The sequence below is a fragment of the Nycticebus coucang genome, chromosome 20 (assembly GCF_027406575.1).
Source record: "Nycticebus coucang isolate mNycCou1 chromosome 20, mNycCou1.pri, whole genome shotgun sequence".
Taxonomy (NCBI): Eukaryota; Metazoa; Chordata; class Mammalia; order Primates; family Lorisidae; genus Nycticebus; species Nycticebus coucang.
In genome coordinates, this window is record NC_069799.1 from 32,380,085 (window position 1) to 32,441,032 (window position 60,948).

At 43.4% G+C, this 60,948-nt stretch overlaps 2 protein-coding genes across 3 annotated transcripts in view; one reads left to right on the top strand and one right to left on the bottom strand.

The window, feature by feature from the left end:
- Positions 1-2,491, bottom strand: part of LOC128572575 (uncharacterized) — a 5,303-nt gene extending 2,812 nt beyond the window's left edge. The window contains 2 exon segments of the mRNA XM_053572575.1: positions 1-2,141; positions 2,143-2,491. The exon segment at positions 1-2,141 is cut by the window's left edge and continues 2,812 nt beyond it. Coding sequence (XP_053428550.1) covers positions 1-2,141; positions 2,143-2,421 — 2,420 coding nt within the window. The 5' untranslated portion in view covers positions 2,422-2,491.
- A 30,122-nt stretch (positions 2,492-32,613) lies between these two features.
- LOC128572661 (zinc finger protein 595-like) lies at positions 32,614-58,441 on the top strand. 2 transcript variants are annotated; one of them, XM_053572685.1, is made up of 4 exons: positions 32,614-32,773; positions 44,556-44,682; positions 45,173-45,268; positions 54,591-58,441. In XM_053572685.1, the coding sequence occupies exons 1-4, from the start codon at positions 32,771-32,773 to the stop codon at positions 56,888-56,890; spliced, it is 2,526 nt and encodes an 841-aa protein (XP_053428660.1). In that variant the 5' UTR covers positions 32,614-32,770; the 3' UTR covers positions 56,891-58,441. The 2 variants fall into 2 exon arrangements, with proteins under 2 accessions (XP_053428660.1, XP_053428661.1); XM_053572686.1 differs by lacking the exon at positions 44,556-44,682.
- Positions 58,442-60,948: the final 2,507 nt, after the last annotated feature.

A 60,948-nucleotide genomic window follows, 5' to 3' on the forward strand; every position in this document is an offset into this window, starting at 1 on the left:
TTTAAATCCAGGACAGTGTACCAGATATGGTTTGGAGGGAGAGAGCTTAACAGATTATAAGGGTTAGGCACGGTGGGGTGGATGTCTTGCGCCCGCTTGTTTACTTCTCTTAAGTCCTGCACAGGGCGATAGTCTCCTGTGCCGGGTTTCTTGACGGGTAATAAGGGCGTGTTCCATGGTGACTGGTATTTTACTAGTATGCCCAGCTGTAGGAGACGCTGAATGTGAGGCTTAATTCCTTCCCGAGCTTCCTTAGTCATAGGATATTGGCGCACTGCCACAGGAGTGGAAGTAGCTTTGAGTTCTATGACTATAGGCGGCCTTTCTGCGGCCAGTCCCATTCTGGCAGTTTCGGCCCATGCCCCGGGATATTTTTCTAGCCAGTCATGTATGAGACTAGTCTCTTTCTCCCGCTGCTTTTCAAAGAGTCTATGTTCATCCTCTAAACGCATGGTCAGGGCTGTTACCCTCTTATTTTGGGTTACCTCTGGGCCATCAGGAGTAAAAGTGATTTGGGCTTCCATTTTGGTGAGTAAATCTCTCCCGAGGAGGGGCGCAGGGCACTCAGGGATAATTAAAAATGAGTGGGTTACCTGTCCCACTCCCAGATCTACTGATCTTCGGGTAGTCCATGAGTACTGCTGATGCCCTGTGGCCCCTACAACCCAGAATTTTTTCTTGGAGACGGGTCCTGATGGTTCAAGTAGGACTGAGTGTTGAGCTCCGGTGTCTACAAGGAACTCAACTGGCTTCCCCTCCACCTTAAGTATTACCCTAGGCTCGGGGAGGGGTTCCGAGCCCCGTCCCCGCTAATCTTCTTCTTCCTCTAAGGCCAGTACTTTCTTGGAGAGTTCTTTCTTCTTTTTTTTAGGACATTCCCTGGCCCAGTGCCTCTTTTCCTTACAGTAGGCACATTGATCCTTATCTAACGGGATGCGGTTATTCAGACTACCTGACTTCTTAGTTCTACCTTGGGTCTGTTCCTGGCTCTTCTCCCCTACTACTGCGGCCAAAATCCGTGTTAAGTTTTTCTCCTGTCTTCAGTCTCTCTTATTTTCCCTTTCTTCTCTCTCTTTCTCCTTTCTCTGCTCTTTTTCTTCCTCAGTTTCTCTTTTATGGTATACTTTCTCAGCTTCCTTAACTAAATCCTGCAAGGTATAGTCCTGCAATCCTTCAATTCTCTGCAGCTTTCTTTTAATGTCTACAGCTGACTGCCCTATGAAAGTCATAGCCACGGAAGCCCTCTGTCCTTCAGAGGCAGGGTCAAATGGGGTGTAGCGCCGAAAAGCTTCCATTAGGCGCTCAAGAAACACGGAGGGGGGTTCCGTGGCCCCCTGTATTACTTCTCTTACCTTAGCCAAATTAGTGGGGTGTCTTGCCGCCCCACAGAGGCCAGCCACTAGAGCCTGGCGATAGACTGACAGTCGCTCCCTATCTTCTGCCGTGTTGAAATACCAGTCTGGTCTGGAGAGGGGAAAGGCAGCCTCGATGATGTTGGGGAGCTGGGTAGGACGCCCGTCGGCCCCGAGTACATACTTCCTAGCTTCTAATAAAATCCTCTCCCTCTCTTCAGTAGTGAAGAGAGTCTGTATGAGCTGCTGGCAGTCATCCCATGTGGGCTGATGAGAGAACATCAGGGACTCTACCAGCCCAGTCAGGCGTTGGGGGTCTTCTGAAAAAGGGGGGTGATTAGTTTTCTAGTTATACGGGTCTGCAGAAGAAAATGGCCAGTACTGGAGGGGCTGGAGAGGAGGTGGTCCCTCACCTGTTGCCACCGGCGGGGGGCCGTATGCCCTCAGGGGCAGGGCAACAGTAGTGTCGGGAGACACTCCTCCCCTGCGGTGACTCCTGGTACCTTGTGCGGGCCCCAGTGAAGGTTCCCCAGGGGGTGCATAGGGGGCAATCGCCGGATCCGGCGATGCTGGTCCTCCCTGCCCCCCGACAGGAGCCAAGGCGGGAGGGTATGGGGGAGGAGGGTGTGGAGGGTCGAGGAGAATGTGATCAGTGTGGATTTCCGGGTAGATCTTCTTAGGGGGGTCCGAACTGTTGCCCCCTTTTCTGGGACCGGAAGATTGGACAGCGAGCACCTGAGGATTAGGCGGGGGCCTGGATGTGGCAGTACACGGCCGAACCCAGGGGGGGCGGATTCTGCACCAGGTCCTGCCAGACTATGATGTAAGGTTGTTGATCCGGATGGGCTCCCAATCCTCTCTGAAAACCAATCTCTTTAATAGCAAAAATAAGAGATAAGTCAAAGGTTCCTCCTGAGGGCCAGCTGACGTTAAAAGTAGGCCACTCCGAGGAGCAGAAAGTCTGCCATGGGCCTTTTTTAACCTCTACTGACAGATCACGACCTCTTCTCTTCACTTCAGTCCAATGATCTAGAGTTAAACTCAGAGGGGTTGTCACAGTCTGTCCCATCGTCAGTGGATATGTCAGAAACACAAATAACAGAAATAACAGAAATATTACAGGTACAAGGACCCACCTACTACACTTGGTCCTTCACAAGCCTATAACAGAATCAGACGGGCGCGTTTCCCATAATTTTTTTTTTTTATTTTTGTAGAGACAGAGTCTCACTGTACCGCCCTCGCCGTGGCGTCACACGGCTCACAGCAACCTCTAACTCTTGGGCTTATGCGATTCTCTTGCCTCAGCCTCCCGAGCAGCTGGGACTACAGGCACCCGCCACAACGCCCGGCTATTTTTCTGTTGCAGTTTGGCCAGGGTTGGGTCCGAACCCGCCACCCTCGGCATATGGGGCCAGCACCCTACTCACTGAGTCACAGGCGCCGCCCCATAATTTTTGATCGAACAACCAGACTGGACCAGCGCCCTTACAGCAGGAGACAACCAGGCGTCCCTGGTTCTCCTCAGTTCCTGGGGCGTCCCCCAGGGTTTCAGCCTGTGGTCCTCCGGGCACGTCTACCGACCACTGTCCGGCCACTCTCACGAGGTCCCGAACGGCTGTGAAATCGAAAGTGCGCACACAAAGTCAAACAAAAGGACTGAAGACACAGACTAGACGGTTTTCAGGGTACCCCTTTCTTACCTCCAAGGTCGACTCTGCAGGTGAGGGGTGGTCGTTATCTCCCGGACGAGCCTCCAAATGAAAGACTTGGGGCAGAACCCCCCACTCAGCCCGGAGCTCTGACCACCCCAATCAACCGCAAGAGTCGTCTCTTGATGCAAAAACGCAAGAGGATTTTTATTCCTGTATACGGGGACTTGATTCACAACTCTTTTAGGAGCCGAGAAATCAAGTCCCCCACAGCAGTTTTTTACAAGCTTATAAAGGCAAAAACTACAAAGTAGGCGGGAATAGCAGACATGCCAGGGACTCTAATAAAGTAAGAGAGAATACACACACCTGGGATTCTAACTAGATAAGGAGAACTCTAGTTCACTATTCAACTGTCTTAAGACAAGACTAATAGTCAAATATTTACTTAATAGTAAACATTTGCTGAAGCTCCTGGGGCTATCTCCTGGAACAGTTACAAAAGGTCACATTCCTATGGTAGGGAGCGAGAAGTGGTCACATTCTCATGGTAATATTTTCTTTCAGATTCTTGGTTATTTATTTTGTTTCTTGGGTTTTTGTTATCCTAATATTTTGTACATATTGTAATGATTTGTTGATTTTTGAAAATTACAAAAGGCACCTTTTACAACATTTATGATATGGCTTTATCCTGTAGGACTTTGACACAAAGTGTACTAAAGATTTAAGGAACCTCATACACACTATGATAGTGTTTTGCATGTGGAATTATGTGGTTATATTTTACTTGAAGCCACAGCTCCTCTTAAGAGCTTGTCATCACTTGCTAGACCTAAATCTGCCTGTTGGAGTCCCTCTCCTGCTATAACAGTATTTTGCCTTTGTTTCCACACCCCTAATCTATCTTGCAAACTATACACCATTCCTTCTAGCACTGTCATTCATGAGAGACAGCAGCGTTCCTTTGAAAAAGCCCTGGAAAGCAACAAGAATTAACACAGATGTTACTATTTTTTTTTTTTTTAGAACAAAGTTGGAGTTTGGAAGTTTATGCAACATACTATGTTAAGATGGTGCAAGGTCTGTGGTGTGTAAGTAAGGCAAACTTTTCTTCCTATTCTTTGTGGTTCATTATTATTACATTCTTTCTCATATTTTTAAATTTTTAAAAAATTTTCTCATGTTTTCTTTTTTAAATTTTCTCTATTCATATACATGTGTTTATTTTTTTCTGCTTTTTGCCTTCACAAAATTAAAAAAGCTTAAAATTTAATAACAATAACAATGTATAAGATAAGGACTAAAAACAAAAACCTAAAGAACAAACAAAGATAAATACATTCAGAAAAGAAATCAGACGAATACTACAATGAAATATTAAGCAATATTAATAATAATAATGCAAAAAAAGTAACATTCACATTGTCAGATAAGACTATGTCTATCATAGAATGCTTTGACTATGAGGTTTAGTATGGAGTCATCAGTTGACTTCTTTTTTTTTTCCAAAGTCTCAAAAAATACTTCTTCTCCATTCCTGAAATAACCATATTCCTTTCTTCATGCTCCCTCTGCCAGAAGTCACCTAGCTCTTTCTTTGTCTAGTTAATTTTCCTTGTGCAGAGATCCTTGTGATCTTTCAAAGTTATTTGTTGTCATATGTTAATGAAGTTAGGTAGAAACCACTAAGTCACATGGTTCTTCCTTTGTTTTGTTAACTGTGCAGAGATCCTCTTGACCTCTTCCTTCTTCTTTCTTGTGATATGTTAAAGAAGGTGAGTAGAAACCGTTAACAAGATGATTTGTCCTTATTCAAGTCATTTAGAGTTTCCAATCCTATTGTAAGGCCAAACACATGTATTTTGTTTATGCTACTTCCCTGTAGAGAACTCTGTACAGATACTGTAAAATAAAGCTGATTTTAGGGTGGCTCCTGTGGCTCAAAGTGGTAGGGTGCCGGCCCCATATGACCCAGAGGTGGTGGGTTCAAACCCAGTCCTGGCCAAAAAACTGCAAAATAAATAAATAAATAAAGCTGATTTTGTGCTTTGGTGCTGGCTGGAGCCATCAGCTTAGTCAGACCTTTCAAACCCATCTTTTTTCTCTGTGTCTTCTCTTGTGCTGTATTTTCCTCATTCCTCACGAATTCCACTCTGGTTGGCTCCCCTTTGCTATGCTTGTTTGTGATAAGGCTGGCCACAAAGGTCTGTTTTCAAATGATCAACCCATGTCATTCTCCCAGAGTGTTAGGATTACAAATGTGAGGCACTGTGCTGGCCTGAAGTGCCCCTTAACATTGTGCTTGGCTATATTTAGAGATGAGGTCTCGCTCTCTCTCAGGCTGGTCTCAAACACACGAACTCAAGAGATCCATCCACCTCAGCCTTTCAGAGTGCTGGAAATACATACTGCCATGAACCACTGCTCCCAGTCCCTTTATTTGCTTCTTGTAATTCCTCAATATGCAGTATATATTTGTTACATTTGTGTATCTTAAAAATTATTAGGGCCCATGTACTGTATTATGTCCTCTTCTAAATGTGCTTGGCAATTTTACAGGATATATTTGTATTTTTTCCTGATAAAATGTCAGTAGCATAATTTTGTATTTTATGAATTTCTTTCAGCTATAGCTAATCATTCTGTTGCAGGAAGAGGAGGCCCAATGGAGAGAAAAAGCACCCAATCACCACATTTATAAGAGGAAAGGCTTTATTCACCGGCAGGAACTTACGGCATAGAAGAATTCCAAATGGCCGTGCTCCCAACTTGTATTTCCCTTTTTATCGATAATCAAAAAGTTCCACTCCACAGGTATCCTTCTCATTGGCCAGTTGGAATCAAGCAGGAAATGCTATTTCAGCCCCCACAGAACTACACGATTGCACAGAAGTGCAAATTTTCAAGTTCCAGGAAGTTAAGTCCACAAATTCCCAAGAGCTGAGTCACCATGGAGAGGACCCTGCAGGTGTATCCCTGTGGTCTCCTTGAGAAGACCTGTTCTCCTAGACTCAATCTTCTAAGGTGTCCTCTCTCAACTCTTTCCAAGATCATTCATAAGAGCTGGGCATAAATAATTTATTCCCAGAGATAAACCTGAGAATATATTAAAACTATGGCCCTGAGAATTTAAACTTAAGAAAAGACTAGGAAAGAGCATATGAGTATAAGTGAGAGAGGATACCCAAGAAGGTGAGGTCTAGGAGAACAGGTCTTCTCAAAGAGACCACAAGGGTACACCTTCAGGGTCCTCTGGTGACTCAGCTCTTAGGGAATTTATAAACTTAACTTTCTGGAACTTGGAAATTTCCACTTCTGTGAAATCCTTTTGTTCTGAAGGGACTGAAATAGCATGTCCTGAAAGACTTGGGGCAGGACCCCCCACTCTGCCCTGAGTGATGACGACCCCAATGAACCGCAAGAGATGGCGCTTGATGCAAACAGCAAGAGGATTTTATTCCAGCATGCTGGGGCTTGACTCGCAACTTTTTTAGGAGCTGAGGAGTCAAGCCCTGAACAGCAGATTTTACAAGCTTATAAAGGCAAAAACCACAAAGTAGGGAGGAGTAGCAGACATAGCAGGGGCTTTAGGGAGAGGTAGGAGACATAGCAGGGGCTTTAGGGAGGGGTAGCAGACATGGGGCTTTTCCAGATAAGAAGAACTCTGGTTCATTACTCATCTGTCTTAAGACAAGATCAGCAGTTAAACATTTGCTTAGCTTTTTTCTTTCAGAAACAGTTACCGGTTATCTGCTTCAGCTCGGGGCTATTTCCTAGGACAGTTACAAAAGGTCACATTCTTATGGTAGGGGGTGAGGGGTGCTGCTACATATCTGGTCCCCCCCCCTTTTTGGATTTGCTAGTACTTTCCTTCATTCCCCAATTTGTTTTTTGGGAAGTTCTAATCATGGAACTTCTGGCTCTATGTATTCATTCTCATGGCTATCGTCCCGGTGGACAGACTGGTAATGCTGTCTGAGCATTAACACTTGTACAGCACTTACTCTCTCCCAAACGAAGGTGACTATACGGTTGAAAATGCAGGGCCCAAAGCTAAGAATTAGAAGCAGTATGATAAGGGGACCTATTAAACTGGAAACGAGAGTGGTGAACCACGGGGACTGTTTGTACCAACTTTCAAACCACCCTTAATGGGCCTCCCGGTCTCATTGCCTTTTTTCCAGTCTCTCCCTGAGTTTAGACATGGAGTTTTTTACCATGCCAGAGTGATCTATATAGAAACAGCATTCTTCTCTCAGTGCAGCGCATAACCCTCCATCTTTTGAGCAGTATTAGGTATGGTCCTTTCCACCATGGTTCAAGGTTGGCTGTCCGGTGGCGCTGGATGTACACCGAATCTCCAACCTGGAACTGGTGAGGTATTTGCAGATCTCCGGGCTTGTAGGCTTCGATAAGCCAGCTCCACACTTCCTTTGCACAGTTTCAAGGGCTTTTAATCTGGTGTATAGAGATTGAGAGGAGTAAGATTCTGGGGAAGGGAGGTGCTGCATGGCAACGAGCGGGGGGGTGAGCTCCATATAGAATTTCAAAGGGGGTCAGCTTGAGAGTACTAGGGGTGTTGCGCACACGGAACAGGGCAAAGGGAAGGAGGACTGTCCAGTCAGTAATTCCAGTCTCTAAGGATAATTTAGTCATGGCCTCTTTTAGGGTTCTATTCATCCTCTCTACCTGCCCTGAGCTCTGGGGCCGATAAGCACAATGTAATTTCCATTGAAGCCCCAGGATTTCGGCCAAACCCTGACTAACCTGGGCAACGAAAGTGGGACCGTTGTCGGATCCAATTACTTTGGGTAGCCCAAATCTTGGAAAAATCTCTTCTAATATTATTTTGGCCACAACTTGAGCAGTCTCCCTCTTTGTAGGAAAAGCTTCGACCCATCCTGAGAAAGTGTCTATGAACACTAGCAAGTACTTGTATCCGTACTCAGCCGGCTTAATCTCAGTAAAATCTGTTTCCCAGTAGCTTCCAGGGCGATCCCCTCGGAGTCGTTTTCCCTGAGGTAGTGTGCTAGGCTGGGTGTTTACTAATTGGCAAGGTCTGCACTCTTTTACAGCTGCATCAATGAGCTTACTTAATTCTATAATATAGTATGGAGAGGACTGAACAATGGTTTTCAGATGCTTGGGGCCCAGATGGGTTAATTTATGAAGTTGCCTGAGAAAGGTGATTGCCTGCTCCTCAGGGAGGATGTTTGTCCCTTCCGGGGTTTCTCGGATCCCCTCTGGGGATTCTAGGTGGAGGCCTAATCTGTCCATCCTCTCGAGATCCCGTTCCGAATATTTAAAGTTTTTGATAAGGGGGGGTGCTATTTCTTTAAGGCTAGGCCTTAAAGTGTTTTCATATAGCGGTAGGATGTTGAGACCTTGAGCCGCTAGCTTAGCTTCTCGGTCGGCTCTTTGGTTTCCCTTGGCAACTCTGGACCCCCCTTTCTGATGTCCAGGGCAGTGGATTATGGCCACTCTCTTAGGAGGTGAACAGCCTCCAGTAGACTTCTTCCCTGTGTTTAATTTCTTTTCCTGCTGAAGTCAACAGTCCTCGCTGTCTGTAAATGGCCCCATGGACATGGGCTGTAGCAAAAGCATACCTGCTATCGGTGTATATGTTAACTTTTTTTCCTTCTGCCAAATGTAAGGCCTGGGTCAAGGTGACCAGCTCAGCCTTCTGGGCCGACGTCCCTTCAGGCAGACTACTTGCCCAGATGGTCTGCTTATCGTCCACCACCACCGCCCCGGCCACTCTTTTACCTTCTATTATGGAGCTGCTCCTATCAGTGAACCAGGTCAATTGGGCATCCGGCAGGGGCTGATCACAGAGGTCCCTCCGAGTTCCAGTCTCCTCAGCCAGTACTTCTTGGCATGTGTGTAATACATCCTCCCGGACAGAGGTATCAGGTAGTAGGGTAGCCGGGTTGAGGATGACAGGTGGGCCAAACTGGACTCTGTCTCCATTTAATAGGAGACTCTGGTAGTGTGTCATGCGGGCATTGGACAGCCACCGGTCAGGGGGCTGTCTGATGATGCTTTCTAAGGCATGGGGGGCAATGACTGTCAACTTCTGCCCAATAGTCAATTTGTCTGCATCTTTTACCAATACCGCCACTGCCGCCACAGACCTCAGACAGGCTGGCCAACCACCAGTGATGGGGTCTAATTTCTTAGAGAGGTATGCTATTGGTCTTTTCCATGGCCATAAAGGCTGCGTCAGCACCCCTCGGGCCACTCCTCTCTTCTCATCTACGTATAGGACAAAGGGCTTTGTTACATCTGGTAGAGCCAGGGCCGGGGCTGATAATAATGCCTTTTTAATATTGTCAAAGGCCCGCTGTTGGCTGGCACCCCACTCAAAGGGAGTGCTTTCCTTGGTCAAAGGGTAGAGGGGGGCTGCCAGAGTAGCAAACCCTGGTATCCATAAGCAGCAGAACCCCGCAGTCCCTAAGAATTCTCGCACCTGGCAGGGCGAGCAGGGAACTGGAATCTGAGTCACAGTATGCTTCCTGGCTTCTGTTAACCATCTCTGCCCTCCTCTTAGGGTGTAACCCAGGTACGTTACCTCTTTCTGGCAGATCTGGGCTTTCTTGGCGGAGGCTCGATATCCTAAGTGGGCTAGCTCTTCCAGTAACAGTTCTGTACCCCGATGGCACTCTTCCTTTGTCGTTCCAGCTAGTAGTAAGTCATCTACATATTATATGAGCGTTACCTGACGGTGGCTGGCGTGAAAGTGAGCTAGGTCTTGGTGGAGGTCTTCATTTAAGATGGTTGGGGAGTTCTTGAACCCCTGTGGAAGTCGGGTCCATGTCAATTGCCCCATCATTCCGGAGTCCGGGTCTTTCCATTCAAATGCGAAGATGTTCTGGCTAGAGGAGTGTAGTCGAAGGCAGAAGAAGGCATCCTTCAAATCCAGGACAGTGTAGCAGATATGGTCCGGAGGGAGAGAGCTTAACAGATTATAAGGGTTAGGCACGGTGGGGTGGATGTCTTGTGCCTGCTTGTTTACTTCTCTCAAGTCCTACACAGGGCGATAGTCTCCTGTGCCGGGTTTCTTGACGGGTAATAAGGGGGTGTTCCATGGTGACTGGCACTTTACTAGTATGCCCAGCTGTAGGAGATGCTGAATGTGAGGCCTAATCCCTTCCCAAACTTCCTTAGTCATAGGATACTGGCGCACTGCCACAGGAGTGGAAGTAGCTTTGAGTTCTGTGACTATAGGCGGCCTTTCTGCGGCCAGTCCCATTCTGGCAGTTTCGGCCCATGCCCCGGGATATTTTTCTAGCCAGTCATGTATGAGACTAGTCCCTTTCTCCCGCTGCTTTTCAAAGAGTCTATGTTCATCCTCCAAATACATGGTCAGGGCTGTTACTCTCTTATTCTGGGTTACCTCTGGGCCATCAGGAGTGAAAGTGATCTGGGCTGCCATTTTGGTGAGTAAATCTCTCCCAAGGAGGGGCACAGGGCACTCAGGGATAATTAAGAATGAGTGGGGCGGCGCCTGTGGCTCAGTCGGTAAGGCGCCGGCCCCATGTACTGAGGGTGATGGGTTCAAACCCAGCCCCCGCCAAACTGCAACCAAAAAATAGCCGGGCGTTGTGGCGGGCGCCTGTAGTCCCGGCTACTCGGGAGGCTGAGGCAAGAGAATCGCTTAAGCCCAGGAGTTGGAGGTTGCTGTGAGCTGTGTGAGGCCACAGCACTCTACCGAGGGCCATAAAGTGAGACTCTGTCTCTACAAAAAAAAAAAAAAAAAAGAATGAGTGGGTTACCCGTCCCACTCCCAGATCTACTGATCTTCAGGTAGTCCATGAGTACTGCTGATGCCCTGTGGCCCCTATAACCCAGGATTTTTTCTTGGAGACAGGTCCTGATGGTTCGAGTAGGACTGAGTGTTGAGCTCCGGTGTCTTCTAGGAACTCAACTGGCTTCCCCTCCACCTTAAGTATTACCCTAGGCTCGGGGAGGGGTTCCGAGCCCCGTCCCCGCTAATCTTCTTCTTTCTCTAAGGCGAGTACTTTTTGGAGAGTTCTTTCTTCCTTTTTTTAGGACATTCCCTGGCCCAGTGCCCCTTCTCCTTACAGTAGGCACATTGATCCTTATCTAACGGGACGCGGTTGCGCAGGCTACCTGACTTCTTAGTTCTACCTTGGGTCTGTTCCTGGCTCTTCTCCCCTACTACTGCTGCCAAAATCCGTGTTAAGTTTTTCTCCTGTCCTCGGTCTCTCTTATTTTCCCTTTCCTCTCTCTCTTTCTCCTTTCTCTGCTCTTTTTCTTCCTCAGTTTCTCTTTTATGGTATACTTTCTCAGCTTCCTTAACTAAATCCTGCAAGGTATAGTCCTGCAATCCTTCAATTCTCTGCAGCTTTCTTTTAATGTCTACAGCTGACTGCCCTATGAAAGTCATAGCCACGGAAGCCCTCTGTCCTTCAGAGGCAGGGTCAAATGGGGTGTAGCGCCGAAAAGCTTCCATTAGGCGCTCAAGAAACACGGAGGGGGGTTCCGTGGCCCCCTGTATTACTTCTCTTACCTTAGCCAAATTAGTGGGGTGTCTTGCCGCCCCACGGAGGCCAGCCACTAGAGCCTGGCGATAGACTGTCAGTCGCTCCCTACCTTCTGCCGTGTTGAAGTCCCAGTCAGGTCTGGAGAGGGGAAAGGCAGCCTCGATGATGTTGGGGAGCTGGGTAGGACGCCCGTCCGCCCCGAGTACATACTTCCTAGCTTCTAGTAAAATCCTCTCCCTCTCTTCAGTAGTGAAGAGAGTCTGTATGAGCTGCTGGCAGTCATCCCATGTGGGCTGATGAGAGAACATCAGGGACTCTACCAGCCCAGTCAGGCGTTGGGGGTCTTCTGAAAAAGGGGGGTGATTAGTTTTCCAGTTATACGGGTCTGCGGAAGAAAATGGCCAGTACTGGAGGGGCTGGAGAGGAGGTGGTCCCTCATCTTTTGCCACCGGCGGGGGGCCGTATGCCCTCAGGGGCAGGGCAACAGTAGTGTCGGGAGACATTCCTCCCAGGCGGTGACTCCTGGTACCTTGTGTGGGCCCCAGTGAAGGTTCCCCCGGGGGTGCAGAGGGGCAATCGCCAGATCCGGCGATGCTGGTCCTCCCTGCCCCCCGACAGGAGCCAAGGCGGGAGGGTATGGGGGAGGAGGGGGTGGAGGGTCGAGGAGAAGATGATAAGTCTGAATTTCCGGGTAGATCTTCTTAGGGGTTCCGAGCTGTCGCCCCCTTTTCTGGAAGATTGGACAGTGAGCACCCAAGGATTAGACGGGGGCCTGGATGTGGCAGTACACGGCCGAACCCAGGGGGTCAGATTCTGCACCAGGTCCTGCCAGACTATGATGTAGGTTGTTGATCCAGATGGGCTCCCGGTCCTCTCTGAAAAACAATCTCTTTGATAGCAAAAATAAGAGACAAGTTAAAGGTTCCTCCTGATGGCCAGCCGACGTTAAAAGTGGGCCACTCCGAGATAGCAGAAAGTCTGCCATGGGCCTTTTTTAACCTCTACTGACAGGTCACGACCTCTTCTCTTCACTTCAGTCCAATGATCTAGAGTCAAACTCAGAGGGGTTGTCACAGTCTGTCCCATCATCAGTAGATATGTCAGAAACACAAATAACAGGAATAACAGAAATATTACAGATACAAGGACCTACCTACCACACTTGTTCCCTCACAAGCCTACAACAGAATCAGATGGGCATGTTTCCGTAATTTTTGATCGAACAACTGGACTCGATCAGCGCCCTTACAGCAGGAGACAACCAGGCGTCCCTGGTTCTCCTCAGTTCCTGGGGCGTCCCCCAGGATTTCAGCCTGTGGTCCTCCGGGCACATCTACCGACCACTGTCCGGCCACTCTCATGAGGTGCCGAACGGCTGTGAAATCGAAAGCGCACACACAAAGTCAAACAAAGGACTGAAGACACAGACCAGACAGTTTTCGGGGTACCCCTTTCTTACCTCCAAGGTCGACTCTGCAGGTGAGGGGTGGTCGTCAAATCCCGGGAGAACCTCCAAATGAAAGACTTGGGGCAGGACCCCCCACTCTGCCCTGAGCGATGACGACCCAAATCAACGTCAAGAGACGGCGCTTGATGCAAACAGCAAGAGGATTTTATTCCAGCATGCTGGGGCTTGACTCGCAACTCTTTTAGGAGCCGAGGAGTCAAGCCCTGAACAGCAGGTTTTACAAACTTATAAAGGCAAAAACCACAAAGTAGGGAGGGGTAGCAGACATAGGTGCTTTTCCAGATAAGAAGAACTCTGGTTCATTACTCATCTGTCTTAAGACAAGATCAGCAGTTAAACATTTGCTTAGCTTTTTTCTTTCAGAACCAGTTACCCGTTATCTGCTTCATCTTGGGGCTATTTCCTAGGACGGTTACAAAAGGTCACATTCTTATGGTAGGGGGCGAGGGGTGCTGCTACATATCTGGTCCCCCCTCTTTTTGGAGTTGGTAGTACTTTCCTTCAGTCCCACTTGATTCAAACTGGCCAATGAGAAGGTACCTAAGGGTTGGAACTTTTTGACTGTCAATAAAATGGAAAGGCCAAACCAGTGGGAGAGTGTAGCCATTTAGAATTCTTCTATGCCGTAGGCTCCCAGCCAGTAAATAAAGCCCTTCCTCTTATAAACTGTTGTAACTCGTTTGCCATCTGGAAGAAAAACTCAAACCCTACTTCAGGTATAAATCAGATGGTGATTTATTACACCTGTGCACTTGGGCCACCACCCCAAAGGGCAAATGGCCCTGAAGAGAGGAGTAGGGTGATTTTTATACTTTTTTTGTGCTACATGGCAAGCCAAGCAAAAACAGAAGAAAAACGTGGCTGTTGGTTAGCTCAGGGGGTAGCTCGAGGTGGAGTTACAGTCGGGGGGCTGGTTGGCTCAGGAGGTTACATTGTGGTAGCTGGCATGTGGAAAAACTTGGCTTGGGAAATTTTGCTTGAGTAAGCTTTCCACCAGTGTTTAGCCTTTGCTAGAGGGTTGGGGTAAGTTCTACCATTGTTTTACCTGTTCCTAGGAGTTTTGGGAACTCAGGGAACTTCCTTGCCCTGAAACCTGTTCTCAGAGTTCACCCAAGGGGGCGGGGGTTTGAGACTTCCAGGGACCCAGGTTGAGATAGTTAGGGGTATTTAGGGGTCTTTTTGCTGGGTACTACATTCCCCACTGGTCTTTTTGGGCATCAAATTCTTGATTCATCTGTGTCTCTGGAAGGGGGCTGATATTTGGTATTTGAGTCAGGGGAGCCACCAGCCCCCCCGACTCCTATCTCCAGGAACAAACTCTGAGCTTCAGTAAGGTTATAAACAAAGCAATTTTAAACATTTTGGATGGCAGTATTCTGACTAAGGAGAACACCCTAATCGTTTCTCTAGACAAAAATTGTAACAAAGACTTAATAGCCAGGGGACAAGGTTGGAGCTGGGAACAAGGGCACGTTTACACATTCATTTCACCCTGTGAATTTGTGGGGGGGTTCAAAGCCCCACCTATTGTTTCAGTCATTCTTCAAGCACTTACATACATACAATTTTAACCTATTTTTAACCAAGGCAGCCTCAATTTTTCACTCGAGCTGCTACTTAATCATACGAGGTAAACCAACACTTCCCTAGATCTTTTTTTTTTTTAATTTTTTTATTAAATCATAACTGTATATAATGATATGATTATGGGGCATCATACACTCACTACATAAACCATTTGACACATTTTTATCACAGTGGTTAACATAGCCTTTCCGGCGTTATCTCAGTTACTGTGCCAAAATATTTACATTCTACATTTACCAAGTTTCGCAAATACCCCTGTAATATGCACCACAGGTGTGATCCCACCGATTCCCCTCCCTCTACACACCACCCCCTTTCTCACTTCCCCCTATTGTTAAGTTGTAGCTGGGTTATAGCTTTCATGTGAGAGTCCCAAATTAGTTTCATAGTAGGGCTGTGTACATTGGGTATTTTTTCTTCCATTCTTGGGATACTTTACTAAGAAGAATATGTTCCAGCTCCATCCATGTAAACATGAAAGAGGTAAAGTCTCCATCTTTCTTTAAGGCTGCATAGTATTCCATGGTATACATATACCACAATTTATTAATCCATTCGTGGATCAATGGGCATTTGGGCTTTTTCCATGACTTAGCTATTATGAATTGGGCTGCAATAAACATTCTGCTACAAATATCTTTGTTATGTTGTGATTTTTGGTCTTCTGGGTATATGCCCAGCAGAGGAATTACAGGATTGAATGGCAGATCTATTTTTAGATCTCTGAGTGTTCTCCATATCTCTTTCCAAAAGGAATGTATTAATTTGCATTCCCACCAGCAGTGCAGAAGTGTTCCCTTTTCTCCGCATCCACGCCAACATCTCTGGTCTTGAGGTTTTGTGACATAGGCTAGTCTCATTGGAGTTAGATGATATCTCAAAGTAGTTTTGATTTGCATTTCTCTGATGATTAAAGATGATGAGCATTTTTTCATATGTCTGAAGGCCGTGCGCCTGTCTTCTTCAGAGAAGTTTCTCTTCAAATCCCTTGTCCAGCCTGCGATGGGATCCCTTGTTTTTTTCTTGCTGATGCGTTTGAGTTCTCTGTGGATTCTGGTTATTAAACCTTTGTCAGAGTTATACCCTGCAAATATCTTCTCCCATTCTGAGGGCTGTCTGCTTGCTCTGCTTACTGTGTTCTTAGCTGTGCAGAAGATTTTTAGTTTGATCAAGTCCCAGTAGTGTATTTTTGAAGCTGCTTCAATTGCCCGGGGGGTTCTCCTCATGAAATACTCACCCAGACCAATTTCTTCAAGGGTTTTCCCTGCATTCTCCTCTAGTATTTTTATAGTTTCATGTCTTAAGTTTAAATCTTTAATCCAATGAGAGTCTATCTTAGTTAATGGTGAAAGGTGTGGGTCCAATTTCAGTCTTCTTCAGGTTGCCAGCCAGTTCACCCAGCACCATTTGTTAAATAGGGAATCTTTTCCCCACTGAATGTTTTTAATTGGCTTGTCAAAAATCAAATAGCGGTAAGTAGCTGGATTCATCTCTTGGTTCTCTATTCTATTCCAGATATCTATTTCTCTGTTTTTGTGCCAATACCATGCTGTTTTGATCACTATCGATTTGTAGTAAAGTCTGAGGTCTGGTAGTGTGATTCCTCCTGTTGTGTTTTTATTTCTGAGTAATGTCTTGGCTATTCGAGGTTTTTTCTGATTCCATATAAAACGAAGTAATATTTTTTCAAGATCTTTAAAATATGACAGTGTAGCTTTAATAGGGAGTGCGTTGAAATTATATATTCCTTTGGGTAGTATGGACATTTTGATAATGTTGATTCTTCCTAGCCATGAGCATGGTATGTTTTTCCATTTGTTGATATTTTCAGCTATTTCTTTTCTTAGAGTTTCATAGTTCTCTTTATAGAGATCTTTCACGTCTTTTGTTAGGTAAATTCCCAAATATTTCATCTTCTTTGGCACTACTGTGAATGGGATAGAGTCCTTAACTGTTTTTTCAATTTGACTGTTGTTGGTGTATATAAAGGCTACCGATTTATGAATGTTGATTTTGTAACCTGAGACGCTGCTGTATTCCTTGATCACTTCTAGGAGTTTTGTAGTAGAGTCCCTAGTGTTTTCCAGATACACAATCATATCATCTGCGAAGAGCGAGAGTTTGATCTCTTCTGACCCTATATGGATACCCTTGATCGCCTTTTCTTCCCTAATTGCGGTGGCTAAAACTTCCATTACAATGTTGAAAAGCAATGGAGACAATGGGCAGCCTTGTCTGGTTCCTGATCTGAGTGGAAATGATTCCAATTTAACTCCATTCAATATGATATTGGCTGTGGGTTTGCTGTAGATAGCCTCCATCAGTTTAAGAAAAGTCCCTTCTAGACCAATTTTCTTGAGTGTTCTGATCATGACGGGATGCTGGATATTATCAAAAGCTTTTTCTGCATCAATTGAGAGAATCATATGGTCTTTGTTTTTTAATTTGTTTATGTGCTGAATTACATTTATAGATTTACGTATATTGAACCAGCCTTGACACCCTGGGATAAAACCAACTTGGTCATGATGTATAATTTGTTTGATGTGTTGCTGGATTCTGTTTGTTAGGATCTTGTTGAATATTTTTGCATCTATATTTATTAGTGATATTGGTCTATAATTTTCTTTTCTTGTTGGGTCTTTTCCTGGTTTGGGGATCAGGGTGATGTTTGCTTCATAGAACGTGTTGGGTAGTCTTCCTTCTTTTTCTACCTTTTGGAACAGGTTGAGTAATATAGGTACTAATTCCTCTTTAAAGGTTTGGTAGAATTCTGATGTGAAACCATCTGGTCCCGGGCTTTTCTTTTTAGGGAGGTTTTGTATAGTTGATGCTATTTCTGAACTTGATATGGGTCTGTTCAACATTTCCACTTGATTCTGGTTAAGTCTTGGAAGGTGGCGTGCTTCCAAGTATCGGTCTATTTCCTTCAGATTTTCATATTTCTGAGAATAAAGTTTCTTGTAATATTCATTAAGGATTTTTTGGATTTCTGATGAGTCTGTGGTTATTTCGTCTTTGTTGTTTCTGATTGATGATATTAGAGATTTTACTCTTTTTTTCCTGATTAGGTTGGCCAGAGGTTTATCTATTTTATTGACCTTTTCAAAAAACCAGCTTTTTGATTTGTTGATCTGTTGTATTATTCTTTTGTTTTCAATTTCATTTAATTCTGCTCTAATTTTGTTTATTTGCTTTCTTCTACTGGGTTTGGGGTTGGAATGTTCTTCCTTTTCCAGTTGCGTGAGATGTCCCATTAAGTTGTTAACTTCCTCTCTTTCCGTTCTCTTGAGGAAGGCTTGCAGTGCTATAAATTTCCCTCTTAGAACTGCCTTTGCAGTGTCCCAGAGGTTCTGATAGCTTGTGTCTTCATTGTCATTTTGTTCCAAAAAATTGGTGATTTCTTTCTTAATCTCATCTCTGACCCAGCTATCATTCAGCATAAGGTTATTTAACTTCCATGTTTTTGTATGGGTATGCAGATTCCTGTTGTTACTCAATTCAAGTTTTATTCCATGATGGTCCGAGAAGATGCATGGAATAATTTCTATTCCTTTAAATTTACTGAGGTTAGACTTGTGACCTAAAATGTGATCAATTTTGGAGTAAGTTCCGTGGGCTGATGAGAAGTATGTGTATTCAGTTTTGTTGGGATGAAATGTTCTGTAGATGTCTGCTAAATCTAAATATTGGATGGTTAGGTTTAAATCTAAGATTTCTTTGCTCAGCTTCTTTCTGGAGGATCGATCCAACACTGCCAAGGGAGTGTTGAAATCTCCAACGATTATGGAGCTGGAGGAAATCAAGTTACTCATGTCTGTTAGAGTTTCTCTTATAAATTGAGGTGCATTCTGGTTGGGTGCATAGATATTAATAACTGAGATCTCGTCATATTGAGTATTACCCTTAACAAATATGAAGTGACCATTCTTGTCCTTCCTTACTTTTGATGGTTTAAAGCCTACTGTATCTGCAAATAAAATTGCAACACCTGCTTTTTTCTGATTACCATTTGCCTGAAATATGGATGACCATCCTTTCACCCTGAGTCTGTATTTGTCTTTTAAGTTGAGATGTGACTCTTGTATGCAACAAATATCTGGCTTGAGTTTTTGTATCCAGTCAGCTAACCTATGCCTCTTTAGAGGACAGTTTAAGCCATTCACATTGATGGAGAGTATTGATAAGTCTGGTGGAATTTTGGGTATCGAGTTTTTCAAAGGTCCAGTGGACATTTTTAATCCTTTCGCCAGTGTGGAAGTTGGAGTTTGATCCGAAGTTTCTGAGTGAGTTTACTTTTGTGGTATAGGATTGGGTTGGTCATTGTGGAGGATAGGTCTGAGAACATCCTGAAGAGCTGGTTTACTTATGGCAAATTTTTTCAACATATGAATGTCATTGAAGTATTTAATTTCTCCATCATAGATGAAACTCAGTTTAGCTGGATACAAGATCCTGGGTTGAAAGCTTTTTTGCTTTAGGAGATTAAAAGTTGATGACCAGCCTCTTCTTGCTTGAAAAGTTTCAGCAGAGAGATCTGCAGTTATTCTAATATTCTTACCTTTGTACGTTATAGTTTTCTTTCGCCGGGCTGCTTTGAGAATCTTCTCTTTCATGTTAACTTTAGTGAAGCTAATTATGATATGTCTGGGAGATGGCTTATTGGGGTTGAATCGTGCTGGGGTTCTGAAGCTGTCTGCTATCTGAATTTCAGATTCTCTAGGCATGTCTGGAAAATTTTCTTTCATAATTTCATGTAGAAGGGCCTCTGTGCCCTTGGCAGCCACTTCATCATTCTCCAAAATTCCTATAACCCTTATGTTGTTTTTTTTCGAATTATCTGAGAGCTCTCTGAGTGAGTGATCCGTTTTTGCTCTCCATTTCTCTTCCTCTTTGAGAGATTGGGAGCGTTCGAAGACTTTATCTTCAATGTCAGAAATCCTTTCTTCTGCTTGCTCCATTCTGTTGCTGAGGGATTCTACTGTATTTTTCATATCTTTGAGGGCTGTAAGTTCTTGTTTCAGTGTGTCTAAGTCTTTGGTGGTTTTGTCTTTAAATTCGTTAAATTCTTGAGACAGTTTTTGAATTTCTCCTCGAATTCCTAATTCCATTTTATTAATCTTGTCTGCAAACCAAATTCTGAATTCGACTTCTGACATCTCAGCCAGTTGTTTATGAATGGGATCTTCAATCACATCTGCCGTATCTTTTCTTTGGGGGGTTGATCTATTCTGGTTATTCATGTTACCAGAGTTTTTCCACTGATTCCGCCCCATGGTTTACTCCCTTTGGTTTTTCCCCTGGGGTTTTATCGAGGGCCCGTACAGTGTTGTGGCCTGAGAAACTGGGGCCCTGTCTGGTGTGGTGGAGCAAAGTGGTTCTGTCTTGTTTTCAGCTGGTTTCTGTTCGGTCCTATTGCAACTTCTACTCTGGCTTGAAGTCTCAGTTGTGTGGAAAAATCAGCAATTAAGTCACCCCGCCTGCCCACCTCTGGCCCCAGTTGGAAAAGGAGAATCAAACCTTCCTACAATCGCACACCCAGGGCACCACCTGAAAAGTCCTCAGTCTATTAGCCCAGTTCAAAAGGTCCGAATCAACTGTCTCAATCGGCACTTGTCTTGGGTGGAAGGGTTCAAGAGGTCTCTGGGAACTGGATCACAGGGGCCTGGTGACTCCTCTGACACAGCTCACCCCAGTGCAGCGTGGAGTCAGGAGGAGCCACCCAGCAAACAGAGCAGTCTGGGAAGGTTGACGTCTCCTTCCCCACTTTGCCCCTCCGTGGGACCCAGTCACTGGTATCTCTGCAGATGGCTAACCCAGTTGCCTGCAGTGAACAGACACTCCAGGTGTTTGCACCTGCCTGAATCGCAAGGAAGTCTGCCAGGCCCCCGCAGACTGCCGCTATCTAGCAGGAGGAGATGGGGCCTGACATCTTTGAGTGTTTGATGCAGGTGATGGGAAGGAGGTGTTCACTCAGGCTTAGCCCCGTCTCTGATGGATGCTGCTAACAGAACAGAACAGAACAGACAACTTTGTGAGGTTCTGTCTCTGTTCCTGTCGTCGCCTACAGGAGACGGGCTGTTTTGAGTTCAAACGTCTTTGCTGCTGGAGAATTGCGTCTGAACACCTCTCTGGGTCGGCCCCGCCCTGGAGGCTTCCGGGTTTGTGAGCCGTGTCACCGGTGGCCTCCTCTGGTTGCCCAGGGAGACAGGGGGTGTGGCCTCAGAATATCCAGAAGTGAGCGTTCTGCCGTTAAGGAAAAAACGGCTGTTGATCTACCTCCAGGGAACTGCTGCTCTGGTGTGGGCACTCAGGCGACCCTTTTCTCCTCTGTCCCGCGCCCCAGAGTCAGCACTGAGCGGCCGCAGTTTGTGCTGGGTCCACACCCATTAAGAGATCCCCCAAGAATCAGAACTCTTGGGGGATGGGCCCCCAGACCCCGATTGGGAGTGGGGCGGGGGGAAGCTAGAGTTTCATTCAGTTTCACGCAATACTACGGTCCGGGGAGGGCTCCTGCACTGCACCGCAGGGAAGTGCCGCCAAGGCTTTATTTCCCCTCAGCAGAGTGCCCTCTCCTCGCTCACGTATCCCAGAGTCAGCGCTGACCTGACGCAGCTCAGGCACTGTGCACTCTCCTGGAGAAATCACCCAAGGAGCCGAACTCCTGGGGGATAGGCCCTCAGACCCCGAGTGAGAGTAGGGGTTCTCAGCTCTCAGCGGGGAGGCCAGAGTCTTATTCGGTCTTGGGCCCCGTATGCCCGGGGAGGGTTGGTGCACTGCACCGCAGGGAAGTGCCGCGAGGCGTGACTCCCCCTCAGCCCGGTGCCCTCTCCTCACTCGCGAGCCTCAGAGTCAATGCTGACCAGTCGCAACTCGGGGACTGTCCACTCCCCTTGAGAAATCACCCAAGGAGCCGAACTCCTGGGGGATAGGCCCTCAGACCCCGAGTGGAGAGTAGGGGCTCTCAGCTCTCAGCGGGGAAGCTAGAGTCTTATTCAGTCTTGTGCCCGGGGAGGGTTGGTGCACTGCACGCAGGGAAGTGCCGCGAGGCGTGACTCCCCTTCAGCCCGGTGCCCTCTCCTCACTTGCGCGCCTCAGAGTCAATGCTGACCAGTCGCAACTCGGGGACTGTCCACTCCCCTTGAGAAATCACCCAAGGATCCGAAGTCCTGGGGGACAGGGCTCCAGACCTCAGTGGGCGGGAGGGGAGCGCCGGGGATTCAGGGTTGCCGGCAAAGGATTCCCAAAGTTTTATTCAGCCCTATGTCCGGCAGGAGAATGCCACGGCACCCCAGTAGGGGAGGTAGGTCCAGTTTTTAGAAGGTCTCTCCCGTGGAGTGTAGTGGGAGGGCCTTTAATTTCTGCCCGCTTGTTCAATTGTGGGGCTCTAGAGCCGGTCTCATGGGGGAGGGGGACTCCCGTCCGCTTGGTGGTGGATTTTGTACCTTTTGTTTGCGTCCTTGTGATCACAACTTGCCTCAGCGGTGTTGATGTGCGTTCTTCAGCCTTCTCTCTTGGTGAGGCTCAAGTCCACCAAGATACTTACTAAATTCCTGTCCCTTAACTCTCCTTCTGGACGGGAGCCTTTGTTGAAAGGTGGCTTCAGTCCGCCATCTTGTCTCCCTCCACTTCCCTAGATCTTATGAAGGAGATCTAATTTCACTCTCAGAGTTCTTTTAGTTACACAACACTCATACACTTTTACACACATATATATATATAAAATCTTGAAATCATAGTTGTATAGCCGGGCGTTGTGGCGGGCGCCTGTAGTCCCAGCTACTTGGGAGGCTGAGGCAGGAGAATTGCCTAAGCCCAGGAGTTGGAGGTTGCTGTGAGCTGTGTGATGCCATGGCATTCTACCGAGGGCAATAAAGTGAAACTCTGTCTCTACAAAAAAAAAAAAAAAGAAATCATAGTTGTAGAAACTACAATGTATTTAAGCATAGATTGTTAATATAAGGACTAACTTTCCTCTGTTTGTTTTTATATTCAGATGCGACATTTCATTTAAAAATGGACTGTCTACAAACTGACTACAAAAGTGTTAAGTATAAATGATGGTTTTCCCATTATTTTTAATATCAATGATCATATTTAATTTCTTTTTTTTTTTTTGATGCAGAGTTTCACCTTGCTGCCCTTGATAGAGTGCTAAGGCGTCACACAGCTCATAGCAACCTCCAGCTCTTGGACTTAGGCGATTCTCTTGTCTCAGCCTCCTGTGTAGCTGGGACTACAGGTGCCCACCACATCACCTGGCTATTTTTTGGTGCAGTTTGGCTGGGGCGGGGTTTGAACCCGCCACCCTTGGTATATGGGGCCAGCACCCTACTCAATGAGCCACAGGTGCTGCCCCATATTTAATTTTTAATAAAAATATCACATGTTTTTTTACTAACAGAAAAGACATCAAATTGGACAACAATAAAATTAAAAGTTAAAGGAATCAAAAATGATAAAGATGAAAAAGATGAAAAAACCAGATCAGTAACATCGTGATAAATGTATGTAACTTGTTTTTTAGAAAAACACCTACAGTTTCTCAAATCACAGTCTTGAAGCTTATTTCTACATTTACTGAAATGAAACTAAGTAGGAAATCTTTAGTGATCTGTCACATCTAATGTATATTTGGGTTCTCAACCCATCTTTGCATTTCCTTCCTAGCGTGTGTATGCCTAGTGTGTGCACATGCCTGTTTGTGTGTGTAATAGCAGAGAATGTTTCAATATCAATAGCCATTTTTATACCTATGTTAAGGTCTGCCCAGATCCCAGACCATCCTTCTTGCTTATTCCACTAATGAGGACAATGGACTATCACCCGAGGTCTTAGCTGCCTCCCAATATCTAAGACAAATTCTAAGTTCTTACAAGAAAAGAATGTCTTGCTCAATCTTCTTGAGACTCAGTATCAAACCATTCTAGTTGCTAGTTATACAATGATTGCCAAATAATCATAATTGTGAATTTATTTCATTCTATGCACCCTTTTTCCAGCTCCAGCTTTCTTCCTTGTCTGTTGCTTTGCCTTGATTTAGTAGACTGTCAAGAACCTTTAATGGTGTCCTACTGAGTGCTGCACCCTTGCACAGGTTGAATATCCATGAGGCCAGTGCCAGCACACTAGTACCCTTGATGTGAGCCACCTTTGCTTCTCTTTCAGTCCTTCACCTCTCAAAATGGCTATTTCATCCATCCAGTATTTCAAGCTAAAATCTTTTGTGTCATTCTCAAATGTATTCATTTTATCCTTCAAATCACCTCTTTTTAAACAAATGAAGGCAACTAAGAAGTTTTGGAAAACTATGCCCTGACTCCACACATCTGAGGATTCCAGGGGCAGAGGAACGTCTCTCTTAGGCCTTCCTCTGGAGCTGTTGAACAGCGGCGGGCCTAGGTGGGGGTCCAAGGGTGGAAAACTCGCTGGGGCCTCCAGAAATGTACTCATTTGCCACCCAGAAAAGAAACTCGGACCCCTATTTCAATCTCGCTGGGGCCTCCAGAAATGTTGTAATTCATTTGTCACCTGGAAGAGAAACTTGAACTCCACTTCAGGTATAAATCAAATGGTGATTTATTACACCTGTGCAGGTGGACTGCCGCTCTGAAAGGCAAATAGCTCTGAAGAGAGGAGTAGGGTGATTTTTATACTTTTTTTGTGCTATGTGGCAAGCCAAGAAAAAACAGAAGCAGAACATGACCGTTGGTTAGCTCAGGGGTAGCTAGGGGTGGAGTTACAGTCAGGGGGGCTGGTGGCTCAGGAGGTTACATCCTGGCAGCTGGCATGGGGACAAACTTGGCTTGAGTAAGCTTTCCACCATTGTTTAGCCTTTGCTAGGGGGTTGGGGTAAGTTCTACCATTGTTTTACCTGTTGCTAGGAGTTTGGGGGAACTCAGGGGAAACCTTGAGTTCTGAAACCTGTTCTCAGAATTAACCCAAGGGGTGGGGGTTGAGACTTGCGGGGACTCAGGCTGAGACAAGTAGGGGCCTTTAGGGGTCTTTTTACTGGGTACTACAAAACATGTTGCTTTGGTGCTCTTTCTCTCGATTTGGACTCATTTCCTGCAACATAAGCAGCAGAAAGTACGATTTGGTGGACTTGGTGAATGTGTTGGGGTCTCAGGGAAAATTGCCCTTTCCCCCTAGGTTGTTTCACTGAAAAGATCAACTCATAGTTATGGTAGATTAATAAGAGAAAAGATTTATTTTCAAATACCATGTGCATGGAGGGAAACAAAAGAATGATTTCCCAAAGTCCCAGGGAGAGTCAGTGGTGTTTTTTTTTTTTTTTTTTTTTGAGAGAAAGAGTCTTACTTTGTCTCCCTTGGTAGAATGCTGTGGTGTTACACAGCTCACAGCAACCTCCAACTCCTGGGCTTAGGTGATTCTCTTGCCTCAGTCTTCTGAGTAGCTGAGACTGCAGGCACCGGCCACAACGCCTGGCTATTTTTTTGTTGCTGTTTGGCCAGGGCCAGGTTTGAACCTGCCACCCTTGGTATATGAGGTCAGCACCTTACCCATTGAGCCACAGGCACTGCCTATCAGTGGCTTTTAAAGATGCCTTTTAGAATGGAGGGGGTGGAGAGAAACTGGAAAGTATTGGTGTAGCTAGTGGCTGATGGGGGATGGATAGATGGAGGGGAAAAAGAGAGAGACAGGTATTGTGCTTCACATAACCTTATCACAGGTCTATTACCATGTGATAAGGAGTCTAGCAGCCTTTTAAAATAGAGGAAAGTCTTCCTTTAAAGTTCCCTGATTATGAATAGCCTTTAATTCAAAATAATTTTTAGACCAAGGAATCATATTTTGGGGTGAAATTTTCTTAGCTCCTTCAATGGTTAACATCTTCCCATGACAAAATGTCCCAGTAAATATTTGAATTTGATCAGAAAATTTTCAAATCTAAATAGACACAAGATGATATATACCATAGATAAAACTTTTGTGTGTAGAAAATATGGGAAGGCCTTAAATCTATGCTCTCACATTGGAAAACATGAGATAATTCATTTTATGGAAAAGGAGTACACATGTAAAGAGAGTTGGGAAATCTTTAAATCTTGCTCAAGCCTATCTAATCACAAGGGGCTGGAGAACTCTACCAATACTGGAGAACTCTACCAATGTAAACATGCAAGTGTCTTACCCGGAACTCAAAATACTTTAACCATAAGAGAATTTATAATGGAGGGAAACCCTACAAATGCCAACAATGTGGAAAAGCCTTAATCAGTACTCACACCTTTCTGTATATCACAGTATACATTTTCAGGAGAAATCCTACAAATGTTAACAATGTGAAAAATTCTTTATTTTTATTTTATTTTATTTATTATTATTTTATCTTGCCTCAGCCTCCCAAGTAGATGAGACTACAGGCACCTTACACAACACCTGGTGATTTTTTGTTGCAGTTTGGGTGGGGCTGGGTTTGAACACGCCATCCATGGTATATGGGGTCAGCACCCTACTCATTGAGTCACAGGCACTGCCCAATGTGAAAATTTTTTTAACCAGTACTCAAGGCTTTCTGTACATCAAAGAATTCATTTTGGGCCAGGGGTGGTGACTCGTGCCTGTAATCCTAGCACTCTGGGAGGCTGAGGCTAGTGGATTGCTTGAGCTCACGAGTTCAAGACCAGCCTGAGAAAAAGTGAGACACTGTCTCTACTAAAAATACAAAAACTGAGGCAAGTGGATTGCTTGAGCCCAAGAGTTGGAGGTTACTGTGAGCAATGATGCCATAGCACTCTAACCAAGGCTTGAGAATCTATCCCACCCCCTCAAAAAATTCATTCTTGAGAGAAATCTCCTACAAATATCAATAATGTGGCAAAGCCTTTAACTAGTACTCATAACTACTAGACATCAAAGAATTCATTCTCGAGAGAAACTCTACAAATGTCAACCAAGTGGCAAAGCCTTTAATGAGTAGTCAAATGTTTCTGCACATCAAAGAATTCATTCTGGAGAGAAACCCTACAAATGTTAAGAATGTGGCAAAGCCTATAACTGGTATTCACAGCTTTCTAGACATAAAAGAAGTTCTTATGAATAAAAACTCTAGCCATGTGAAGAACATAGCAGAGCCTTTAATTAGCATATGAACCTTTCTAGATATAAAAGAATTCATTCTGGAGAGAAACTTATCAATACAAACAGTGTGGCAAACCCTTTAACATGTTCAAACCTCACTGTACATAAAATAATTCATACTGGACAGAAACACTCCAAATATGGAGAATGTGGCAGTAGTGCCACCAGAATACCTGGTGTTCATAACTTGCTAAGCATAAAAGAATTCACTGTGGTGAGAAATCCTACAAATGTGTGCAGTGCAGGAATGCCTTTAACCAGAGCTCAAACCTTACCATACATTAGAATATCCATATTGGAGAGAAATCTTACAAATGTGAATATTGTGGCAAAGGTTTTAACTAGTCTTCAGCCCTTAGTAAACATAAGAGAAATCATAGCAGAGAAAAATGGTGACAACATGAAGTAGTGGAAAATCCTCCTGCCAGTAGTCACCTGTAATCCACACATGGATTTACAATGGATTTTATTGGATTAAATGCGTAATTACCTACAATGTAAAATACTGAAAATTATTAATGTATATCTCATGCTCTGTAATATGTAAATTGTTTGATGAAGTGCAAAAGAAAGCCAAGTGTTACATGCAGGAGTCCCCCCCAAAGACCACTCTACTAGACAAGTCAAATTAAAGAGAAATCTTTTTTTTTTTCTTTTTTAAAAGAGGCATCCTTTAAACATGGGGTTTCTGAGTGCAGCCCCGAGTTGTCTAAGACTCTGACTTTTAGAAGACAAAATATTTCCTGGGCAGATAAACATAGTCATAGAAGCAAAAAACAGTAGTTAAGGGAAATCACCAGAGCAATTAATAATTTTCCATTGCAAAGCAGGTACAATCCGATAGGGAGGAGGACTTGCAGATGATGGTAATAAACAACATGATTATAAAAAGCTATAATCATAAGGGCTACGTGGTAAGTAACTAACATTACATTCAATTTTACCTACAGGCATTTACGGTTATACTGGGAGGGAAAACAAGAGGAACTAGTTTTTTGAAGTCATGGAATGTGACCAAAAGGGAGTAAACAGTAAAATGGAGTCATACTTGCTCTTTTAACATTTTCATATAATACAAATAGCATGAAGACCACCTTACATATTCCCAGTGGTCTTTCTTCAGGAGTTACACCTGCAACTCCTCAGTGAGAATAGGGTTGTTGTCATAAAAGTAATTAGTGACTTTCTATACAATATTAATAATTTTAACAGTTCTAACTAAATACACTTAAAATACTATGCAGTGGGTGGGGCAGCAAGTGGAACCAGTTTTTTCTAAAGCAACAAAATGTAGCAAAACAGCCCTCTTTGCCTTCCACTGATTCTCTGGAAAAGGAATTATATTAAAATGGAGTTAGGCTTGTTTCTTTTTTACCCCAACACAAGTACTACTATTTTTCCTACATAAAAATGAAGTATACTTTTTTTTTATTTTGAGACAGGGTCTCACTTGGTCACCCTTGGTAGAGTGTTGTGGCATCTTTGATCACAACAACCTCAAATTCTTGGGTTCAATCAATTCTCTTGCCTCAGCCTCCTGAGTAGATGGGACTACACACACCAGTCACAACGCCCGGCTGTTTTTTAGGACAGGGTCTTGCTCTTGCTCAGGTTGGTCTCCAATTCCTGAGCTCAGGCAATCCACCCTTTTCAGCCTCCCAAGTGCTGAAATTACAAGCAGAGTGACCAATATTAAAAATATAGAGGGAATACATATTATCAATAAGCATTTAATATATCTTGTCTGAGATTTTATATAAAGAAATTATAAAGTATGGGCAGCACCTTTGGCTCAGTGAGTAGTGTGCCAGCCCAATATACTGAGGGTGACAGGTTTGATCCCGGCCCAGGACAAACTGCAATAACAACAACAACAACAACAACAAAAATAGAGGGGCACTGTGGCAGGCACCTGTAATCCCAGCTACTCGGGAGAGTGAGGCAACAGAATTGCTAAGCCCAAGAGCTGGAGGTTGCTGTTAGCTGTGACGCCATGGAACTCTACTGAGGGTGACAAAGTGAGACTCTGTCTCAAAAAAAAAAAAGAAAAAGAAATTGTAAAGTAGATGACAATACAAACATGATTTCACCGAAGTTTCTTTTTCTTTTTTTTTTTTGGAGACAGGGCCTCAAGCTGTCACCCTGGGTGAGTGCTATGTCATCACAGCTCACTGCAACCTTCAACTCCTGGGCTCAAGCAAATCTCTTGCCCTGGCCTCCCAAGTAGCTGGGACTACAAGTGCCCACCAAAACACCCGGATACTTTTTGTTTTTTGTTTTTGTAGAGACAGAGTCTAACTTTACTGCCCTCGGTAGAGTGCCATGACGCTTCACGGCTCACAGCAACCTCCAGCTTTTGGGCATAAGCGATTTTCTTTTCTCAACTTCCGGGGCAGCTGGGACTACAGGCGCCCGCTACAACACCCGACTATTTTTTGGTTGCAGTTTGGCAGAGGCTGGGTCTGAATCCGCCACCCTCGGTATATGGGGCCGGTGTCCCACTCACTGAGCCACAGGCGCCACCCCCAGCTATGTTTTGGTTCCAGCCATCATTGTTGTTTGGTTGGCCCGGGCTGGATTTGAACCACCAGCTCAGGTGTATATGGCTGGTGCCTTAACCACTTGATCCACAGGCACCAAGCCAACCGAGGTTTCTACAGATAGAAAAAAATCTAAACATTTCTTCTTAGAAAGGGCTGTCAAAGGTTCAGCGCCTGTAGCACAGTGGTTATGCACCAGCCACATACACTGTAGCAGGCAGGTTGAAACGTGGCCTGGGCCAGCTGAACAACAATGAGAACTGCAACAACAACAAGAAAAATAGCCAGTCTTTGTGGCAGGGACCTGTAGTCCCAGCTACTTGGAAAGCTGAGGCAAGGAAATCACTTAAGCCTAAGATTTTCAGGTTGCTGTGACGCCACAGTACTTTACCAAGGACTGCGGCTTGAGACTCTGTCTCAAAAAAAGAAAGAAAGGCTTGTCAAAAGTCATTAGATAACTGTCCTCCCTGTAGTCAGAGAAGAAGAGTGAAGATCTCCATCATTTTCTCAGTAAGAGAACGAGGATAACAACATGAATTCACTTTGCTGCTGCTTGTAATATACAGAAGCAAATGAATAATGAAACCCTCGTATATTTTTAATTATAAACAAAGGCATGATTGTCATAAAACATCCAAAAGACACAAACTGTGTTACATCGATATAAAATTTGTCAGTCAACCTAGCCCTCAAGAAAACTCTGTTCAACTTTCTGATAATTTTGTTCAAATTCTTTTACTAAGACCTTTACTAGTGCTTTAATTAATTAATTAATTAATTTTTTTGAGTGTGTGTCCAAAATTGTGAAGCTGGTCATCTGGAATAATATGAGAAATATCAGGTTTTTGTCCTTCTACCCAGAGCTGCATCCTCTGCTGAAGAGAGTCAGGTCCCAGCTAGTTACATCTGATTCACTGACAGGCTGTGACCCCAGTCCCGGGATGGGATATGTCCTTTCTAGGAGGAGCTGTGTGTTTCTCCACCCAGGCTGAATCCCTAGGATCAGGCAACGTAGGAGAACAGCTCTCATCAGAGAAGACAAAGGCCACATGGGTGCCGACAACATAGGTCTGCACTGCTGTGCTCACAGGCACCTGCACCAGGTGAGCTCAGAAAGCTGCTTTCAGGATAGAAGAAAGGCCTATTGTGGTTTCCACACCTGTAATCCTAGCACTCTGGGAGGCTGAGGTGGGTGAATTGCTTGAGCTCATGTGTTCGAGACCAGCCTGAGCAAGAGGGAGACCCTGTCTCTACAAAATAGCCAGGTGTTGTGGTGTCAGCTATAGTCCCAGCTATACAAGAGGCTGAGGGATGAGGATTGCTTAAACCCAAGAGTTTGAGGTTGCTGTAAGCTGTTATGCATTGGCACTCTACTGAGAGTGACACAGTGAGACTCTGTCTCAAAAACAAACAAATAAACAAAAAAATAGATTAGGAGAAAATGTATCTGCTGTGACTTCCCCCCAGGCCATGTCTTAATAAATGTCCTCAGACACAGCATTGACAGAGGGCACCAGTCTTTTAAAACAGCACAGCAGGTGATCTTTTGGGAACTCCAATCTGGACCACTTGCTGTGCCCAATGTGGGCCCTTAGTGCATCTCTACTACAGGGAACAGGCATGGTCAATGTCACTACTCTGTACAATGTCAGAGACCTTTGGTTTGTTTTCAAAGTCAAGCTGTGCTCATCTTGTAGACACTACTCTGTGCAGGAATCATGTGAGTGAGAGACTCACCAGAACCATTTCCAAGGTTGCTCAGTTGCTTATACTGGAACCTTCTCATGCACCTTCAGGTGAATCTCATGTGTCTCTCCTCCTCCTCCCTGACCTGGTCATTCACTGCAAGGCCTATCATTCCCCCCCCCCCACAATGTTCTCTGAGTGCAGGATGCTAAAATCCTCTCAGCACTGAGAAACCCACTTTCTGCTAAAGCCCTTTGAAAGTTATTATTACTTTTTTGTGTCTGTTTAGGGGGCAGAGAAGAATTCTACCTGCTGCTTTATCTGGGAAGCTGCCCATGGAAATTATTTTCTTTTTTCTGAAATTCACCCATCTGAGCTCAAATCAGATTTTGTGGATAAAATGAGTGAGTGAGCACCTTCAAGGCAACACCTTAGAAGCCCTAGTCTGTCCTGGATAATCAGGAGCTGTGGTTGTCACCCAAAAGCTGATTCTGTTTTTTCCAGAGTCCAGAATCTAAGAGGTCCTGGTTGTCAGAGAGCTCCAAGGTCTCCTGCCAGGGAATATTCTGTTAATCCCTGTCACCTCTAACCTGGAAGTGAGAGAGGATACTGAGAAGAAGGAGGTCTAGAAGTACAGATCTTCTCAAGGAGACCACAAGGATACACCTGCGGGGTCCTCTCCATGGTGATTCAGATCTTGAGACTGTTTATTTATTTATTTATTTATTTATTTATTTATTTATTTATTTATTTTTTAGAGACAGAGTCTCAAGCTGTCACCCTGGGTAGATTGCCATGGCATCACAGCTCACAGCAACCTCCAAATCTTGGGCTTAAGCAATTCTCTTGCCTCAGCCTCCCAATTAGCTGGAACTACAGGCACCGACCACACGCTTGGCTATTTTTTGGTTGCAGTTGTCATTTTTGTTCAGCAGACCTGGGCCAGGTTCGAACCCACCACCCTAGGTGTAATCCTCTAGACCTAAGACCCCTAGATAAAAGAGCCCACGTGGAGACTTCTGAGAGAGTTCTTCAGTTCTTTCCCCCTTGCAGAAGCTCTGGTGCTCTTCTAACTTCTAATAAAATCCTATCTTACCACTGATCTGTGGTCTGTGGGTTCATTCCTCGAATCCTGAGACCAAGGACCTACTGAGGAGTGAAATTCCACTATCAAAGCCTCCTGCAATGCCGACCCCCCTCACTGGAGCCCTGACCCTTCTCTGAACTTCCATAGCATTTGCTTTTGTGTTTCCCAACGTGTTAATGTATTAGGTTACTAAGTTACTTATGTGCATGTTTTTAACTAGACATCATAATGTATATTGAAAACGCCTTCAAAGCAAACCCTAACTCCTACTCAAATAGTAAGTGTGCAAGCCTAGCGCAGAGTAAACACTCCGCAAATAGTTTTTCATTCCTTTAGTCAAAATTTGTTAAACAGCTACTGTGTGGCAAGTATGGTGTCCCTGGAATGTCCAGATGAATAAAGTCATTGTCAGTGTCCTTAATTAAAAAAAGTGTGGGGGGCGGGGAACTGTGGTGAAGAAACTGTTAGCGTTCTTGCCTCTTTCAGTCGCTTGTTGGATGGCATTCTTGTCACTCAAGTTTAGGGAGGTGGGGCCTGAGGCCCTGTCCAATCAGGGATGCTCCAGAATGAACTGTCCAATCAGATGCACAGCCAGAAAGAAGACCGCGGCTCCGGGAATCCTGAGCGGCATTCCTCTCTCTGGGCACTGATCTGGGGTACCCTCTTCAGCTTTTGGGTGTCTTGGAGAATCCAGGTGTCTCTAGAGCAGCCTCTGTCATCCTGTGAACTGCACGTGCTGGGAGATTTGTAGAGACAACACCGGGACATCCCGGAAGCTGGGAAATGGTGAGTACCGGAGACTGGGTGTACTGAGAGGGGGAGGGGCGTGGTTGGGGCCAGAAGTGACTGTGGAGGAACCGGGCAATTTCACTTCAGTTTTACAGTCTTCAGACAGAATTTTGCCACTGGCACCTTTGGCTCTCAGACCTTGTGAGCAAAAGGTGCAGAAGGGCAGCAGCGGGTACTATTGCTGCGGCCCCTTCCCGGGTTGGTTAATTAGACCACGGCCCACAGTGTGCCTGGAGCGCTGGGTGTTCCTGCCACGTGGTGACAGTGAAAGGGTCCTCAGGAAGAATCCCAACTAGGTGTATGGGGCTTGTTCCTGGGAGGGGCTGTAGTCCGTGGGGCCCCCAATCCTCCCATTCTGTTAAAAATAAACTTAGGGCCGGGAAAGGTGGGTCAAGCTGTTGCCAAACCAAAAGTGGCTCGGTTGCCTGTAATCCTAGTTAAACACAGAGACAGGAAGTTGATTCGTGAAAAGGATTCATTATGGGAAACGCCGGCAATTCTGGGGAGCAGCGGGAGTAATTTTTAAAAATATTTTTTCTATGTAACACATTTTAAGAATTTGTATAGGGGATAATTTCCAAAGTATATTAAAAATATACTTATGTGATTAACAGCATGTGGGCAGTTGAAAATACGTAACAGTCAAAAAATTATGGAAGAAAATCATCAAAAAAGTCATTAAACATGCTATGAACTTGTTCTATAGTGCATCATTACTTCCTCGGGTTTTTTTTTCAAGTTTTTTTTTTTTTTTTTTTTTAATCTTTATTCCCTATTTCTGGTTTGGCCTGTTTGACTGACTTACTGCTCCTATGTTTTCAAGTGCATCCTCAGTTCACAAATAGTTAAGATGTGTGGGGGTGTCTGTGTCTACTACCTTCTCTACTTTTATTTATTTTATTTTCGTGTCTATGAAATTGATTTCAAATGGAAATAATTTCTTGCGACCCAGTGCAAGGAGGAGGAGATAACCTGAGTGGAAGTGGTGGAAAATTAGAAAGACACGCAAGAAATATATAAAACACACACGAGGGTAAAGATAGGATGGGGTCGGAAGGTCTGTCTGCAGCCAGCACGAAACTGTGGAAGTAGCTTTTATAAAGTATCTTTAACAAGGTAAATATTACCATCTAGGGTAAGGATTAACTTTAAAGAGGAAAAGCTGTAATAAGGAAAGTATGTAGGGGCTATGTGACTTCTGGCAGTTGAAAAGAATGTTAATCTAGGAGGAGAAGTGGCTGGGGCGTGGAGTTGGGGGTCGTTCCCTAAAGGCTTTCCCTGGCTGTGATGGGCCCTGGCCACCTCACAGCCCCTTCCCCACAATAATTGTTATGATCAGTTAAACTCACATGGGTGCTGTGCTTTTAATTTTGTTTTTTGAAATTTGTGAAACAGCGGGTACATATGAATGGTATGCAATGCATTTTGTAACATGGTAAAAAGCTTGCAACTTGGCGGTGCCTGTGGCTCAAAGGCGTAGGGCACCGGCCCCATATGCCGGAGGTGGCAAGTTCAAACCCAGCCCCGGCCAAAAAAAAAACACCCAAAAACTATTTTGGGCGGCGCCTGTGGCTCAGTCGGTAGGGCGCCGGCCCCATATACATAGGGTGGAGGGTTCAAACCCGGCCCCGGCCGAACTGCAACAACAACAAAAAAAAATAGCCGGGCGTTGTGGCGGGCCCCTGTAGTCCCAGCTACTCAGGAGGCTGAGGCAAGAGAATCGCTTGAGCCCAGGACTTGGAGGTTGCTGTGAACTGCGTGATGCCATGGCACTCTACCGAGGGCAATAAAGTGAAACTCTGTCTCTACAAAAAAAAAAAAGCTTACAATTTACAGCATAAAGGTTTGGATTTAGGTATTGTTGGGTTATTATGAAAATTCTTTAGATAAGAAGTGTTGGATATTCTGAAAAATGTTATTTGTTGTGTTTTTTTGGACTATGTCTTGTATACATTTTAACTTATTTTTCTTTTTTCAGACAGAGCCTCAAGATGTTGCCGTGGGTAGAGTGCCTTTGCATCACAGCTCACAGCAACCTCCAGCTCTTGGGTTTAAGAAATTCTCTTCAGGGCGGCGCCTGTGGCTCAGCGAGTAGGGCTCCGGCCCCATATGCCGAGGGTGGCGGGTTCAAACCCAGCCCCGGCCAAACTGCAACAAAAAAATAGCCGGGCGTTGTGGCGGGCGCCTGTAGTCCCAGCTACTTTTCTCTGAGGCAAGAGAATCGCTTAAGCCCAGGAGCTGGAGGTTGCTGTGAGCTGTATGATGCCATGTCACTCTACCAAGGGCCATAAACTGAGACTCTGTCTCTACAAAAAAAAAAAAAAAGAAAGAAATTCTCTTCAGACTGAAGTGGCTGAGAGTACAGGTGCCTGCCACAATGCCCCGCTTTTTTTTTTTTTTTTTTGGTTGTAGTTGTCGTTGTTTGGCAGGCCTGGGATTTGAACCTGCCCTCTCTGGTGTATGTGGCTGGCGCCTTAGCCACTTGAGCTACAGGCGCTGAGCATTTTTTTTTTTGTAATTAATTAATTATTTTTTTTTTTTTTGCTGTTTTTGGCCGGGTCTGGTTTGAACCCACCACCTCCCGTATATGGGGCCGGCCTCCCACTCCTTTGAGCCACAGGTGCCGCCCCCAGCCTTTTTTTTGTTTGTTTTTGAGACAGACTCACATGTATCACCCTTGGTAGAGTGCTGTGGTGTCACAGCTCATAACAACCTCAAACTCTTGGGATTATGTGATTCTTTTGCCTCAGCCTCCCGAAGAGCCGGGACTACAGGTGACCCCCTCAAAGCCCCACTATTTTTTGTTGCAGTTGACATTGTTGTGTAGCTGGCTGGGGCTGGGTTCAAAGCCACCACCCTCGGTTAATATGGCTGGTGCTATAACCACTGTGTTATGGGCACCAAGCGCATTTCAACTTATTTTTAATGAATTGAAGCAGTATATATTTTTACATCTATGATTGTGTTTTAATAATCAATAATGGTTACTTGATTTTTTTAGTGTAACTTCTTGTACTTATTTTAATTCAATGTTCAGCATTTATGGCTTGAGAAGTTGTATTAAGGACCTTGATGATGTCATAAGCAAATGGATTAGTCTTCAGATTGAGTCCAATAGCTAGTGTTGATATGACACAAATGGGTAACGTGGTGTATTTAGCAGGATTACAAAGATGTAGTTGGCTATGATAGTTTTCAGGGAGGTTAATATCTTAAGTTACTTTAGGCTGGTTAGACTTAAAGTTTTGTACCCAGGGTAGAAAAGGAGTTAATCTTAGCGATCAAGGTTTTCCTATGTTGTAGCAGAGATATATGAAAATGCCTGGGTGCCATGTAATAAGAACTATCTTCAGGTTAAGATGGCGTGTGTCTTGGCACAAGGTACAAAGGCACTTAAGTTACAGTTAAATAAGGAATTATTAAGATATTGCAAAGGGCACCTTTTAAAGTTAATATATTTATGATTAGTAGTTACAGTTTTCACTTGTATAGCAAATATATCTTTTTTTCTTGACAGTAGAGTTTGTATTTTAACTGTAAATATCTGAGTATGTGATAATCTTGTGGATATATGGAAGAAATGTGACATTTCTGATTAGTTCTAGCAGGTACACATCTCCGTTAGGCATGAAGTAAATAGCTGTTCTACATGAGTACTTCTATTTTTTTTTTTTTTTTTGTAGAGACAGAGTCTCACTTTATCGCCCTTGGTAGAGTGCCGTGGCGTCACACAGCTCACAGCAACCTCTAACTCCTAGGCTTAGGCGATTCTCTTGCCTCAGCCTCCCAAGTAGCTGGGATTACAGGCGCCTGCCACAACGCCCGGCTATTTTTTTGTTGCAGTTTGGCCGGGGCCGGGTTTGAACCCACCACCCTCGGCATGTGGGGCCGGCGCCCTACCCGCTGAGCCACAGGCGTTGCCCTGCATAAGTACTTCTAGTAAGACAGAAATAAGACGTATTTATGACATTTTGGGCTAAATCAGGCTATACATTTTTATTTCACCAAAATGGGTCAAGGTTCTGGGGTAAGCACACAGCTGTGTATGACAGGTCTTAAGATGACTGGGGATTGTATGTCTTCAGCCTGTTTTTTAAAGAGACAGTCTCATTTTGTCGCCCTCAGTAGGGTGCCATGGCATCACAGCTCATAGCAACCTCCAACTCTTGACCTTGGAGGATTCTTTTGCCTCAGGCTCCCTAGTAGCTGGACTACAGGCACCCGCCACAATACTCAGCTGTTTTTTTGTTGGTGTTTGGCCAGGGCTGTGTTAGAACCCGCCACCCTTGGTATATGGGGCCAGCGCTCTACTGAGGCCACAGGTGCCGCCCAATATTTCTTTAGTCTTAATGTGGTGTTTCCTCCAGGAGAGGCAGTCTAGTTTTGGTGGGCCTCAGCTGCTTCTGGAGTGAGATATAGTTTGAGTGGAGTGTGGTGGACCAGGGCTTCTGATCCTGTACGTTTCACTGCTGTGATGTCATCTACAGAACTTTTCCTGGACTAGCCTACTTTTGTTTCAGCTGTTTTTCTCAGGCCTGTCTTTCCAGGCTTTGAGTTGGACTTGGTTACCAAGATAAAAGGGATGTAGGTGTTACCTGGGGTCTGGGAAGAGAGAATTTGGGCACTTGCTGCATTTGTTGTACATACTTTTGTGTTTTAAGATTATATTTGGCTTGCCGTGACATTTAAATTGAGACTGCCTGGAAGGGTTTTTAATAAACAACTTGGTAAGGATTTAATTTTACCCTACTTTTAGGGACTACCTTAATTCACAGTAGTTGGAGGGATAATACCTGGTTTTAATGTAAATGGATCGCCCGGAATTGTTTGGCGATGTTTTCTATTAGTATATGATTTATTTTCTTTTCACTTTTGCTAATGATTTAGGTCTGCAGGCTTGGGATGTGAGTATTTGAGTGAAGTCTATCAGCTAGTTTTCCAACAGCATTATCTTATGCTAGGGTCATTGTGTTTTTTTATATATGTTCTCTGTTTAGGGGTTGTTTCTTATACAAAGCAAACACTGAGTATTTGTTTTTGATTGTCTGGGTGAGTTGCCTGTTTACAACTTACTGGGGAAGGAACTCAGTTAAGGCTGTTTTGCAGTAGTGTGTCATGTCATAAAGTCGTTTTATTACCTGAAGTGTTAGATTTCTGGGTAGCTTGAATCATCCTTGGCTGTGGATGAATCAACTTTTTTCATCATAGAATTTTTCTGTTTTCTTTTTTATTTCTTTTCTTATAGGTGGGATTGAAATCAGATAGGTTTAAAGGTGGCATTAAGTGGGCTGTTATTGTCAGTCTTTCAGCTTGCTTTGCTGCAGTGTAACGCTCTGGTTTTCTGTTGGCCCAGGATTAAGTCTTTTCTGGTGTCCTGTGCAATGCGTGACTGTCACTGTGCGGGGAAACAAGGCAGTTTCTAATAGTTGTAAAACTGAACTGTTTTTAACAAGCATTTTTCCCTGCCCTAGTAATCTCCCTTTTTTTCTATGTGGCATATTGAGTATGAAGAGTTAGATAAGAACATCTGGAGTCCAGGTAATGTTTAGTGTTTTTCTTTTTGACAGTTCTTTTTTTTTCTGTGTGTGTGTGTGTGTGTGTGTGTGTGTGTGTGTGTGTGTGTGTGTGTGTGGTTTTTGGCTGGGGCTGGTGGTAGTTTTGAACCTGCCACCTCCAGCATATGGGACTGGGGCCCTACTCCTTGAGCCACAGGCACCGCCCCTTTCTGACAGTTCTAATGTCCTGGTTAGGGCCATTAGTTCAGCTTTTGGGCTGATGTCCCTGGTGCAGGGGCTTTCATTTCTACCAACCTTTCTGCAATCACTACTGTATCACTTGCCCTTCGTGTTCCTTTTTCAATATAACTGCTTCCGTATATACATGGAGTCCAGTCTACCTCTTTGGAAGGGTTGTCTGACAGAATCTCCTTGGCTAGAAAAGACTTGTTCAGTTACCACTAGACGTTCATGTTCTTTTGGTTCTTGATTAAGGTTAGGAAGTAGAGTGGCTGGGTTCAGTCCACCTATCACTTCCAATTATATTTCAGAGTTAGTAATATAGTGTAGGGAGCACAGCAAAACTTGCCCTTTCCCTTGTTTTGAAAGACTTGGGGCAGGACCCCCCACTCTGCCCTGAGCTCTGACGACCCCAATCCACCGCAAGAGACGGCACTTGATGCAAACAGCAAGAGGATTTTATTCCAGCATGCTAGGGGTTGACCCGCAACTCTTTTTGAAGCCGAGTAGTCAAGCCCTGAACAGCAGTTTTTACAAGCTTATAAAGGCAAAAACCAAGTAGGGAGGAGTAGCAGACATAGCAGGGGCTTTAGGGAGGGGCAGCAGACATAGCAGGGGCTTTAGGGAGGGGTAGCAGACATAGCAGGGGCTTTAGGGAGGGGTAGCAGACATAGCAGGGGCTTTAGGGAGGGGTAGCAGACATAGCAGGGGCTTTAGGGAGGGGCAGCAGACATAGCAGGGGCTTTAGGGAGGGGTAGCAGACATAGCAGGGGCTTTAGGGAGGGGTAGCAGACATAGCAGGGGCTTTAGGGAGGGGCAGCAGACATAGCAGGGGCTTTAGGGAGGGGCAGCAGACATAGCAGGGGCTTTAGGGAGGGGCAGCAGACATAGCAGGGGCTTTAGGGAGGGGTAGCAGACATAGCAGGGGCTTTAGGGAGGGGTAGCAGACATAGCAGGGGCTTTAGGGAGGGGCAGCAGACATAGCAGGGGCTTTAGGGAGGGGTAGCAGACATAGCAGGGGCTTTAGGGAGGGGTAGCAGACATAGCAGGGGCTTTAGGGAGGAGTAGCAGACATAGCAGGGGCTTTAGGGAGGGGCAGCAGACATAGCAGGGGCTTTAGGGAGGGGTAGCAGACATAGGGGCTTTTCCAGATAAGAAGAACTCTGGTTCATTACTCATCTGTCTTAAGACAAGATCAGCAGTTAAACATTTGCTTAGCTTTTTTCTTTCAGAACCAGTTACCGGTTATCTGCTTCAGCTCAGGGCTATTTCCTAGGACAGTTACAAAAGGTCACATTCTTATGGTAGGGGGTGAGGGGTGCTGCTACATATCTGGTCCCCCCCCCTTTTGGATTTGGTAGTACTTTCCTTCAGTTTTTTTCACTGAAAGATCAGTTCACAATTATGGCAGATTATTAAGAGTAAGGTTTCTTTCCACATACTATGCAGAAGAGGGGAACTGCAAGAATGATTACCCAGTGGCTCAGTGATGGTCACAGACTTTTATAGATGCATTTTAGAAGGGAGGGTAGAGAATGTGCAAAGTGTAGGTGCAGAAAATGGTTGCTAGGGAGTGGATGTGTAGATGGAGGGAAACAAATTCACACGTAAATTAACCTGAGAGACAGGTATTGTATTTTAAATGACTTGGGGCCAGGTCCCTAACATTCAGAAAAGGAAATCTGTAGCCTGTTTTGTTCCCCAATCAGGTTAATCAGTTTTTATAGATAGAGGAAAATTTTGAATGTTTTCTGAACATGAATGGCCTTTAATTCAAAATAATCATTATACCAGGGAGTGACATTTTGGGGTGAAATTTCCTTAGCTCCATCAATAGCTTGATAACTTCTCATGCTGTCTGCAGTTGAGTAGATGTTTCTTTTTTGCTTAAGTAAAAAGCAAGACTTGATGAGGGACATGAGCCATAGTTGATGTGGCTCAGTGAGTAGGGCGCTAGCCCCATATACCGACCGTGGCGGGTTTGAACCCGGCCCTGGCTGAACTGCAACCAAAAAATAGCCAGGCGTTATCATGAGCGCCTGTATTCCCAGCTACTCAGGAGGCTTAGGCAGGAGAATCTCTTAAGCCCAGGAGTTGGAGGTTGCTGCGAACTGTGTGACACCACTGCACTCCTTCTTCTCTTTTTTTTTTTTTTTGAGACAGCGCCTGAAGTTATCGCCCTGGGTAGAGTGCCCTGTGTCACAGATAGCAACCTCAAACTCCTGGCTTAAGCGATTCTCTTGCCTCAGCCTCCTGAGTAGCTGGGACTACAGGCACCCGCCGCAACGCAATTTTTTGCTTGTAATTGTCATTGTTTGGCAGGCCCGGGCTGGATTCTAACCCCCTAGCTCTGGTATATGTGGCTGGCGCCTGAGCCACTTCAGCTACAGACGCCACCCATTTTCCTGTACATTCAAGGCCTCATATTGTTGCAGGAAGATGAAGCCTAGCAGAGAGAAAGAGCACCCAAACACCATGTTTATAAGAGGAAGGGTTTTATTCACTGGCTGGGAGCTTATGGCATAGAAGAATTCCAAATGGCTGAGCTCCCCGACTGGCTTAGTCTTTCCCTTTTTATTGACAATCAAAAAGTTCCAACCCACAGTTACCTTACTCATTGGCTAGTTTGAATGAAGTGGTAGATGCTATTCCAGCCCCCACAAAACTACAGGAATTCACAGAAGTGGAAATTTCCAAGTTCCAGGAAGTTAAGTTTACAAATTCCCAAGAGCTGAGTCACCGTAGATACACCTGCAGGTGTATCCTTGTGGTCTCCTTGAGAAGACCTGTTTTAGATCGCACCTTTCTCTGGTATCCTCTCTCAATATAAGGGTTTAAGGATTAAGCCATAGTTAGGAATCCACACTTGGTAGAAAATTCTCTTATCTAGAAATTTCTGAATTGTAGGGATTGGAAAATATAATTTTTTTAGGCTACCTTGTCCAGGCTCTAGCTCAAAATCAAGAAATTTCACTTTCTGCATTGACATTTGAGCTTTTTTCTTTTATACCCAATAGCACCCTTCAGCAAAATGGTTCAGTGTTAATGTTGTGTTATTTAGGCATTCCTGAACATCCTGGCCAGCGATTAATAATTTACATTTTTTAAAGTGCATTCTTTTTTTTTTGTAGAGACGGAGACTTACTTAACTGCCCTCGGTAGAGTGCCGTGGCGTCACATGGCTCACAGCAACCTCCAGCTCTTGGGCTTATGTGATTCTCTTGCCTCAGCCTCCCGAGCAGCTGGGACTACAGGCGCCCGCCACAATGCCTGGCTATTTTTTTTGTTGCAGTTCAGCCGGGGCTGGGTTTGAACCCACCACCCTCGGTATATGGGGCCGGCGCCCTACTCACTGAGCCACAGGCGCCGCCCTAAAGTGCATTCTAAGTTCACAAAAAACTACAAAAAGATTGTGGGGGTATCCATTTCTACCAAAATGCCTGTAATCCTAGCACTCAGTGAGGCCAGTGTGGGTAGATTGCTTGGGCTCTGGAGTTGGAGACCAGCCTAAGCAAGAACAAGACCCATGAGCTTAGTGCCCGTAGCACAGTGGTTACGGTGTCAGCCACATACACCAAGGATGGTAAGTTCAAACCCAGCCCAGGCTAGCTAAACAACGGCAAGAAAAAAGTAGCCAGGCATTGTGGCAGGCACCTGTAGTCCCAGCTACTTGGGAGGCTGAGACAAGAGAATTGCTTAAGCCCAAGAGTTTGAGGTTGCTGTGAGCTGTAGCACCACAGTACTCTACCCAGGGTGAGAAAGTGAGACTTTGTCTCAAAAAATAAAAAAAAAAAACAAAAAACAAGATCCATCTCTGGTTTAAAATAGAAAAATGAGTGAGAGGTCATGTATGACAACTGTAATCCCAGGTACTGTGTGAGAGGTTATTCCAAGTTTTGAACAAAAGAAAACTGAGTCCAGATTCTGTGTGGGCAACATGGCCTTTATTCACTTGCATGCAAGTGGGCTGAGTTCAAAAAAGAAGTCAGCACATTGATTAAGGCAGATTGGGAATATAAGGGTTTGGGAAGGTGGGGATTGGTGCACTCATTCCTTCCTGGGCAGAACTTGTGTGCCCTTGTTTTGGTGTTGCTGTTCTCTGTTTTTTTTCCTACCATTCAGGTTGTTTTAGTCTATTATAAGGAGGTGGAGGGCAGTGCCTGTGGCTCAGTGAGTAGGGCGCCAGCCCCATACAACCAAGGGTGGCGGGTTCAAACCTGGCCTCCACCAAACTGCAACCAAAAAATTGCTGGGTGTTGTGGCAGGTGCCTGAAGTCCCAGCTACTCTGGCGGCTGAGGCAAGAGAATCACCTAAGCCTAGGAGCTGGAGGTTGCTGTGAGCTGTGACGCTATGGCACTCTACCAAGGGTGACAGAGTGAGACTCTGTCTCTAAAAAAAAGGGGGGTGGGTCTTAAATGACTCAGCCTCTGGGTTTGACCTCTAGCTTTTGCATAAAGATTTGGTCCTAAGATTTTTAGTTTCTTTTACAGGCCAATAGCTCAACCAGTGCTTGAACAAACTCTACACTGCCCTCTCTCACGGGTCCTTGATAGCGCCTGTCTTCTGATTATTTTCATTCCATAAACCCTCTTTCATGCTGTCTCTGTGGTGCCTGTACAGTCACAATACATAGGGAAAATGCAAAATTACAGCTCTATGTTATATCTTTATTTACAAAATAGTTGTTAAAAAATGTCACAAAACAGGCTAGGTGTGGTGCTCACACCTGTAATCTTAGCACTTGGGGAAGCAGAGGTGGGTGGATTGCTTGAGCTCATGAGTTTGAGAACAGCCTGAACAAAAAATGAGATCCATGTCTACTAAAAATAGAAAAACTGAGGCAAGAGGATCACTTGAGCCCCAGTTTCAGGCTGCTGTGAGGTACAATGCCACCACACTCTATCCAGGGCAACAGTTTGAGTCTCTGTCTCAAAAATTTCACAAAACATTTACAAAGTATTCTGTATGGCTTGACCACCTCTTTGTAAATTGATATTATTAGACTTGCAACTGAGCTAGAAAGTTTGAGGCTACAAACTTAAGCTGGATCACATATGTGCATCGAGTACACTTAAAGAATTTCCACTTCCCCATTTCTTTGACAAACATTTTTTTAAGTGGTTTTAATCAGAATATGATTAAGTACGTTGCGGAGAGTATCACATCACATATTCCTTCTGAGATTCTTCTTTTTATACCTTGTTTGGAAAATAAATGCTCTAATGGTTGTTTACTGGGTCAACCCTCAGCTGGGATAAATCCAGTCTCACGTGTGATAAAATATTATCATGGGACAGAAATATTAGCATCCCTGTTGAGCTTGCTGGAAATTCAAAAATAAAGCTTCACCTAATATCTTTCGAATAAAAAACTTGGCGCCCATAGCACAGTGGTTACTTGCCAGCCACATGTACCAAGGCTATATGGTCGGTGCCCGGCCCAGGCCAGCTAAACAAAAGTGACAACTACTAGAAGAAAATAGCCAGGCGTTGTGGTGGGTGCCTGGAGTCACAGGTACTTGGGAAGCTTAGGCAAGAGAATTGCTGAAGCCTAAGAGGTGGAGGTTACTTTGAGCTGTGACACCATTGCACTCTACCGAGGGCGACCTAGTCAGACCATGTCTCAAACCCACAAAAAACTGCATTTGACAAGATCTCCAGTTAATGCTTGCACACGTTAAAATCTCAGGGCTTCCATTTACCTCACCATGATATTTTCATGTAAGAAATACACACAGCTTATAGTGCATGATGTAAGTAGGCACAAGAATCCACATGTCTGTATTGGTGGCCTTATTTTTGCATTGTAAAGCCAAAAAGCACAGTGTCTACACTGGGGTTGTGGATGTTATCCCATCATCTTTCCTCAGTGTTAGAGAGCACATGAGTGACTATCTCTCTGCTGTACTTATCACATAATACCATTCAGTCATGTAAGTCCAAAGAAGTTCTCACCCACTCATTTATGTAAAAATGAAATTATCTTCCCATGGCATCATGATAAATATTGTTTTTTTTTTAATTTCTAGTATTTTTTTTTTCAGGAACTGTTGACATTCAGAGATGTGTCTATAGAGTTCTCTATGCCTGAATGGGACTGCCTGGACCCTGCTCAGCAGAATTTGTATCGGGATGTCATGTTAGAGACCTACAGACACCTGGTCTTCCTTGGTGAGGATAACTTACATACACATTTCTTAACTGTACACTAAGCATTTCAGTTTGTTTCTCTGTAGGTGGGTTTTGTGGAGATTCTTCTTTGACCACATTAGTTTCAGATTGTTCTTTCTAAGGAAAACATAAGTTCTTAGCATAGAAAAGAGAATATTTCAGATGTTATCTTGGCATTAATCTTAGTCTTTCTTGAGCTGATAAATATCCTTCCCTACATTGATGGTAATTTCAAAAATGTAGAGGCTTAGAATTGTTGCCCATACCTTTAAGTCTAGTTTTTAGCCCCAAATTTTATTTCCATAGTACTGGGTAGTGGAGCATTTTAAATGCTTTTAAAATATTGTAAAGTTTCTGTCAGAAACCTCTATTTTTAGATTATTCTCTTAGGATCTCTAAAATGTTATGTTCTCTATTCTAGGATGGTTCTAGATTGTTAACTGGTGAAGCCCAGCAAGCATCACGTTATCTTTTTTTTCAAATGAAACAGGGCTTACTGTCTCTAAGCCGGACCTCATCACCTGTCTGGAGCAAAGGAAAGAACCCTGGATGGTGAAGACTCACCAGACAGTGGTCAAGCACCCAGGTAGGTTGGAGTGAATGAAGCAGATAACCCTGGTCAGAGATCCAAAGTTGAAGGAGAAACCACACAATGCAATGTGATTAGGGAAGTTAAGTTTATTTGGAAATGAGTTCTGGGAAGCCTGAGTTTCTTTCTCTTGTTACATAAAGGCAATTCTGTTCTTTTTTTTTTTTTATTTCTTATGTTTATTTTCTCATTAAGACAAAGGCTCACTGTGTTGCCATCAGACCAGCATGCCATGGCATCAGCCTAGCACACAGCAATCTTAACCATCTTGGTTCAAGTGATTTTTCAGTCTCAGCCTCTCAAGTAGCTGGGAGTGAGTACAGGTTTCTCCACAAGGCCTGGCTAATATTTTTACTGTTTTTTAGTAGAATGAGAGTCTTGCTCTTGCTCAGACTTGTCTCAAACTCACAAAGTCCGGCAATCCTCTCATCTTGGCCTCTCAGGTGTTGGGTTTACATGTGTGAGCCACCATGTCTCGCCCTATTCTTCTTTATAATTTTTTTAAATTTGTTAGAAACAGAGTCTCACTTAGTCACCCTGGGTAGAGTTCCATTGGTGTCACAGTCACAGCAACCTCAAACTTTCGGGCTCAAGGAATCCTCTTGCTTCAAACTCCCAAGTAGCTGGGACTACAGGTGCCTGCTACAGTGACTGGCTAGCTTTTCTTTTTAAGAGACGTAGTCTTGCTGTTGCTTGGTCTGGACTTCCACTGGTTAAGCCCAAGCAGTCCACCTGCCTTGCCCTTCTGAGTGCTAGGATTATAGGTGCCTAGCCTTTTCTTTTTAATTTTTGGAGGAGTTTAGTTTTCAGTGATGTTCTTTCTAATTTATAGTGAAAAGAAAGAACTTTCTGCAGCTTGTCCAGGACTGCAAAATCTGCCTGCTGTTTGGTTGATTTTCAGAACATAAAACTATTTGTGTATTTTTGAGGATCTCTGAAACATTTTAAAAAAAATTTTTTAGGCTCGGTGCCTATAGCTGAAGTGCCTAAGGAGCTGGCCACAGACACCAGAGCTGGCACGTTGAAATCCTGCCCAGTCCTGCCAAACAACAATGGCAACTACAACCAAAAAACAATTGGGCGTTGTGGTGGGCGCCTGTAGTCCCAGCTACTTGGAAGGCTGAGACAAGAGAATCAGTTAAGCCTAGGAGTTGGAGGTTGCTATGAGCTGTGATGCCATGACACTCTAACCAGGATGACAGCTTGAGGCTATGTCTCAAAAAAAAACAAAAAATTTTTTTTTTCTTTAAGTAGGCATGGTGGCTCATTTCTACAGTCCTAGCACTTGGAGGATGAAGTGGGATGATTCTTTGAGTTTTGGAGTATAAGACAAGCCTGAATAAGAGTGAGATCCTTTCACTACTAAAAATAAAAAACAATAGCTGGGCTATTTGGTGGTTGCCTGTAGTCCCAGCTACTTGGGACCTGAGGCAGTAGGTTGACTTCAACCTAGGAGCTTGAGGTTGTTGTGAGTTAGGCTGATGCTATGGCATTTCAATCTGGGAAACAGAATGAAATTGTGCCTCAAAACAATTTCTTTTTTCTTTAGCACAGTGGTTGTCAACTTTCCTAATGCGACGATTTATTTTCATTGTAAAAAAGGGGTCTTGACCCATAGGTTGAGAACCGCTGCCTTGGCATCCTATTTAAAATGTGAGAGTGAGCAGTTAACAGTAGTATTTGGGTCAGGCATCTCAAGACACTGCAAATAGATGGCATATGTCTTCTGCTGTATAGTTTTTGCTTCAATGAAGGTTTCAAATAAGATTGTGCAGAAAGTATAGTCAGTAAATTTTATTAGAGCACTTAAGAATTTCCCCCAGATATAAAGAAAAAGCTCATGTAATTTAACTTCAACACTTTCTTTACATGAACTGTGATAAATAGTTTAATTTGTGTATGCTCTAATTTCTCAACTTTATTTTATTGAGACAGACTCTGAAGATGTTGCCCTGGGTAGAGTGCGGTGGCATCATAGCTCACAGCAACCTCGATCTCTTGGACTTAAGGGATTTTCTTGGCATAGCCCCCCTAGTAGCTGAGACTACAGGCACCCGCCACATCACCGGGCTATTTTTTGTTTGTAGTTGTCATTGTTGTTTGGCAGGCCGGGGCTAGATTCGAACCCTACAGCTCTCGTGTATGTGTCTAGCGCCTTATCCACCGGGCTACAGGCGCTGAGCCCAATTTCTCGACTTTTTTCTTTTAAACAGAGCCTCAAGCTGTTGCCCTGGGTAGAGTGCTGTGGCATCATAGCTCACAGCATCCTCCAACTCCTAGGATTAAACAATTCTCTTGTCTCAACCTCCCTAGTAGCTAGGACTAAAGGCTCCTGGCATAACACCCGGCTATTTTTTATAGTGCTGTTGTCATTGTCATCCCAGGCTGGATTTGAATGTGCCACCTCTGGTATTTGTGGCTGGTGCCTTAGCTGCTTGAGCTACAGGCACTGAGGCTCAATTTCTCAACTTTAATATAGTTAAACGTATCTACTCCGTACATTTCTTACGTATACTATGTCATTGGGGAGTTACAGTATTCCCATGTATATATTAAATTATCTCTTGTTACAAAATTACTCTTTCAAACTTTTCTGTGACAGTTTCTCACTCTGTCACCCTATGGTTGAGTTCAGAGGCCTTGTAGAGCACAGCAATAGCTAACTCTTGGGTACAAGTGATCCTCTCTTTTCACCCTCCCCAGTAGGTGGGACTAGAGGCATCTGCCACAGTGCCTGTGTAGTTTTTCTATTTTTAGTAGAGAAGGGGTCTTGATCTTTCTCAGGCTGGTCTTGAATGCCTCAGCTCAGGTGATCCACCTTCCTTGGCCTCCTAAATTGATTAAGATTACAGATATGTGCCACCATACCTGTCATAAATAACTCTTATTTTGTCACTACCTCTTGCTTAGGTTATGCTTATCAGAACTGTATTATGTACACACACACACACAGAAACACAGTAGACCTTGGTAAGTTGACCACTCAAGGGATTGTAAAAATCTTATTGACACACTTAGGTGGTTAGCATAAGGAACTTGGCCTAGTGTACTGATACGTACTTGTGGTGCATACCCAGTCTGTGTACATTAGGTGAACTTGGGGAGGTGTTCAATGTAGGGAGGTGGCCAATATATATACTGTATACAGACGATATATGGTGTCTGTAAATATGTATATATACACACAAATAGATATATAAACATATATACACACACAAAAAGTACCAAGGTCTTCAGGCCTGTCTTCTTTGTCATGAGTAAGTATCTCCCTTCAGGTCTCTGGATGGTTATGACCAGCCCCAGATCATGGCTCGGAGAAGTTGGAGATGCCCCCGTAATCTTTTCAGCATTCTCAGTGGGGCTTGGTGCCCATAGCCCAATGGTTATGGCACTGGGCACACACACTAAGGCTGGCAGGTTCAAACCCACCCCAGGCCAGCTAAACAAGCATTAAAAATAGACAGGCATTGTGGCGGGTGACTGTTGTCCCAGCTAATTCGCAGGCTGAGGCAAGAGAATCACTGAAGCCCAAGAGTTGGAGGTTGCTGTGAGCTGTGACGCCATAGTACTCTACCTAGCACAACACAGTGAGACTCTGCCCCCCCCAACCAAATAAAAGGAAACAAAATTCTCAGTGGGAGCATTTTATTTTAGTGTTCATTCTGAGTATGATGTATGATATTGTGTTGTGATTTCGCTTTACATTTCTTCAGTATTTACTAATTTTGAGCACCCTTTCTAATGCTTGTTGGCTATTTCTATATCTTCTTTGAGAAATGTCAATTCAATCCTTTATCACTTTTTCATTTTTTTTTTTTTAAGAGACAGAGTCTCACTTTGTCACCCTAGGTAAAGTGCTGTGGCATCACAGCTCACAGCAACCTCCAGCTCTTGGGCTTAGGTGATTCTCTTGCTTCAGCCTCCCAAATAGCTGGGACTACTGCCACAATGCCCGGCTATTTTGTTGTTGTTATTTTTGTTGCAGTTTAGCTGGGCAAGGTTCGAAACCGCCACCCTCAGTTTATGGGGCTTGTGCCCTACTCACTGAGACACAGGCACTGCCCTTTCATTTTTTTTTTTTTTTTTATTGAGACAGAGTCTCACTGTTGCCCTTGGTAGAGTGCTGTGTCACCATAGTTCACAGCAACCTCAAACTCCTGGGATAAAGCGACTATTTTGCTTCAGCCTCCCAAGTACCTGGGAGTACAGTCGCCCACCACAATATCCAGCTATTTTTTAGAAGGAGGCCTCACTCTTGCTTAGGCTCTTCACAAACTCTCCTGGCCTCAAGCAATCCTCCAGCCTCATCCTTCAAGAGTTCTAGGATTACAGCCCTGAGACACTGTGCCTAGCCTTATTTTACTACTTTTGACTAGAGAGTTCTGTCATGTTTGTTAGGTCTAAGTAATACAGTATGTTCAAGTTGTCTGTTATTAATCTTTTTTCTACTCTTTCAATTGATTATTAAAAATGGTGTCTTATGTAAGGGTATATGGCGCACCTCCTGGGTGAGTGACACAACTATAAGTGGGACTTTGGCTAAGAAATGCAAACATTGTAACCTAATTTTTTAATTTTTTTTTTTTTTTTTTTGAGACAGAGTCTCAAGCTCTTGACCTGGGTAGAGTGCCGTGGTGTCTTAGCTCACAGCAGCCTCCCAACTCTTGGGCTCAAGTGATTCTTTTGCCAAAATTATTATGTTTTTTGGTTTTTTTTTTTGAGACACAGCCTCGATCTGTCGCGCTGAATAGGGTGCTGTGGCATCACAGCTCACAGAAATCTCCAACTCCTGGGCTTAAGTGCTTCTCCTGCCTCCACCTCCCCAGTAGCTGGGACTACAGGCGCCTGCCACAACACCCAGGTATTCTTTGGTTGCAGCCGTCTTGTTGTTTGGCAGGCCCAGGCTAGATTCGAATCCTCCAACTCAGGTGTATGTGGCTGGTGCCTTAGCCATTTTAGCCACAGGCCCCGAGCCCAGTTATTCTATTTTTAGTTGAGATGGGGGTCTCTTTCAGCTCAGGCTTGTCTGGAACACATGAACTCAAGCTACCCACCCTCCCAGAGTAGTATGATTATAGGCGTGAGCCACTGTGCCCGGCGTGTGATCTAATTGTTTGTACCCTTATATTAATCTGAAATTTTAAAAAAAAGTGAAAAAAAGACCTAGGGTCTAAAATTTAAAATGACCACATGGCTGTTTCTTCCTTTGCTTTTCCCAGGATTTATTTCTTATGTTTGGGATCAATGATGTTATACATACTTGTTTATATTATACAAGATATATAATACACCTAAATAAGGTTTGTGAGTAAATGTAGTAGATAGTAAGGATTCTTTGTAAAGGGGCCTTTTATATTACTACTACATTTTTCTCTTGTCTGTTTAGGCCACAAGTGTATATTGTCTGATATAATTATAGCTACTTCACCCACTTTGAATTACTATTTGCTTGGCATTCATATTTTTTGTCTTTTTACTTTTAGCCTATTTGAGTCCATAAAGCTACAAGGAGCTTTCTCTAGACCTAATATTGTAGAAACTCATTTATTGTAACTCTATTCAGCCATAACATCTTTTTAGATTATTGAGTTAATTACATTCAATATAAATGAGTTAAAGTTCCTTTTACTTTATTTCTTCTAGATATTTTCTCCTCATTTCTTCTCTTGCTGCCTTCATTTCTGTTTTATTGATTTTTGTAATTAGTCTGATTGCTTTCTTAGTTTACTTCACACGAATTCTACAGACATTTTCTTTCTGAACACCTTGAAGAACGGAAATTATAAAAAGTTCTTAAAGATATAACAATATTATTAATATTATTCAGACTCATATCAAGCTAACTTCAATAGAATGCAAAAATTATAACTCTTTATATTCCTTATTTTGTTATTCTGTGGTTTTTGTTTTGTTTTGTGTTTTTTTTTTGTCAGAGTCTCAGTCTGTGTCCCTGAATAGAGTGCTGTGGTGTTGTCATAGCTCACAGCAACCTCAAACTCTTGGATTGAAGAGATCATCTTGCTTCAGTCTCTCCAATAGCTGGAAGTACAGCCGCCTGCCATAATGCCTGGCTAGTTTTTTTTGTTTTGTTTTGTTTTTTGAGACAGAGTCTCACTTTTCTCACCCTCATTAGAGTGTCTGGCGTTGGTAGCTCACAGCAATCTGTAACTCTTGGGCTGAAGTGATTCTCTTGGCTTCAAGTCCCTAGTAGCTGGGACTACAGGTGCTTGCCACAGTGCCCGGGTAGTTTAGAGATAAAATCTCTGTCTGGCTTAGGCTGGTGTGGAAACTGTGAGCTCAGGAAATCACCTGCCTTGACATCCCAACTGCTAGGATTATGGGTGTGAGCTACCTCACCCAGCCTTTCTTTCAACTTAGTGATGTCACTAATTTCATCTTGTTACATTGAACACCTATACAGTTAACAGATGTTTCATGTTAAGATTCTGTTTTTGTGTTTGAATTTTAAAGCATGATTAAAAGAGCTTTCTACTCTCGGCGCCCTGCTCAGTGGCTAGGGCATCAGGCACATACACTGGAGCTGGTGGGTTTAAATCCATCCCCAACCTGCCAAACAAGGACAACTACAACCAAACCATAGCCTGGTGTTGTGGCAGGCACCTGTAGTCCCAGCTACTTGGGAAGCTAAGGCAGGAGAATCACTTAAGCCCAAGAGTTTGAGGTTACTGTGAGCTATTATGCCATGGCACTCTACCCAGGGCGACAGCTGTAGACTTTGTCTCAAAAAAATAAATAAATAAAATAAATAGGGTGGCACCTATTTTTTGGTGGCTCAGTGGGTAGGGTGCTGGCCCCATAAACTGAGGGTGGTGGGTACAAACCCGGCCCTGGCCAAACTGTAATGAAAAAATATCCGGGTGTTGTGGCAGGAGCCTGTAGTCCCAGCTACTCAGGAGGCTGAGGCAAGAGAATCGCTTAAGCCCAGGAGTTTGAGGTTGCTGTGAAGTGTGTGACATCACTGCACTCTACCGAGGGCAATAATGTGAGACTCTGTCTCTACAAAAAAATAAAAAATAAAATAAATAAAAATAAAAGTGCTTTCCACTCTGTCATTATAATACCACATTTTACATAAATGTACTTATTATTTTTTTTTCCAGATTTACTTATTTTTACCTAATGTAGCATTGTTCTCAAGCACAATATCGTTTTCAATGAAACGGGCTTCCTTTGACATTTCCTCCTTGGCAGATTTTAGCATTCATTTATCTTGATAAATGTTTATTTTCTTCTTTATCTCGAAGGGATGTTTTGCTGGATACAGTGTATGTGTTCTGAAATTTTTGTTCTTTCAGCACTTTGACTATATCATCCAACTCTTTTTGATAGGGTAGATGTGTGTTGAAAAATCCAATAGTGATCTCAGAAGAGCATGCTTAGAGATTACACACTGTTTCCTTTCGTGGCTTTCAGGATAGTCTTGTGTGGCTTTCAAATCTTTGATCTTCATGTGTCTTTATGGGTCTCTTTGTATTTCTCCTAGCTGAAATCTGGTGAGCTTGATATTCTGTATTTTTTCTCCCACCTTTGAAAATTTCTCAGTCTTTTTCACTGTGTTCTTCAAGTTAGGAATTTCTATCTTTTTAAAGCTTGTCTTTTTTGTAGCTATCTCCATTTTTATGACTTGTCTTAGTTGTTTGTATCATTCCCATTTCACCCATTTACCATCATGGAGATAAAACGCTTAGGTAATGTAGACCTCTCTATTTTTTATGGTTGATTCTACATTATTTATTTTGATTCTTTGGCTTATGTCCCTTTTATTTTTTACATGTTCTAAACTTTCATTGACTTTTGAGGATCACAAAAGGCCCCTTTTCTTTTTTTTTTTTTTTTGAGACAGTCTCACTTTGTTACCCTCGGTAGAGTTCTGTGGTGTCAGAGCTCACAGCAACTCGATCTCTTGGGCTTAGGGGATTCTCTCGCCCCAGCCTCCCAGGTAGCAGGGACTACAGGCGCCCACCACAATGCCGGGCTACTTTTGTTGTAGTTGTCATTGTTGTTAAGCTGACCCAGACTGGGTTCTAACCTGCCAGCCTCCGTGTCTGTGACTGGCACCGTAACCCCTGTGCTATGGGTACCAAGCCACATAAGGCACCTTTCACAAAACCCATGATGTGGCTTTACCTTACAAGACTCTGACACAAATTATACTAAAGGCTTGAGGCAGTTCAGTATACAGTCTGAAATTGTTTTGCCTGTGGAGTTGTGTGGCTATTTTCTAGCTGAAGCATTTTCCCCACACTTCTTCCTAAGATCTTGTCATCACTTGGTAGACCTGAATCTGTCAGTTGTCTTGGAGTCTCTCTGGTGCTGTAACAATATTTTACCTTTGGTTTCAGCTCCCCCAGTCAGTTTTATAAAAACTGCACTATTCTTGGGCAGCGACTTTGTCTCAAATGAGTAGGGCGCTGGCCCCACATGCAAGAGGTGGCAGGTTCAAACCCAGCCCCTGCCAAAAACTGCAAAAAAAAAAAAAAAAAAGAGAGAGAGAGAGAAAAGAAAAAAGAAACAAAAAACTGCACCATTCCCTTCAGCACTCTCTCTCATGGGAGATACAACCTATCTTTAGAAAAGCCCTGAAAAGCCAGTAGAGTTAATGTAGGTCTCTATTTTTCTTTTGAGGAAAAAGTTTACTTTCATATGGACAATGCTGTTTTCAGATGGGGGAATGTCTGTGGTCTATAAGTAGAACGAACTTTTCTTCCCATATTTTGTACCTTTTGTCATTATCATTTTTTTTAAGAAAAAAATTTGATTTTATATAGTTATACATTTTTGAGAGAGAGTGTCTTTCACTATGGATAGAGTGCTGTGGTATTATAGATAACACAACTCTAACCTCCTGGGCTCAAGAGATACTCTTGCCTCAGCTTCCTAAGTTGCTGGGACTACAGGTGTCTGCCACTCGCCCCACTAATTTTATCTATTTGTGGTATAAACAGGGTTTCACTCTGGCCCAGACTACTCTCAAATGCCTGTGTTGAAGCAATCCACCTACTCACTCTTCCAGAGTGCTAGGTTTAAAATTATGAACCACCGTACCTGGCCTATGTATGCCTCTTCACATTGTGCTCACCTGGTGAGCTAAAAATTCTCACTTTGTTTTTATAATCCCTAAAATACAGTATATATTTCTTACTTATATGTATCTCAAAAATTATTAGGGCATTTGTGCTGTCCTATGCCCTCTTGCTACTGTTCTGAGCATAATTTTACAGATAAAATTTGTAATGTATATTTATTCAGTTGTGATGAAACTTAATGACATAATTTTGTATTTTTAAATTTCTTTCAGTTATATCTAATTCTTCTACCCAGAGCAATTCGGAAGTAGTGGGCATGAATATCTTATTACCAGAGGTAATCCTGAGAAGATATGAAAATGACAACCCTGAAAATTTCAACTCAATAAAAGACTGGGATAGGGTTTATGAGTATAAGCAGCAGAAAGTATGTTCCAATGGACTAGATGGAAGTTTAACAGCTATGCATGATAAAATCTACGAATGTAGTAAACGTTTCAAAGTTGTCAGAAAATTATCAAATGTAAATGGACATAAGATGATACCTACTGGGGAGGTAACATTTGAATGTAAAAAATATGGGAAAGCCTTAAAACTATGCTCAAACCTGGGTAAAGATAAGATAACTCATTTTGTTGAAAAGCAGTACAAATGTAAAGAATGTGGGAAAGTCTTTAAATCTTGTTCAAGACTGTCTAAGTACAGGGAACTTCATACTGCAGAGAAAATCCCCCATTGTAAGAATAATGACAAGTGTTTTAGCCACAGCTCAAAATATTCTTACCATGAGACAATTGATAACCTAGAGAAACCCTATAAATGTGAAGAATGTGGCAAATCCTTTAACAATTCCTCACGTCTGTCTGTACATAAAAGAATTCATTCTGGAGAGAAACCTTTCAAATGTGAAGAATGTGGGAAATTATTTAATAGTTCCTCACGTCTGTCTGTACATAAAAGAATTCATTCTGGAGAGAAACCCTACAAATGTCTAGAATGTGGAAAAGCCTTTAATCATTACTCAAATCTCTCTGTACATAAAAGACTTCATTCTGGGGAGAAATCCTATAAATGTCAAGAATGTGGAAACACCTTCAAGCAGTACTCACACCTTTCTGTACATAAAAGAATTCATTCTGGGGAAAAACCCTACAAATGTGAGGAATGTGGAAAAGCCTTTTCCCAGTACTCATCCCTTTCTATACATAAAAGAATTCATTCTGGGGAAAAACCCTACAAATGTGAAGTATGTGGAAAAGGCTTTAACCAGTACTCATCCCTTTCTGTACATAAAAGAATTCATTCTGGAGAGAAACCCTACAAATGTGAAGAATGTGACAAAGCCTTTGGGGATTCCTCAACCCTTTCTACACATAAAAGAATTCATTCTGGAGAAAAACCCTACAAATGTGAAGAATGTGGAAAAGCCTTTAACCAGTACGCACACCTTTCTGCACATCAAAGAATTCATTCTGGAGAGAAACCCTACAAATGTGAAGAATGTGACAAAGCCTTTAGCGATTCCTCAACCCTTTCTGCACATAAGAGAATTCATTCTGGAGAGAAACCCTACAAATGTGAAGAATGTGGAAAAGCCTTTAAGGATTCCTCAACCTTTTCTGCACATAAGAGAATTCATTCTGGAGAGAAACCCTACAAATGTGAAGAATGTGGAAAAGCCTTTAACTGGTACTCAGCCTTATCTAAACACAAGAGAACTCATTCTGGAGAGAAACCCTACAAATGTGAAGAATGTGGTAAAACCTTTAACCAGTACTCCCACCTTTCTGTACATAAAAGAATTCATTCTGGAGATAAACCCTACACATGTGAAGAATGTGGCAAAGCCTTTAAAGATTCCTCAACCCTTTCTGCACATAAAAGAATTCATTCTGGAGAGAAACCTTACAAATGTGAAGAATGTGGAAAAGCCTTTAAACACTACTCATACCTTTCTGTACATAAAAGAATTCATGCTGGAGAGAAACCCTACAAATGTGAAGAATGTGGAAAAGCCTTTAACCAGTGCTCACACCTTTCTATACATAAAAGAATTCATTCTGGGGAGAAACCCTACAAATGTGAAGAATGTGGAAAAGCCTTTAACCAGTCCTCATCCCTTTCTGCACATAAAAGAATTCATTCTGGAGAGAAACCCTACAAATGTCAAGAATGTGGAAAAGCCTTTAAACGGTATTCATACCTTTATATACATAAAAGAATTCATTCCGGGGAGAAACCCTACAAATGTGAAGAATGTGGAAAAGCCTTTAAGGATTCCTCAACCCTTTCTGTACATAAAAGAGTTCATTCTGAAGAGAAACCCTACAAATGTGAAGAATGTGGAAAAGCCTTTAACCAGTATGCACATCTTTCTGTACATAAAAGAATACATTCTGGAGAGAAACCCTACAAATGTGAAGGTTGTGGAAAAGCCTTTAACGATTCCTCAGCCCTTTCTGCACATAATAGAATTCATTCTGGAGAGAAACCCTACAAATGTGAAAAATGTGGCAAAGCCTTTAACTGGTCCTCAAACCTTACTGTACATAAAAGAATTCATTCTGGGTAGAAACCCTATGAATGGCAACAATGTGGTGAAGCATTTAACCAGTACTCACACCTTTCTGTGCATAAAAAAAATTCATTCTGGAGAGAAACGTTACAAATATGAGTAGTGTGGCAAACCATTTAACTCAGGATCAAAACAGCCTGTACATTAAAAAATAATGAGATAACATGGAAACCCTAGAAATATGAAGAATGTGGCAGTACCATACTTGGTGTTCATAACGTAACGAAGCTTATTGAAATTTACTCTAGAGAAATCCTACAACTGTGAACAGTGTGGCAATACACTTAACCAGAGCTCAAACTTTACTACACGTAAGAAAATTCATATTGGAAAGAAATCTTACAAATGAGAATAATATGGGAAACGTTTTAACTCATTCTTGGCCCTTAGTAAACATAAGAAAAACATGTCAGAGAAAAATGACAATATGAAGGTGTGTGGAAGCTTTATGCCAGAAATGATAGTTTTCTGTACACAGTAGTATTCCTGTTGAACAGAAAGGCTATAAATGTGAAGAAGGTGACAAGTGTTTAACTTTTGCTCAAACCATTCTCTCTATGAAATTTATGACAGAGGGAGGGGGATTGGTGGGATTACACCTGTGGTGCATCTTACAAAAGTATATGTGAAAATTAGTAAATGTGGAATGTAACGTCTTAGCACAATAACTAAGAAAATGCCAGGAAGGCTATGTTAACCAGAGTGATGAAAATGTGTCAAAACGGTCTATGAAACTAGTGTATGGTGCCCCATGATCACATTAATGTACACAGCTATGATTTAATTAAAAAAAAAAATTCATGACAGAGAAAACTCCTACAACTGTGAAGACACTGTTGAATCCTATAACCAGGATTCACACATTTCAGTACAGAACAGAATTCACAGAGATACTCCACATATGTGAAGGATATGACAGTGTCTTTAAATATTTCTCATACTTTTCTAATCATAATTCATATGGAAGAAATTTTCTACAAATTTCAATGATGTCTTAAAGTTGTGTTTATCCTGTTTGATAGGGCTAGAGAGAGACAGGGGCAGATGATTCTAAGGCATCCCTTGTCCATAATAATAAGGAACAAAATTACCAGACTGGGCTGCCAAGGAAGAAAAGCATTTCAGGAAGGCTTTCAAAAACTGAACTGATGTTTGCTCTGCAGAAATGCCTCTCAGAGGTTGAGTGGCCCCAGTGTGGAGATATGGCCAAGGTCAAAAAAGTGGGTCTTTGCAGCATGCGTACAAGTAAGATGACAATAGCCTGAAGGGACCCATTTTCATAAACAAAGTAAAATCTTCACCACTTTTATCACAGTTTACAAATAGAACTTGCTTTACAGGGATAGAAATGGGAGGACTCTCCATTCGTGAATTTTTCCCCCTTTCCAGGAAAAATAGTAAATATATTACCCCCACCACCACTTAACATAGATTTGGAAAATTATCATGAAAGGGAAAAATCTCACTAACCCAGGGTGTTCTCCACTTGATAAGTTAGATGTCTCCCTTCTCTGGAGTGTACTGTGCTTTAATAAACTTTGACCTTTTGCTCACTTGTACCTACTTGTTCTGCTCATTTGTTCCACTGTCTTGGTACCAGTAACTATGCTGTGTCACCTGGAACCAAAAAGCAGGGAACACACATTTGACATCTGTTCCCCATATGTGACATTTTAGTACCAAAATCTGGGAGGAAAGTGTACATTTTCAGCAAGATAAGGTAATGGGACATTAGACATTCTGAATTCACGCTGCCTGATGCACAGTACTTATTATACTTAACAGCTCTCACTTTCTTTTCTTTCCAGGTAATGTAGCTCCTTACCTACCCCTGCTCCATTTCCTTCTTCCTTTTTTTTTTCATCTGCACAATGCACATCATCCCCCAGTTCATCCTTATATTCAAAATCATGCAATGGGGACTCTGGCTCCACAAGCAGAACATTTAAGCAGATTTTTAAGGTCTTGATGAGAATTGGGATGAAGAGACAGGAAGAGAAAGCTAGGCCAGCATCAGTGCCCAAGAGCAGAAGGAAGCTTTGAAATGCTTGCTACCACTAGGGACGAAGATTGTCAGGAACAGAGTTACTCTATGGTCAGGCAAGAAGCCACTAGGCCAGAGCCCTTCCTGCACCATGACTATGGGTTCCTGGAGTGAAGAATGGCTCAGGAAGCAGCCTGTTCTGGAACCGTCCCCTCACTACTAGAGAGAAGCCCTGGAAATGACACTTAGCTCTCAAGGAGATGGGGGATCAAACTTGCCTTGCAGACCATATAAAATCCATGAACCAGCTCTGACTCTCTGGAACTCTTTCAGTTTGGTGGACACACTTCATCTTCAGAACAAGGTCCACTTTCAGATGCTGGGAAGGCTGGTTGTTGGGTAGCTGTCTCTCTGAGTCACAGTAAACAAACTGATGTTTATAAGAGTACAGCCACCCATCTGCTCTCCCCGAATATTCGGGGCCTCTGTTTCTCTCTTATATATTTCTTAAAAATGGAAGGTAAAATACAAACCTATAGGCTGCCCTAAAGTCCCTCTGCTCCCTGGTTGATAATAACTTGTTCATTTTTTTTTAGTGCTTTCCAACTGGCCTACCCCATTGTTTGATGAAGTATGAACTTTAAACTAGAGGCCTAAATTCTGTAAAACCACCTTCTCAGGCCTTTAAATACAAAAGACTTAACTGGGATCACATTTCCATTCAAAATGGGAAAAAAACTTAAAGCAAGGAAGAACCAGTATGTAGGAGAGAGATGTGAAGAAACTCATGAATATGAAGAACCATGGGTAGCAAGTAACACAAAGGAAAGAGAATGATTTTGTGTATGACAAAGCCTAATAACAATATTTCTCCTAAAATAAGTGATGATTTAAGAAGAAAATATGCTTTTGTTGTTGTTGTTGTTGAGACTTAGTCTCAAGCTGTCACCCTGGGTAGAGTGCTTTGATGTCACTGCTCACAGCAACCTCAAACTTTTGCCCTTAAGCGATCTTCTTGCCTCAGCCTTCCAAGTAGCTAGGACTAAGGCGCCCACCACAACACCCAGATTTTTTTTGGTTATAGTTGTCATTTTTGGCAGGCCTGGGTCGGATTTGAACCTACCAGCTCTGGTGTATATGGCTGGCATCTTAGCCACTTGAGCTACAGGTGCTGATCCAAGAAGAAAATTTTCTGACAAACAGAGCTTTGCCATGTCAAAAATTGTCTATGTAAGGGCTAACATTTGCAAAGGTAAGTTTATGAAAAATTTTGTATGTGAACTGGTTGGCCTAACTGAAAAGGGAATCTCCAGGTAAGTGTTAGTTTTGTTTTGAGAATTTGTCTAAAACCTCATCAGATTGCTGTGTATTTGCTGAAAGTGACAAACACCAACTATTCATCATCAGTCTGCCACAAGTGTTAAATCTGCTGCTCTGTATTTTCTTCTGCCTTCCTGAAGCTGTATTTCCTTAGTTATGAATTTTGAGATCACTACTCAAGATTATGAGTTACTCCTTTGAAAATGAAGCAAAGAAAAATGGTAGTCAACTTTATTCCTTAAAACACTAGCCTCTTTTTCTTACTGACTGACGTTTTCACTCTTTCCACTGTGTCTTCAATTCACTCCGCACATCTCTTGGGTTTTTCTTGGTAAGATAAGATGACAGACTATGTATGTGTAACTGCTGCCACCCTTGAACAACACATTTTTTTCTTTGATAAGAAATGGCCAAACTGGACCATTTCTGGTTGTACAAACTGAGAACTACCTGCTCTCCTTGCTGCCCTTTTCGAGTTGTGACTTTCTCAAATAAGGTGTTTCAAATGGATTTTTCCCTTGCTGCATAAGTGGTGTCTCTTTTATAAACCTGTTGCCTTGATCTGCTCTTGGCTTAAAGATCTAGTTAGTCACCCCTCAAGTGGAGGCAAATGGTCCATGTTAAACCCTGGCCCATTTAAATGGACCACCCTGAAAAGATCCAGGAAGACACCCCAGGTTCCTCTCAGGCTGAATCAATGGGCAGCTCTTTCATGTGGTCAGTAGTAAAACTCCAGGCAGACAGGGAGGTC

Excerpts from the sequence above, each read along its gene's own strand:
- LOC128572661 (XM_053572685.1), top strand. Across the intron at positions 44,683-45,172 it reads CAGACACCTGGTCTTCCTTG|GGCTTACTGTCTCTAAGCCG; the intron begins GTGAGGATAACT and ends CAAATGAAACAG. Across the intron at positions 45,269-54,590 it reads GACAGTGGTCAAGCACCCAG|TTATATCTAATTCTTCTACC; the intron begins GTAGGTTGGAGT and ends AATTTCTTTCAG.